Genomic DNA, 72,089 nt, shown 5'->3' on the forward strand with positions numbered 1-72,089 from the left:
GGAGGGAGAAGAGAGGGACAGAGAGAGACAAGAAAGAGATAGAGTACATAGAGGGAGAGAGTGTGTGAGAGAGACCTTGTGTGTGTGTGTGAGAGAGAGACCTTGTGTGTGTGTGAGAGAGACTCTGTATGTGTGTGAGAGAGGGAGGTACTACATTGTAGAGAGAGATAGAGAGGCCTTATAGTGTGTGTGTGATAGAGATGTTAATCTAACATTAGTAAAATAAATGTTTTTTTTTCTTTAGGGAACAAAATTGGGAGAGAGAGAGAGAGAGAGGGAGATTGTGTGTGTGAGAGAGAGAGAGAGAGATGTCTCTTACCTTGGAAGATGTGCTCAAGGATTGCCATGTTGCACTCAAAAAGGATTCCATGCATGTTTGAGAGAGAGAGAGAGAGAGAGAGAGAGAGAGCATATATATACAGAGAGAGAGACTATTGTGTGAGTGTGAAAGAGTGGACACAAATGACTAATGTTTTTTTTAAGAGACGAAAGGGAGGGAGAGAGAGAGAGAGAGAGAGAGAGAGAGAGAGAGAGGTACGTCTCCTACCTTGGAAGAAGTGGTTCGGGAGTGCCATGTGGCACTAAATAATGATTCCATGCATGTCCTTTGTGTCTTGTGTGTGTCTGTGTGATGGAGAGATATGTTAATGTAACATTAGTAAAACAAATGTTTATTTAAAATCTTCTTAGGGAACAAAATGGGGAGAGAGAGAGAGAGAGAGATACAACTTCCTTCCTTGGAAGAACTGGTTTGGGGCTTGGGGGGGGGGGGAGGGGGAATGTAAGAGCCACTAATGTGGGAAAATTTGTGGCACTCAAAAAAGATTCCATGCATGCTCTCCTTTTTAAATGAGAGAGAGAGAGAGAGAGAGAGAGAGAGGCCCTATTGTGTGTGTGTGTGATAGAGAGAGATGTTAATTTAACATTAGTAAAACCTTTTTTTTGGGTCTTTTTGGGAACAAAACGGGGGGGGGGGGGGGGGGGGGGGGGAGGGAGGGAGAGGGAGAGAGAAAGAGAGAGACGGACAAATTCAGCCACCTTGCTTGGAAGAACTAGTTAAGGGGAGGAATGTAAGAGCCATCACTCGAGAGATGCTTTAAGAGCCACTAATGAGGGAAAAATTGTTGCAAACTTATCGAGAAAGCAAGAATATACTTGAATAAACATTAGCACAAACGACACATGTAGTTTCAATCTCAATTTATTATGAGTTGGTATGCTTCGGATAGAGACAAGAGCTTAGAGACAAGAGCTTTTCTTTATGGAATCAAAAAGGGCTTTCATGATCAAAATTATGGCCACAAGGTCAAAGTCTTGCTTGCATGATTTTTTAAATATGGAGGGTTGGCTCTACTTTATTGTTAGGCCATGGGAAAAACTATAGCATCCATCACAAGAAACTTATAAGTGAGCGAGTCTTACTATTCTTTAAGGAAGAGATCCATATGTGTTGAGAGAGAGAGAGAGAGATGGATGGAGGTCCCTAGCCCATCGTAGATGGGTCACGCTACTGGTTCCTATAATAATATTGTAAAAGAATACATTTGCTAAAAGGTCCAATCAAATAACATAGGAATACATTTGCTTACTTGTGCCTAGTTTGGTGCAAATTGAAAAAAATGGAAAGTAATATTTATCTTTTTTGAAAACCATCCCTAGGTATCCAAAGTTAACATATCCATTATTTGATGTCAATAGTTGGAGTTTCTACATGCTTCCTAAATGTCGTAGACACCTCAACAAGGGGATGCTCATAATGTGTAGATGATGCGTGCGGTTGGAAATTCCTAATTTAATGAATTTGTATAATGTGTTGGGTGTAGGATATGTATGCAAAAAGGATAGAATGGAGTTGGGAAGATTGTAACTTTCTTGCTGATCTTGCTCGTATCTCAAGGATATGAAAACACTTGGAATTCAAGAAATTTTCAGAGCCAAAGTTGGTGTATGTCTAGAGAAAATATATTGAATTTTGTGCTTGTGGGTTTGTCCTTTTCATGGGGAAGGTCCCTTTGCCCTTGTTGGTTTCCTATCGCTTTCCAAGGTATATACTTCACAAGATAATTGGTTTATTGGATGAGGATTCTTTGAAGCTTTTGTTGTTTCTTTAACGGAAAAGGATTGGTTGCTTTCATGCCTTGTTGGTTACGAAGGTAATTTGTGTAGTCCATCCCTTCGAGCACAATGCTCTTTATGGAAGATGAAGTTCTATGCGAAGGTCCTTAATGAGTCAACTTTCCAACCATAGTGACCTTTCTAGATGATGTCGAAAGATTACCTCTACTCTTGGTCATGTGTTATATTTACTAGCTTCACAATCCAAGACGGTTGCTATGTACTCTATGGGATCAAAGTGAGGAGCCCCCCAACCACATAGAACTTATGACATTGAGTTGTTGGGAGATTGATATGGTTGCTAAAGAGAAAACGTAGCTCACATGCCCCATGGGCATTGTCTAGTTAAGGATATATAACTATGTCATGATGCCAATAAAGTTCGGACATAATAGTTCAAGGTGAAGATTTTACGAGTGAGACTTTCAAAGAAAACATGTTGAATTTAGAGTAGGACCTTGTTGATGATAGTGTACAAGTACAAGAACCTATGGGAAAGAGAATTTATTGGCTTGTCAAAGGTAAATGACATTCGATGGATGTTGGAGAGATACACTAATCACATCGGGATAGTGAAGGCAATGCTTTGCACATGGCGCCTGCCTAGTGATATGTCAAGAATAATTCACTTAGGGTTGTGAAGGCTACGTCGCATAAGTCATCAGGGTGTACTAAGCTTTATACCTCTCTTTGATATTTCATGGATAGCCACCTGACAAACATTAACTCAATGAGTTCAATTTGGTTTCTTAGTTGGAAAGCACATTATAAGGACCTTATACGAATTTAGACTTCAAATCTTTGCTTTGCATGAGTTGAAAATAGGTTCTTAGAGCTTGGATGGTTTGTAGGTACAAGTGCACTCTTCTTTGTAACTGCCCAACTAATGAACAACGTCCTTGGTGTGTTTAGACTTTAAGATAAAGCTAGGGTAGTCTTGGCCATTAAAAATATATCCAATGGATAGTATCAATGTATGCAAGGTTTGACTTTTAGGAGAAACTTGAGACTAATTGGACAAGAAAAAGACTAATCTTCATAGGTGATTGGAACATGGTCATTGATACTTGAGATAGAGCACTAAACTTGATTGTTAAATCAATCATTGCTCAATTTCTTGTGCTCTTGTTGATTGGTGACTTAAACAGTCTTTAAGTAGAATAAGAACCACGCTTGGCATAAACGATACTTTGATAGCTCTTGTCATGTTGCCCATTTCTTAAAGTTGTAGTGCTCACGGGAAGTTGATTTGAATAAGGGTTTGACCTTGTTCAAAATGAATATCAATGATTTTGGTAGCCTTGAGAAGGTTGGGAGACATTCTGATAGCAATTAGTCATTGCCCATGTGATCCTCCTATACCCCCATCACCTTAGGAAATCCAATTGCATTTGCGAGCTATTGAACATCAAGAGCTTGCTATTGCAAGAGTTCAATCTAGGCTCAAATGGTTGGAGCAGAGAGATAGGCCTTTTGAATGTTTTTTCAAGTTTGTTAAGGAAAAAGAGAAAATCAGTGTGCTAGCATCGTTGGTACTCGGCCTACTCTTGTAGAGGATTATGAGCTCCTATGACATCGAATTTTTGAACCTACTTCGTCTCGAATTACTTAGCTAGAGGCATCGCAACTTCAAAACACCTTTTACCGAGGTTGAGATTCACTTTGTAGTACAATCCATGGACAAAGAAAAGGTGCCTGGATCCCCATTAACTTTTATTAACATTATAGGGAGATTTGTCGGAGTAATCTCACTAAATTATGCCAATATGTCCACAAAAGAGTAATAAAAAAATGTGAATTTGCTAACACCAAGAGACCTATTGACGATGCTAAATGGAGCTTGATATATTACTGACATTTGGGAGGATACTCCACCCAAGGCAGTTTTTCTTCCTTTGCGGTTGAAGTATTTCATGATACAATCTTGAATATTCTACTTGCTATAGATCATGCACTTCTACAATATCAAAGTTGGGCCTTCATCCTCAGGGTTATGGGATTTGGGGTTGGTTTTTGTCACATGATGAAGATTTTGTTCTGAAAAGCTATTGTAGTGGTTGGCTACTTCTATGATAGTTTTCCACTTTGGAGATTGATTCATCAAGGTTGTCCCCTTGCTCCATTATTTTTTATGATTGCCACTGAGCCACTCCTACGACAAATGAATTATTGTGTTAATAGTTATTCTATTTGTGAATTGACCCTTTTCAATGGTTCATGTTTTCCTTCAGAATGTTTTGCTGCCAATAGCACAAATTAATTAGTAGTAGACTAAGAAAACCTTGAAAAACTTATGGAGATATACTCGAAATTTGTGAACTGTTTTGGATTTAAAGATGAACTCGTCTAAAACTTCTGTTTTGTATTTGGATCGGAGCTACCATCCTCACTAGATCTCTTAATATGGCTTTACCCCAATTAGCCTAAGCACCATTCAGATACCCTGGATGCCGCCTATTGGGACTTATCCAAAGATGCAAAGGGTATCAGAGTAGAACTCCTCAAAGACAAGTGTGACAAACTCTACTATAAATGGATCACTAGGCTACATCCTCAACAACCTTGGGCTAAAACATATGTTCAGGATAGAATACAAACATCGAGGAATCTATGGCCTAATACCAGGTAGTGCAAAGTGGTAGGAACTATTACTTTCAAAATTGCCCTTAAGGGTTTGCAATTCAAAACTAAGGAAATAGGTAGAAACAAGCTTGGTGCACATGAATGGAAAAAGATAGAAGGCTTCATGGTGATGGTTCACTGGGCTTAAATATTTGGATTAATGGATGCCCTTCTCAAGATGGTGTCTCCCTAACCCGAGTCAATCCTTGACTTGCAAAAGGCTAAATATAAGGGGCCTTTGTTCCTGGTCTAGCTCATTGGAACAAAGCTAAAAGCTTGTTAGAGAAGCAGCATTGTTGGATAGTCCCTTGAAGGTGCCACTCACAGAGGAGGAGAGAGTACAATTCAAGAAGATTGGGTACACAAAGCAAGACTTGGAGGAGTCCTTCAAAATGGTTGCATGGATATTGTGACAATGACTATGTAGGAGATCATGAGACTAAGAGATCCACACAAGGATATGCATCTTTCCTTGGTCAAGGTGCTATATCATGGTTGTCAAATAAGTGGCCAACTATTTCCTTGTCTTCAACTGAAGCATAATATAGGGCATTCACAACAGTTCCATGTGAGGCTATATGGCTCAGAAGACTATTGTCAGAAACAGATAACTTTGATGAGACAAAGCCAATAACAATATATTGTGAAAATCAATCAGCTCAAGCATTAGCCAAGAATCCAATATATCACTTTAGGACAAAGCACATTGATATGAGAGAGTACTTCATTAGAGAAAGAGTGTGACTTGGTGACATCACATTGCAACATTGTAACAACAAAGAGAATGCTACGGATATCTTTACCAAACTAGTCGGAAAAGAGAATTTTGAGAACCACCGACAAGGTGCAAAGGAAGGACATTCCCATTAAAGGGGTATGATGGAATGTAATGCTCAATCCTTCTTTGATTCCCATAATCATCAAGTTCAAGAATGAAAACATGCCATGCTTAAGAGTACAATGATCTTATGAAAAATCAAATGGTCGCTCATTGACGTTTCTCGAAATATCATGAGATGCTAATGTAAAAAACATTTGATACCTAGGGATTATTTCTTTGTGAATTCTTTTCAAAAAATAAAACAAATTCCAAAGACCTACCTCATGAGAAGCACAAAAACCATATTTATCTCTTTGATGAAGAGGTAGTCAAATGGGAAAAACAATAATTTTCTTGATGATGAGACAATGCAATAATTAAAAAATCCCAATGATTTATGAGTATTAAGGTATTGGTTAGTGATTTTTCTACCTACATGTTATGATGGCATACATGTGTAGAATTTTGGGATATGTAGGGAACCCTTATAGGACTTAGGTCCAAATGTGAATTATCTTTATGGACTTAAGGGATCCTATTTTCCTCATATAAGAAAAAGATAGCACATGATGTAACTCTTGGTGTTCTCTATGATAATGATTTGGTTGTTATAGGTTCAATTGGCCAACTCATATTCAAAGTTAACAAATGAATTATTTCTACCTTTGACATGAAATAGATGGGAGATCTCTGCTATTTTCTTGGAATAAAACTATGGGACATCATATTGACACAAAATAAGTTACATTAGAAAGGCCTTGTAATAAGTATGGTGCTGTGAGGAATTGTCTGTAGAATACTGATTCCTTAGATAGCAAGTGCATAAGTAGCATTTCAGATGGATATTTGATGTATATCCCATTGCTCCATCCACTTCAGCCCCTCTCCTATCCCTTCCTGGAACAAGCGTTTATGCTCTCAACACTCTATAGGATTAAGCCCAAATGGCCAACTAGTCCCGTTCTTAGGTGGTCAACTGACATTAAAGGTTGGGTAAATAACCGAGATAAAGATTTGTCAAGACTTTCCCTTAAAGATTTTTCTACATGTTGCACGACTGATATCCCAACTCTTATTGATTGGAATAAGGTGGCACCATTTGACTCACAAGAAGTATGGGATCGTAGATTGAAGTACTCATGGAAAGCTATTCCCATGTAGTTTCTATTGTGGTAGCCTATTGCTTCTAAATTACCTTCTAAGGATAGAATTATGAAGTGGAAAGCTATCTCATCAATTTTTTCCTTATGCACTATCAAGTTGGAGAACCAATATCAACTTTTTTAGGAGTGTTATGTCATCCAAGGATGGTGGAAAGAGATTTAATGATGCATTGCGACCCCAGATTGTGGTCATTTTCAAATGGAAGCTCGTGCTATTCGGTGATAAAGGGCAACTCAATGACATGCATTATTGTTGTGGAGTTTGCTTCGTGCTGAAGGATTCAAAGAATATGGAGGCAAAGAAATTAGTTGGTGTTCAACGCCAAAAGATTCCTGAGATTTCTATTCAATTATAATTGCAGAAATGTTAGACATAGTAACATTTTTTGGTGTAAAGTCCAAAGAGTTACAAAAGGCAGTTTGGGCTCTGAGGGATGCGATTAAGCACTTTCTCCTTTTTTATGTAATTTTCCTTATTCACAACAAAAAAAGTCATTTTCTAACAAAAGAAAAGTTAAAATACGTCATTAATTTCCTTCTTCTTTGATACAAATTTGTGTTCACATGCGAAAAGCATTAAATCAATCACATGAAGGAACTGACACAAATCTTATAAATTTCCTTTTTAAAAAGGTATTAAAGAAATACAATGCTTCGATTAAAGGTAAAATCTATGTAAGACCTTCTATTTAAGCATCATTTAATGCTCCAAACAAAAATGGACATTGAAATGAATGAAAGTCTACTAGTGCAAATACAGCAAAATAAGATTCACTTTGTAATGGTGATTTTATGGGCTCTCAAAATCAATACAGTGAAGGAAATGGCTTCTTGCTCAGGTGCCTCGAAGCCTATTCAAGGACATACAAACTTGCTGTGAGATGATGTGATCATAGAGATATCATGATGCAAGCATAAGGGTGTGTCCTCCCTCTCATGTAATGGGTGGGAATTGAGGTGATGGACAAGATGACTAATAGTTTACTACCTAGTTTTACCTTCTTTGACAGACGAAGTCGATAGAATAGGAGAGCATTGGTTCAATCTTGACCACTTCCCACCTTTGCACTTTAAGAAATTGGATGCTTTGACTTCTAGACAGACTCCTCCCTCTCTTCGCCTCAATGTCAAAGGTTTTCAAGCAGAATAGGCAATTGGAGGAGGCTGTAATGCCATGCAGGACATGCCTTCACAATCAAATTGACCTAGTTATGTAGGTTCCCTCCAAACTAGTCGGTCCCTCTTTAAAGGAGCGAATGGACAAAAAGGCTAGGTGAAGTTTAGCTCATGCCCAAGATTAGGAGCCAGTTTGCAATTGAAACAGGAGAAGACATTGGAAGACAAGGTGTCCATGTTGAACCAAGTAGTTGTTCGCATGGAAAGAATGGAAAGTTTGTATCAGATAAGTGTCCAAGAATGAAGTGCATACTAGTTTCCTTAATAAAAAGGTCAAGTGGCTCAAGGTGCATGCATTTGGTAGTTTCATTCATGATCCATGTCCTCCTATAGCTTTTCCTTGAGGGATGGGTGCACTCAAATTGGTTAAAGAAGGTGTTGAATGTAGGGAACATAAAAGCAAGTTTATTTTCTTCCTCTCTGGAAAGTCAGGATCAAGATGATAGCTCCATGCATATTTTTGAAAATTTACAGGATCAAGATGATAGCTCCATGCATATTTTATAGAGGTGGTTTTTAATACTCAAAATTTTGAAGAACAGTTGGAAATGGCAGATAGAATACTCTACTAGGCTCTATGTTTGGCATAATCTCTTGTAGGTGAGTCTAGATCTGCTAAAAGAAAGAAGGCATAAAAAGTATGTAGCTATTTGCATGATAGCATCAGATGTATTTGCAAAACACCACCAAAGTCAATAAGTTTAGAAATTATTTCTCTATCATGTCTCAGGACAACAAGACTAGAAAAAAAGTGTTTATTGACTCTCCCTCCCATCTGATTCCATAAAGATTCCCATGCATAAAAGGCACACTTTCCATTCTTATCTAGCAACTTGCATATGAACCATTGGTGAGCAAGGAAATTCTGAATCTAAGAACCTGTAGGCCTTTTCTGCTCTTCCCTCTCTAGGGATGCTAATTGCTAATAGAGACCCATCTCATACCCGAGAATGGTGTTAGCAACAACAATATGATAAAAATGGCACTAATTGTAGATAGGACTTCTGCCACATGTGGACATGACACTCCATAAAATTTAAAATGAGATACACCAATTTGTAAAACATCCTTTGTGAGACCCTCCTTTGCATGCAATGCATTTGCAATCTTGATACTAGTAGAGCGCCACCGTAGATGAGGCTACCAAATCAGCAGGACCATCGGAAAGTGATATGAGGTGGAAACCCTTAGTGCGATGCAAAACGAGCCAGCTATATCTAATACCCAATCATCTACATACAAACTCTAAATTTGCACATGGATGGTTTTTGTTAACTACATTAGTTGGCAATGTCATTTGATGATGGTAAGTGCAAAGAGCTATGATTGTGCCTTAGAGCCAAATAGGCCCAAGTTGATCGTAAAGAATGAGGAAAGAGAGTGGTATAAAGGGATTAGTGTTGGCCCTCCCTTCAAAAGGTGGCATGTATAAAAGGCCAAATGGTTGAATTTGGTGTTCACTTGTTGGTTGCACACATTGAAGTACAAGCTCTCCTCCTCCTCTTTGGAGTTGCCTCTTGTTCCCTCATAGTGCCTTTATGAATGCCATATTCTCTTCTCCTCTTTCCTTCTTCTTCTCCTCCTCCTCCTCTCCCTTCTCCACTCCCCTCCCTCTCCTTCTTCTTCTCTATATGGATTCATGATAATGACACTAGAGTTGGTAGGGTGACACTAGTGGACGGCATTTGCATGCATTGCTCTCAAACGAAGAGAACCTTGGAGTACTCAATTGGTGTTCTTGCAAGATCCCCATGACACGCGACTCATTGCCGGAGACCACATTTTTAGTGCCATTGTCAGGGAAGTTCTAGGTGTGCTTTTGCATTGCATTTGCTTCTCTCATTATCCACCCCTTGCGCAACACCGAGTATTATAGAGAAAAGCTATTGGTTTTCGTGTATAGGAAGGTGTGAGTGAAAGAGAGGTTTTGAAAGTCATTTGGAGTGATTTTGGTGTTTTTTAGTGTTTAAAGTTTGTAGAAAGGTAGATCAGGTGATTGCTAAGGTGTGTATGATAGCAAATCTTAAAGAACACACTAAGAAATGATGCTAGGAGTGATTTACAAAGTGGTTTGAAAGAGGAAAATTGTTGCTTTTTGCAAAACACCCCATTTGTCCTTCAAAACTTGTTTTTTTCTTGTTGTTTTTGCATTGATAGGTAGATCGGGTGGTATAGCCCCCCCAATGCACAAAAAACTCTTAAACAAAAACTCCAAAAATCAAGGAAATGCCCAAAAATCAGTTGATAAAACTGTGTGTTTATGTGTCATTGCATTAAGCTTAACACAATGACTCCTCAATTCGTTGCTATAATAAAGCAGTGGTCGTTGCATTAATTGATTCACTACATTAGCCCTAGTAGTTGCATGCATTAGCCAATCGTCGCTACGGTAATTGAGTTATTGCATTAGCCATTGAGTTGCTACGTTAGCCAGTCGTTGTGTCTATTGAGTCATTGTGTTAATGGAGTCGCTACTTTAGCCACTCGTTGCTATATCTGACCCACTTTGTGCGTTAGCAAGTCAATACATTAGCATTAACGTAGTGATAAAAATTTGGCAGTTGGCTAGCGACAAGGGTCTACCGTCCCTTGACCCCGCGTCGAAGTGGAATCAACTTAGAATCGGGGCCTCAATTATGTTGAAATTTGCATGCAATTGAGATGAAGAAGAGTCTTAGGAGCTAACTAAGGATAGCACCTGAAATACCGTCTTATTGACCTACACACCTAGCTCTACATCCTTAGGGTCAGCAAGCTCGAAAGTTGGCTCTTATGCCTTACACGATCCACCACAAGATGGTGTGTCTAGCTTGGAAGTGTCCATGAGCTTGGATAGAGATATGGGAGAGCCCGCCAATGTTAGAACCTCAGTGGCTCCTAGCACTAGCCTTAATGATCCTTAGTCTCCTACCCCATCTACAACAGCTAGATTAAGGGAAATCTTATCCAATTTTATGGGTAGAATTGGACTAATGGAACCAACAGACATGCTAAACCAATTCGATAGGGAGAATGGGGTGCTTAGGGGAACCTCAGGTGTCAGCCCAACCATCGATGCCAGAAGCAATTAGGGAACCAAGTCCCATTGTATCTACTGGTAATGAACTACCACCATATCCATCCTCTGATGAAAGCCAGTCAAATAGTGGTGAGTTTGTCCGCAGACTCACCCAAGAGTTTCAAATACCAAAACAAAGTCGACAATGGAGTGTCCAGAAGGTCCACAGATAAGACTGCCTACATCCAAAGTCCCTTCATTTCCTACTTGGCAACATAACATGGGAGGTCTACCACTATATCCATCCTTTGATGAAAGCCAGTCAAATAGTGCTGAGTTTGTCCGCAGACTCCCCCAAGAGTTTCAAATACCAAAACAAAGTCGACAATGGAGTGTCCAGAAGGTCCATAGATAAGACTGCCTACATCCAAAGTCCCTTCTTGGCAACATAACATGGGAGGTCTACCATACCCAACAACCACCCGTTATAGGCCTATGCCTGGGGTGAACATGCCACTCCCCAGAAGACCTTCAGCACCCACCTTGTTAGGCCCAACCATTTCCAAGTCACAATGCAAATGCCCAATGGGTTAGGATCCTCAAATCATACATTTGTACATCAACCAAATACGGGGAGCCCTCCATTAGGATTGCCAATATACAAAGCATGGTCACCATTTTCTCAAGCTCTTCCTACTCTTCCAATTGGTACTTATCGATGAGACAATGAGGATCCTAGTGCAAGCACTAGGAAGGGGGGCCACGCATCCAACATTTATGGGGGTAGAGATCAAAATTCTTCTAGAAGTGAACTCTTCTAAGTGAATTGAGAGAATCACCAAGTTCTTAGTGGAAGGAGATAGAGTCTCCCATGTTGAGTGTTTTGAACAAATCTATGAGACATTTGGTGATATTGGGAATCTAGAGGAGGTCAATGCTTTTGGCTTAAGCCTTAATGGCAAAGCTGGACAATGGTTTAGAGCATTGAGTCCAGAGGAGAAAATTAATTGGGACACGTTACGATATTCCTTCATAGTAGGGTTTGCCCAGTGGACCCAAGTGGAGTCCACTCAACCAGCTCTATGAGGTAATGCAAAAAGAGACCGAGTCTCTTTGGGATTGTATTGCTAGAATCAAACACTTGAACTCTTGTTTGTGAACCTCATGAGAGAATGAGTGATGTACAACTATCGCTATGCTTCCTCATAGGTTTGTGGGACTATAAGCTTCATGATCATTTTTTTACCATGAATCCCACGCCGTTTGAGTTGTGCAGCAAGGTCGCTATACGCTTAGATGACAACATGAAAGAAAAGGCCTAAGAAGGGAAGACCAAATATGACTCCTCAGAAGTATGCCAGACCTTGAAGCCCACTACCTCACGTGAAGTCAAGGAGACAGGCCCTCCCACCAGTTGTGAATATGGAGGAACTAGCTACTATTTTATTGAATCAAGTAAGCCAACAATTCAAAAGACAGATGGCCAAGGAAGCACCTAGTAATCCCCACCTATTTCCAAGTCACGATAATGTGTGGTGTGGGATCTTTATCGAAAACCATCCCACCAAGGATTGCACTTGCCTTTGAGCAAGGACTACACTCTACTGCACGCATTGTGCACGATGGGGGAACCATGATACACCACAATGTCGTTACCCCAAGGTCATTCCCCATCCAATGTACCAACAAAGGCCACCTCTTACTTTACCTGCACCACCAAATCTGTCCAATCAGGGACAATTAGCTATCCAAGGAGCCACTTCTGTTGACCAAGGGAAATTTAAGGCTCAAAATCCCCCATTACTCCCACCCATAATGGGACCTCAACCCCCACCATGACTAATCACCCCCATGAATCAAGCATTGGTGGAGGAACTACCTGGTCATTGGGAAGAGCCATTGTGCACTGGGTGTGGAGTTGACCACCTCTATAAGGATTGCTCAAGGAAGAGACCAGCACTGCCAGCTGCCACACCTAAGAATGCAAGTTTGATTCTTCTTAGCATTGAGAGAGGCCAAGTGTCTTCGGTACCCTTAAATGTAATTATACAAGTGCTCACGCTAAGGCCTTCAACAAGGAAATTTGAAAGTAGGCCAAAAGAGATAAGGCTAGCACATTGCAACTTTAAGAGGCATCTCCATCTATGCATGGAAATGATAAACGAGCCACTAAGATTGGAAAGGGCCATGATAGGGTCATCATCCAGGATGGGTCTGATGAAGACATTGCCACCCTGACCACATCATCTTCTTTTGGTGGTACTTTCTCAAATGGAGGCTTGGTCAATCCTCCTTTGAAAGCAGTCAAGGAATCACTAAGGACCCCTGTATAAGGTAGTGCGACAGTGCCCAAAAGTTAGGATGAATATCCAAACACCTTGCTAGAGAAACAACTCCTTATTGAGAGGCAGAACTTGGTATGCGAGTGCCAAGAAAAGTTTAGGCAAAGACTCAAGGAAAGCAAGGAAGCTCATACGATCTATCGGAGGCATGAGTCAATCAATAGAGCCTCTTAATCCTTGCAAATGCCCAAAAGAGTGGAAGAGGAAATTACCTCACGCTCTTCAATGGAAGGGTCCACACTAATGCAACGGATAGGAATTAATCTTGCGATGTCTTGATGCCTAGTGATAGGTTCCTTGCCTTTCGACTCTGACTCTTCTAAGCCATATAAGGACATGTTGTCATCCTCCTTTATTTGTTTCAAGGCGGGGTCTTCTTCAAACATCCACTACGATCAAGCTGCCCATCACGACACTGTTACAGGGTAATCCCACTCTATGGAGAGACCTCTGGGATTGGATGAATGGACAAATAGTAGCTCTTGAGTCCATTGATCCTATGATAGTCGAACCACCAAATGACCAACACTTTCCCAAGGTACACATCAACAAATTGGGCTAGTACTTCGAAAGTGATGACACCGATGCAATACTTATAAGGCACTGGATAAAAATCATGAAGCATCTATGACAATATGTACCATAAGGATATATAATGTTGTCGCAAGCCAAACAGTCTGGCTGGTACAAGAAACACCACCATACTAGCATCATCAAGCACATCACCCACTAGGCCCATTCCTTTTGACCAAATAAAATAAGAGCAATGCGGCTCTTGCAAAACCAATGGTTGTACAAATACCTTTGACCAATGAAAGCACTCAACACACAAAGAGTTTCCATCAAGGGCATCCCTACCTTTCCATTTAAGATGAGAGAGTATGTGCTTCCAGTTAGAAAGCATGCGAGTGACAAAAGGACATCCCTTAACCCCACCATCAATGTGTCCCGAGTGAAAGTCCCAATGAGTAGGTTGCCCTTGACCAAATGCAGCAGTAAACAAATGCAAAAGCAAGTGTCCCATCATGTACACCCATGGCAGATCACTCTACATTAACTGAAGCATCATTTTCCCCTTATGCGTTAAAATGTGCATATGAATATTTAGAGTAATCAATCCCCCATGCCTCTTTGGTGAGCAAAGATTATTCACAGAAAGTAGCATGGGGTCTATACATCTATGAAAATAAAAAAAGCTCCATGATAGCAAACATGAAACACAAGATATCCTAATTTGCAAACACCATCCAAGGCAAATAAAAATTGTATGTAGGCAACCAAGTTTGATTGGACTATGTGAAAATGGACAAGTAAAGGCCAAGTGGCCAACTTACAGTATTCTAATTTATTTTTCAGCTTGGTGAGCACCCAGTCCATTTCCTGCCAACGATGAGTGACTACCCACCCCAAAGGGTAACCTAGACGATGTAGAAGTTGCATAGGTAAGACAATAAAATATGAGGCACGAAAGATCCCTCTCAGTGTTCTAGGGATTGAAGGAGTCATTAGCATAAAAGCTTGTGCAATCAACGACCTAAATTCAATGTACCTGTACGCAATGCACCTTTAGTTACTAAGTGATCCATGTATTGAAGCATTGGATGAGTAGCTCTCGCATAAAACAATGCACTAAGAGGACAACCTTGACGTACTGAACAAGAAAGACTCCATTTATCAATAAGATCTCCAATCAAAATGCGAGAAGCTTTACTATCTTGATAGTCTACCAATAAATGATATGCTGCATTTTTTTATCCCATTGATTGCATGGTGTGTGAAATGCAATTCCACTCTACAGTATCAAATGCTTTAGCAATATCCATCTACAATAAGCGAACATCGTGCTCAATGTACTCTGCATATTCAATCCTCATATAAACATTGGCAATATTCTCTATAAAATGTATGTGGGGAAAGAACCCAATACTAGGTAGGGTGTAAAGCTCACGCAAGAAACCTTTCATACTGCTCACTATCATCTTAGCAACAACTAGCTTGTAGATGACATGCATAAGTGTGATCGGCCTCCAATCTACAAAGGATTCACAAAAACGCTTCAATTTGTAGACCATCCCAACCTCGAGATTTCCATTTGCCATATGATTTGATGTCATTGTTCAATTCTTTATCCTTGAGCTTCAATTTGCATGGCTTGCTTACGAGACAAAATTGGACTAATATGTTGAAGAAGTTTCTGTCATGCTGCATTATGGCATGTGACAAAGAAATAGCATGCCCAAGCTGTCCAGCATAATGGCTAACATAGCTTGAGCAAGCTATGCCTAGAAAGTGGTCCAGCTACCATCCACATTTTTAAATCAACAAATATATTCACTTTGCTTCCGTGGGGAGCAGCCCTAGTTTCCCACTTCTCAACCTTCCTACAATCATTACTTTGTAAAAAATATTTCGCCTAACATAGCATGCAATAAATCCCGGAGTAACTTATTTTCATGAAGTCCTAATGGGTGCTTTTAGCCTTGGCAAGATTCTCCTCAAAGCATGCATGTAGTTCTTGCCATACGCATGGATTACGTACTGCATACGAGTAACAAAGGCAGTCCATGCATAGTCGACATCAATGTGACATTGTACCCAAAGAGGAACCATAGCATCATGCACCATGTCTTTGTATGCCTCTTGCTGCAAGTAACTATTATTTACAATAAGCAAGCTTTTATCCGATAGTTTGTCATTCTGCACTACACAAAAAGACGAGCTTTAACCAAAGTGGAGCATGATCTGAATGCAGGAATGCACAATCAGCCCAGATATAGCAAGTGAATGCATTAGATTGGTGCATATTAAGCATATACCATTGATCCAAACGGCCGGGTATGCTAACTGCGCATTATGCTGACAAGTATAGCCAGGAAGCAAAGCCCTTGTGGCTTTCCGAAGGTCAGCAAGACCACCTGGAGTAGTTGAGTCCACTGCACATGCTCCGAGGCTAGCATGTGCGTATGACCAAACAAACAATATCTTAGTTGCGGAGCATTATTGAAATCCCCACAAAGAAATGCATTTTTCTTCCAAGGATACTATTGCATAACCTGTCAGATAAATGCTCTATGATGCGATGATTACATGGCATAGACAGAGGCAAACTCAATTCTCTCCTTGAAAAAAACATCGCATGACAATCCCTCGACTTACTCGGTCATTGAAGGCCACAACAGGATGAAGGGCATGTTTCACAACTACAACACCAGAAAACAAGTTATCACCCTCGTAGAAAATATCAGATACTGCAAAGTGTCCTGTCCAGCTTTCATAACCATGATGTTTGTGCTCCTCTAAGGCCACTATATCAGGCTGCAATCCATTAACATACACCCATACAATTTTCCCTTTCTGCAAGTCACATAACCCAAGATCTACTGGCAACCACTATTAACTAATAGTGGTCCTTTTACCTCCAAAAATTGAAAAGAAATCTTACGCTTGCTATGTTGTGAATATTTGCCTAGCTAACTGGTATGCCAGCCTGACAACTCTACTGTGTCCCAAAGCTCCCTTTACATAGCCCCCAGCTGTTTTGGCTGGCTGTTCCAAGAAGGTTTTCAGGTTGTCAGTGCCGCTGCTATTATTTCCCCTTACGTGTGCATAGGCTCACCACTGTAGGAGCACGCTGCTCCTCATTTTCTATCTCCTGTGGGGCAGATTTTGCAAATTCTTGTGTCCCTCGTGATCCTGGGTCTTGCTCACCTGCCTTTCCCCACCTCTACGTCATGGGAGCTGGTCCTTATTTTAAGAGAGAACCTAAAATATACAAAAGAAGCCTTACCATTAAAAAGTTCCCAAAAAATAAATTTGGGAACTTTTCATAATAATAACTACCGTATTCACAATTTTTGTGGAAGACTTTGAAAGGTTGCCAGACCATCAAAACATGTTCTTGGGTGACCTCCATAGAATGCTAGTGAGTATTTCATCAGAGCTGTCATGCAGTAGAACAGGCACAATCTCTATGGCTCAGCTGGTATGGCCAATGTCTGTGCAAGCAGAGTAAAACCAGTTGTACAGCCAGATCTTTGGCCACTAAGGCCAACAATGACAGTTTTCCAGGTCGTTAGGCTGTCATAACTTATACTGCTCTATGGTATTTCATTTGAGGCAGCTTAGTATTCATCTTAAATTAAGGATTTGACAGAACCAAATCAAACACCACCTAAAGTTATGCAGATTTCTTCCCCTCAAAGGGAAGCCCTTGGAGATAGCGATACGAGTACCCACAGTTATATTATTATTTTGTCAATCAAAGTGCTTATTCCTTTTAGATACTTACCCTTTGTAACCACCATCATTTAGTTTTCAGCGATCTGTATAGACCTGGGTTAGACCAACCTGAGATTATGGTTAAGTTGTATCCTCTTGATTGGATGGAAAAGTGCCTCAATAAGGGGTGCAATGGTCTCTCTCTTTAGAAGTGTAATGAATATGCTATTTAACCCCTTGATCAAGCATCTCCTAGATGAGAAACAACTCTTAAGTAAATACATGTGCTTCTGAATAGTTTGTTTCAATAAGCCTTCTGGAGCTTGTCCATAGCCCCATAAATTTATGTGCTTATGAGTAGTTTGATTCAATAGGGCTTATGAAACTTGTCCATAGCCTCATATGCTTTGTATCTTCAAGTTTGCACAGGAGCTTTGTACGGTTTCTGCCTTGGTCTCTTGATGTGTTGTCCATATTCTTAATCTGGTAAGGGACCTACATGCAGGATGCATATGACAGCATCCTTAGACTGTACTAACACTAGGTCTTCACGATAGTCATATCCAATCTCAAGGGTGGATGGATTTTATAACGCACTGGAGGATGATTGTCTTAAGAAAACTATGTTTGATGCCAAAGAGAAGGATCCGCACAAGGAAGTCATTCTCAAACATACCTAGGGCAATTTGAGTTCAACAGACACTCAAGTTTGCCCAATTCCCTGCAAGTGTCCCAAGCTAGTGCCATCTTGGATTTTGCATTCTGTCAACAAAATCTCATCATTCTTGACTTCACTTTGAAGAGGGAGACCTATTTCACATTTCAAATTTGAGCCTTCTGAAAGCCATCACCTAAAACCAGTCCCACCACATTTTACTTAACATTGCAAACCTCGTACACTCAAAATCATTTTCAGGATATACGCTTAATACAGGACATTTGAGAAACATTTCAAATGTGAGAGTGACTCTCATCCCCGAACCAAAGTCAGTTGCTAGACCGCACACAGAACCTCATCTTCAATAATCCTTATATATATACCTTTGTAAGACTAGAATAAGTCCAATCATACAAATTTAGAAATTTTGTTGTTCTAAAGATCAAAAATCTACAAAGAAAATAAAAGAGAAAATGAAAGAGAAGAAAAAAGAGGTAAACAAAAACTTTTATGAAAAGCAAAAGGAAAGACATACTTAGCAAGCAAAGCAACACTTATGTCGTCATCAGTGCCCAAGCATAAGCAGCTATACTGGGTTTCTAAAGACCCACGGAGTCTCTTGGGCAAACCCAGTGCTTACTAAAATACGTCAAATAAACAAAAGAGAATGAAAACAAGAAATAAAGAAGAAACGAAGCAGGTGACTTAAGCAAAAATAAACAAGCAATCAAGAAACAAAAACTTCCAAAAATTGTTAAAGATTTCCCAAAACTGGAAATCTTTAACAATTATGAATAAAGGCTGACAACACCACACATTTAAAGAGAGTCAACAATGGTGTCTATGCTCTTCTGTTTTCTCGAATCAAGGGAAATGGAAATGAAATCCAAAAGTGCACGTGCGTGTGCACACATATGAATTTCCAGTTAAACATAATGACTGCTCCAAGCAAAACTTATCAGCATCCCATAAACCTGTTACTGGCGACTCAGCATGATAATTATTATGACCACAACAGGTAATCAAAATCTCAAAATACATACGAAACATCCATAAGATGATGGTGCCAGAGACGAAAACCATATAACATGACACATATGTCAAGTGCCGTACAACAAATCTGATTGTTGAGCAAATCAATAAATTCTGAATTTGCTGATCGTCTAATCATCAACCTGTGCTTCATCAGAAGATGCTAGTTGAACCATTAAAGCCTAACCAATATTTGAGCCAAAATATGTTTCTTGTTCGTGTGTTTATTTATATCTCTAGCTGTGAGCAGAGAATTCCTTGGTCCGAACGTATACATTGTCGAATTTTGACACAATGAGCTTCTACAGGATAAAGGCTCCCCATTACAAAGAGGTTCATAACAGCCTTTTCAGAAAGCTTCATCAAAATAAGCATCTGACAAAGTTATACAAGTTCACTGCCTCGAACTGGATGGAGGTTGCCATTTTGTGCAGACATAGAATCAGAAGTAACAATTCCCATCTGTGGCAAAGTTGGGTCTGTCACTGGCTCAATCTGCAAAAATCGCATTTCTATTGAGCTGGTGCGCTTCATACTGTATATGAATGCCAAGGAAATCCATCCTAGCAGTGCCACGGCCCAGTAATTGTTCATTCCTTGAACTACTCCCCATGCAATAGAGTAACCCACGAGAATTCCTGACAGATGCCCCAAAAAACTAGCTTGTGGGACGATGATGGATGTAAATACAAGTGACTCAAAAGGAGCAAAGCTGATAGGCAATGAAAGCACTCCGAAGAGGTCCAGTTTTGAACTTGGCTGTTTTGCTGACAGAATAGTCATCCATCCAAATACGACACATGAATAACCCACTGCGGTGACTCTTTTGTACTGCTCCTGCTTGAATCGATGGATTAACAAATGATAAACCCCTAACACTATCAAACCCGAAAGCACAATGAGGACAAGCGTATATTGAATATAGAACTCTACTCCAAGTCCAATATGGCCGAGGTTTTCAATGATTCCCAGACTCCATAGAGCATTCATGTTGAACACAAGATGAAGAATGCTTATATGGGCAAAAGTGGATGTAATCAGTCGCCAATGCTGGCCTTCGGAGACAACAGACTCGTAACTCATCCCTACGTCTCCATATCCCACGTTCTTCTTTTGAATGTACAGCCATACTGCGCAGCATAGTGCTATGATGCAACTACTGGCTGGCTTCTCCACCATCTGGTAAAACAAAGGCTTCCCCATGGGAGCTCACAATAACTCCAGCCACCTGCTGAAAGCTACATCTGGAAATTATTTGCGAGGAAAAAGTAGCTTCTAATCCCTAGAATCAAGATCCCCACCAGCAGATCGCGTATGTTACGCTCATTTCAGACTAGAGTATGGATGAAGGCAAGGACCGGTCGCCATGGTCAGATACAAGGCCTTTGAGGCAACACCTCCAAAACTAGTAAATCGAAACCTGATTCTGGGGTCTTTGTCGGTGAGAACCTCGTTTCTGCACACACAAGGAATTTCAGTCTCTCTCTCTCTCTCTCTCTCTCTCTCTCTCTCTCTCTCTCTAGAGCTTTTTGAGGCAGCTCCCAAATCGAAAATCTGGCTCTGGGTCTTTTGAGAATTTCGTTCTGCACACACACGGAATTTTCTCTCTCTCTCTCTCTCTCTCTCTCTCTCTCTCTCTCTCTGGCTTTCCTTTATCGCATACCAAGCAAGGATTAGAAGCAACCCAAATGCGAACCCATACCAAGCAAGGATTAGAAGCAACCCAAATGCAAAACCCATCGCCGTCGATGGCCGCAACAGACATTGCCTAGGCTCGATCCATGCTCAGCGAAAGCGGGGAGGCCTACCTGGGGAGTGGATGTCCAATGAAAGAGCGTCGTCCTGGGAATAGTGAATCGTGTCCTCCAAGCCCAAGGTAAAGGCAGCTCGCAAGAACTCCCAAAACAACAATGGAAGCCTCAACCCAACGACATTCATCATTTCATCACGCTCGTTTTCATCATTTCACAACACTCGTTTCCTCTTCTATGGGACCCCTCTTTTGAGGACACTCGGCTCTTACACGTGGTGCTCCAATACTGATTGTAATATGTGTTGATGTTGCCGGTATTAGAGCGCGGCCACATGCAGCAGTTGAATAGAGGTGCCACGACTAACTACAACTGTGCACCTTCAATTGCCTCTTCAGAGGATTTGTAGGAGTGTTCACAGAAAACATTTTTGTCACCTAATCACAAAACTGAGGTTTTGAAATCGTCAAAGTTTTTATTGAGAATTTGCAGAATTGCCTGAAATTTTGCAAATTTTACAAAATTGAGAAAATATTCTTTACAAATGAAAATCAAAAGGTTGCAGATTCATAGGTGTTTTGTGAACACTGATCTGTAGCAGTGCAGACCGTCGACATCAGACTATGGGACTCTTAAAATGGAATGGCAAAGTTCAAATTGGCAAAGAGCATTGACAAAATGACAGCCACCAAACGATGCACACTCAAATGTAAAGAGTGTCGGTTTTTTCATGAAATCCACCCAACACTCCATAATGGAGGTATTGAGGTCAAATGGAAGGGAGGTTTTGGGGCCTCAATCTACCAATGTCACAACAATCTGGCCACTATGTGTAGAAAACCCATATAGCACATGCGATCAAAGGGTATTAAAAAAACCCCCTTTCTATGGATTTTTATAACCTATATACACCCCTTTTGTAAATTTTGAGATGATAAAAGTATCCCTTATGTATGACTTTTCACTTTTTGAATTTAAAAAACCCTTATGTATTTATATTTTCTATAACTCCATAAACATAACCAATTTGCCCCACCACATTATCTTTCTCATTCATGTACTAAATTTGAAAATTGAGAACAGATAGAAAGTTTTCCCATTGCATGTGTTTCTCCTTCACCTTTGGTTGCTTTCAAAAGTATTGTATACCTAGATGTTTTCTCTTATAGATTAAGTGTTGTACATAGTCTTCCTCATTCAAATAAATCCTTTCAAAAGCTACAATATGCCCATTTGGAAACAAATCTACCCATTCCAAATGCATGTCCCACAAAGCATCAGCATACAAAACAAACGGCCTTTCTAGATTAGGCATAATGAACACAAGATAGGAGATTACAACATCCTTCAAATCCTAAAAGTCTCTTTGCCACTTCAAACCAAATAAAGGGAACATGTTTCTTAGTAGGGGTTAACCTATATTTGCAAATGGTAGATACACTTTATGTAGTATGCACATAGCCCAAAAAACAATCTTGCTTCATGAACATTTTTTAAATTTGAAAGAAGTTAATTTTCATAGCATTTATGTAGAGCGTGCTATGTTTTAGTAACCTTAAAACTAGATTTGAGTGTTCCCTATGTTTTGCTTCATCTCTACTAAACACAATTATGCCAATAAAGAACATCCCCATGAACTTTCTATACTTTTGGAAAATCCATCCTATCATTCAATAAAATATGGTTGGGACATTGCTACTAAGACCAAAAAAGACCACAAGGTACTCATATCGACCAAAAGAAGCACGAAGTGTAGTTTTATAAATTTCTTCTAGGTCAATGTGTATTAGAATATAGCCATTTTTTAAATCTTTACGGATAAAGTTCAATCAAGGATATCATCTATTTGTGGGATGGGGAAATTGTTTTTGATAGTTATCTTGTTTATTTTCCTACTTTCAACATATATTTTTGAGGAATCATATTTCTTGCTTTAGAGCAATATTACTTTAAAAAGTGGTAAACTAACGAGTCTAATCAACTCATGATCAAGAATCTTTCAAAGTTGTCTTTGAACCTCTTCTCACTCAATAGGGAAAGATTAGGTTTTGCAAATAAATTAGTTATGTCTGCAAAGAATTACAAATAGCTTTAGAAACACAATGATGACTTACCAATGATATCATATTACTACTGACACCGGCTTTGATGACAATGTTCTTCCCTTAATGTTGAGAGTAAGCATATGTGCCAAATAGTCAAGAGTCAATTAGGTTTGGCAATGCCATCAATAACCCAAAAGTACATTGAACCCATTCATAGGACCAACCATGAAATCTTCAAGATCTATGTAATTAGGTAGATGAATTTGGCGCTTATTAGCAACAATTGGCCAAACCTGGTCACTTGGCTATTCACTGCATTGCAATGTCACCCTAATGGTTCATCATATGGTTGGGGTTGTATAGTACCTTTTGCACATCCACTTGTCCTATTTTGTTATCTTCTTTCTTAGGCTAGGTCAAATTAGACTTTTCCCTCTTACCACCTGGACAATCAAGGAATTTATGTGCATGTATCACAATGACCATATAATCTCTCTCTCTCTCTCTCTCTCTCTCTCTCTCTCTCTTAGTTAATGCATTTATGGTCTGGTCTCTTTTATTTTCATGATTGAAACCTTTTCTTGTCCTTTTGGCCCTTAGGTCTATCACATCCGTTCCCAAATTTAAATGTCTTGGTGAATTAAAGAATAGTTAAATCATAGCATCAATCCGCATATAATTAAAGAGATCCACGTGTTCTCTATTGAGAGTTGTGGTGCCATGAGCATAGGATTAGAGGCAAGTTATGGGTAAAGGTATGAAGCAAGAGCATGCTACCCAAGGCGGTCACTCTTCATAAACCTCATATAGGACGTGGGAGCAAGCATGTCTTAAAAGTACGCCCATTCTTGCATTTTTACATTCTCCATGTAGTTCATGAACCCCCTCTTGCATGATGTTAACAAGGTACAAGACTCCACATAATGCAAATATAGATCTCATGATAGCATAAAAAATATGCATTTTGGATACCATTTTGAGCTTACAAGTTCAAATCCATTGGGTGTGTTGCTTGACATGAATATATATGCATTTTAGAATACATTGCGTATATTGGATGACACGAATGGATATGAATTTCAAATCAATTGTGTAATTTGCTTGAAATGAATAGATATACATTTCAGAATACCTTAGAACATTACCAAAGTATTGGTTTCCGATACTGTCATATTCCAAAACTATCTTTCAGAATTCACAACTCATATCTACCTCACAAAGCTACTCACATACATCAATAGTATGACATCTACAACCATACATGTACAAATTCACCCGCAAAGGTGACTCTTCATATCATATGATACATAGGACTCTCTTAACCTTAGGATAAGATTATCATATGATACATAGGACTCTCTTAACCTTAGGATAAGATTATATGTATTTCCTTGGGGATATTTGTAGAATATTTGTGATATGTATCATTGGCACATCTAGTGGTTAGAACTCGTGGAATTCTAGACTCTAACCCACCAAAATGTTTGTAAAATTGATATAACATAAATTAGTAACATCTGTTCATGATGTAACATCACATCAATCCAAGAACATGCTGAAAATTTAAAGGAAGAGATTGGTGTAGTACCAACTTTCTAACTACCCCTACACATAGATGTCTATAAGACCTAGAAAAAGATCTACATGTGCCAAAATCTAGTGTATGTGCCCAAAATGAAGTAAAGTCTTTTAGATTTATAAAAGCAGTATTATGTGCTTAAAAACATAGCTATGGTAAAGGTTCAACAACTATTACCTGGTTGTAGTACTTCTTTTTCAACTTCCATTGTAGACTCAATCTCTACAAGTGAAGTTTCCTCTAAATTGTCATGATTAACCAATTTGAAAACACCCACACTCCCTTCTATTGGCACATCAATACTATCTTCCTCTTCTTTATCATTCTTTGCAAATATTATGTTGCAAATTACCTTCAATGCATTGACTGCATGTCTGAGTGTAGTTGACTCTTGTTCTTTAGGGACTTGATTCCAAAACTTCTTTCTGAACTCACTAGAAGCCATCAGCACTATTAGTGCAGTATGTTCTTCTATCATTGACCTTGTTTCTTGGATACCTAAAACATCAACATGAAAAGATACAACATCTTTAGGTTTGAACATAAATTTTAATTTGTGTTAGAAATTACTTCTGAATTGGTGTCCTTGTGAGTTAAAAATTCTTGCTCACGAGCAGTGGGTTGTTGTTATTCCATATACTCTTCTTTCAAAATTCACATATATCTCCTTCTTTGAATTTTCACATTCAGAAACACTTTGATTCTTGAATGCTAAGACTTTAATTCATAAAGTTCTCTCCACAACTACTCCATTTTAGCCCGTAAAATATGATTTTACAAGTATCTTCTTCCCTGAGATTAACTTCAAAAGCTTTCTGATCGAGAGTAAAAATAGGGCCTTCATCTTCTTCTAGATACCTTTCATATAATCACATTGCTGCTTCTGCGTATATTCAAATTTAATATTACTCACAAACATGCCATTGATCTCCACATTGCCCTCTTTTGCCATTGTTTTGATATGAGATTCCACCATGGATAAGGCTTCCAATCGATCATTCAATAGGAAATCGTTTGCCATCATCTCAACTTTCCTCTGAGTGATTTCATCTTACTGCATGAAAAATCCATTGTGCAGATCAGGTAACCACACCCTAATCTCAAATAGCATATTTGTCCTATCATCTATGTTTTAACTTTTCATGCACCTCCTAAGCATGTTCAATAGCTCTCTGTTTGCAAACTATACTTACTGAACTATGACCTAGGCTTCTTCTAACTTCAAATCCATTTCAGCCCATAGTTTGTGATTCTCACTGATTAATATATGGTTCTCCTCTTGAACTACCTACAATTTAGGTTCCATGTGTGTTTTGAACTTCCCACTAACTAGCTTACTATTACATCTCTAGCATCTGCAAAGCTCTTGCGTCTCCCTTACAGTGCTACACTTCCTCTTCTAGTGATCCTTAAATCTTTTCAACAAGAAAATAGCCCTATTGGCTTCTCCAAAGTGACTTCATCTAGGTCTCTCATTTCCACTAGAATATCCTTTTTAGGAGATTGAATTCATATAGTTTCCTCTCTATTCTGAGGGTCTGGCTCATTTGTACCCAAAGTACCTTTGACAATCATGCCAACATCTCCCTTTTTGGTTTTCAATGTATAACCTTTCCTTGACATAGACTGTCTTGTCTTGGTACCCGTAGGCTCTGAAATTAGAGGCTCATCTATCCCATCATCCTTATTGACAAAATGTAACTTAATTTCTTTCTCAGAATATCCTTCTTGCTATAGATGCCTTTGAGTGTGATCTCAAGGCAACTCTATTGCTTTGTTGGTACTAACACTGGCATGGCAGGACTATGAAGAGTTTTGACTACAAAAAATAGTGCTATTAATATTGATCTTAATTTGGAATGTTGTACATTCCTCCTCTTATCCTTGCTCTGAATCTCACCCTTTATGCAAGAATGCACAATTCTAGCCCAAGGGCTGTACTGACATCAAACATGATACATACTTTACGGTTGCATGTAGGCTCATGAAATCATGATGTCCACATGTGAACTTCCACATTGTTGATTATAGGCAAGACATGCATGTCCAGTCTTATGATAAACCTCCACTTTTTTATATTTCTTAGTGCCCAAAAATGATACCATGTGTGTATGCATGCCCTTCCCTTTGCTAAAGTCTATCAAGGGTTTATCAAAAGCACTAATCTTTGCTTTTGGGTTTTTGAAAACTTCCAAGTAAAAAGGTCTTCCTCCATATATTAAAACACAAATTCTCTTGCTTTCCTTTCTCAAAATATAGATATTTGAGGAATGATTATTCTTCATTTTTAAATTTCTCTGGTGTGCTTTGTTTTCTTGAGTGACCCTTCCCTTATTTCCATAGGATCCTAGGTTGACTCTCATTTATCTCTTTTGGTTTCAATATTGTGTCACCTTTATCTGGCATGCTTTGTGGCCTCTACAAGAAGAGCTATTTTGGAATTCATATTTGTTGCCTCTCACAAAAATCCTTATATTTGTTGCCTCTCATAAGGCTCCTTATCTTTTGGATTCATGTCCACTCTTGAGTTTCATCACAACCTATGATTGTCAATACATTAGTTTGAAGGGTTTATACAATTGTACAATCATTATTTGTAAAGTGATCCTATGCTTCCCACACATGTTCAAGCTTATTCTTGGGTAGATTTTCTTTCAAGAAGGATTGTACAACTTTATCCTATGTTATAAAAGTTTTATAAATTTTTGTAAGGTTCATCCACCATTTGTAAGTCTAAAGGATTTTGCCACATGGTACCATTCCACTAGTCTATCACTCTTGTGGCCTTGCATGTTACACAAACATTCACTCACCATCTCACTCACTCTAGGGTAACCACCATGGGAGGGCTAGAATTGATAGGTTTATGTCTTTGAAATTCTAGAAGAAAATGCATTAAAATGTAAGTGCAAGACTTTCTATCCCTTAATGATTTTCGCTTGGTGAGAAATTACCCATAATGGCTATTTGATTGATGTGATGGAGAGATTTGTTTTGCCCTTACATCTAATTTGGAAAGATGTCAATTCCAATAAAACAAAAAATGTTATGCTCATTTTAAAAAACATCATGTTTCAAAGCACATTAACCTTTTTTCAAACTTTGCAAATAGAATATTGCCAAATGACCAAACTTTGGGATCATTGAAGCTCTAGAAGTAGAACGCTTTGAGTATCAACTTGCCACCTTGAGAGAAAGGTCTTATTGACTAGGTACTGTTATGGATAAATTTGTCTAAGGAAAAAGGCATAAATATGTGTGTGTGTTTGTATGTGTGGCAATAGTATAATAAAATATGGTGTGCATAGGGCCCAGGGTTTAGCTGGCAGGGCATGACCATGTGCCACCCTTCCACATAAGAGGACTCATAAGGTGTGTTGTACATAATCCATGGTAGTAATATTATAAAATGTAAGGTGGCATGGTTCCTCCATGTGCCACCCCTCCACCTAGACGGTCCCATGCCTGCATTTAGTGAGATATGGCCTAAATTCCATGAGAGAAGTAATATAAAATAGGTGGAGATGGATATTATATTGGATTATTCCCTCCATGTAGGATAGGCCTATTAGATATCAATGCTCCACTCTCATATAACTACGCGGGAACCAGCTAACTCTACTTGTAAGTCCCCCATATGAGGAGAAGGCATTTGAGTAGCTAGGTTATCCGGTAGGTCCTGGTTTGGACACGAGATGGGGGCCATGTGTGGCCTGATGGCTGGACGGCTTCAGATAGAGTTGGTACACTGCCAACTAGGCTACATGCAAGTGTGGGAAGGCATCCCATGACTGACCGCACTGAGGGTAGACGGAGCATTTCCCGGGGCAGTCCACTCTCGGGTTGCGGGGCCTGTTTGGAGCCCCAGATGATCCCGGATGGCTCTAGGCCGAATGGATACCGTAGGTGAGTTTCTCTATTTTGTGCCACGGTTCTATCATGTGGTCGGTGGCCTATTTCGGGACTGACCTCCAGTCAACCATTTTGGGTCGACTGGGTTGGTCTCCCAATTGGGTCTAACCAACTACGACTGGTGGCTATATAAGAGCAAGGCCATGAAGCCCATAATCATCACTGGCTACAGCAACCCTGATTTCTTAGCATCCAACCTCCGTCCTCTACTGTTTCTAGCATGCCATCGAAGCTTCTCACATAGGAGCGCATGGCTTGGAGGCAGTGCCATCTATTGTATCAGTTTTACAGAAATCAAAATTTTGATTCTCCATACTATCTGTTTTTCTCTCTTGCATACGAGATCCTGTTATCTGTTGAGCATAGACGTATTGTTTTCTTACATGGTATCAGAGCTTGGGCTCTAGCAAGAAGATTTGGTAGTGTGTTTCTGTTTGCGAGCAGATTGTGAGAGATGGCCCAGCCCGCAAGACTGCGAATCCCACCGTTCAACGAAAGTGGAAAGTTGGACGGCACTAACTATCCACTCTGGAAGTTCGAGATGAAGACCATCCTAAGCGCATATGAGCTTTGGGATACTGCTACTGGGATGGACGTGAAGCCGGTTGCGAGATGAAATCCCAGCCAATGTAGGACAACAGATAGTACCAATTGCGGATGAGATTCTCGTGTGGACAAGAAGAAATGCAGATGCGCTGTGTTCTATTGTCTGCAGTGTAAGTGATTTTGTCATGGCGTTAATTCAACATGTCACCACAGCAGAGGAGGCATGGACGGGGTCTTGAAAAACCAGTACGAGACCATGAATCACAGGCGGATTCAGAATCTGGAGACTCGACTCGCGAACGAGAAACTGTCTGAGTTTGAAACGGTAGAGAAGTTCATCACCAGGGTGAAGAATTTGCACGATCAGATGACTGCGATTGGCATCACCATCACCAGCGAGAATCTAGCACAAAGGTGCATACGGATTCTCCCACCAAAGTACGATGGTCTTGTTATGGCGCTGAATACGTAGAACAAAAATCCACCCCTCAACTTTGAGGACTTTAGCGCAATGCTTTCGGAGGAGGAGATGCATCAAAAGACGAGGACTAGAGAAGATTCGGCTTTCTCGGCTGGATCAAAGAAAGGTAAGGGTAAGGACTCTGGTAACCCATCTTCTTTTGATGATAAAAAGAGAAATAAGAAGATCAAGTGCTTCTATTGCAACAAGGCAGGGCACAAAAGCAGAATGCGTGCTGGAAGAAGATTGCAGATGAGAAGAACGAAGTAAAGAAAGAGTCCAGCAACAGCAGCGCGCATGCAATACCAGTAGAGCTATTTGTAGCAATTGAGGAGATTTGCACGGAGGCAGTTCATGTACCTGCGAATGAACCTTGGATTATTCACATTGGTGCATCACGCCACATAACTAGTTGGAAGGATTGGTATACCTCTCTACATCCGATAGGGAATGACATCCTAGTAACAGTCGGCAATGATGCAAAATGTCTAGCAAAAGGAAAAGGTATGATTGCTCTCAAGTCAGATGGAGTTGTAAAACAGTTGTCTGATGTTCTTTATGTGCTAGATATCAAGAGGAACTTGTTGTCCATTTCTGTGATCACAGATCGGGACCTCAAAGTTCACTTCGATAAGAATGGCACACAGATTTTGGATCTTCAAGGGAAGGTCATTGGTAAAGGTACACGGCGCAACAACATCTACGAACTCTCAGCTTTCAGTGCTCGAGCCGATGTGAGCAACACTAAGCTGTGGCATGAGAGGTTTGGTCATCTAAACCTTAGTTCTTTAAAGGAGATGCATAAAAGTGGAATGATTATAGACCTACTGGAAATTACAGATCTACCCAATGTATGTGAAGCTTGTATGATGGGCAAGCAACATCGGTAGCCCTTTCCTAAAGAGGTCAGCAGGGCAAAGGCTCCTCTAGAGCTCGTTCACACGAACCTCTGCGAAAAGATGGAGACGGAAGCTTTGGGTGGTTCCTACTACTTCATGGCGCTGATCAACGACTACAGTAGAAGGATATGGATATACCTCCTGAAGACTAAAGATGAGGCTTTTAGTAAGTTCAAAGAATGGCATGTAATGGTCGAGAAAGAAACGGGGAGGAAGGTGAAGAAGTTGAGATCAGATAAAGGTGGAGAGTTCACATCAAGTGAATTCAAAAGTTACTGCAAAAGTCACGGGATCAAGAGGCAGAAACCCCCGCCACATACATCACAGTAAAATGGAGTAGCAGAGCGCAAGATGCACGTCATCTATGAAATGGGTAGGAGTATGATGAAAGGAAAAGATTTGCCAAAGACTTTCCGGGCTGAAGCACGTAACACGGCAATTTACATTCTGAATCGTAGCTACACGAAGGCTGTGAATGGGATGACTCCATTGCAGGCCTTTTCTAGTAAGAAACCTTCAGCTGCACATTTCAGAGTTTTTGGATGTGACTGTTTTGTGCATGTCCCTGATGCTAACAGGACCAAATGGGAACCGAAGAGCCGGAAGTGTATTTCCTTGGGCTACAGTGAAGAGGTGAAGGGTTGCCATCTCTATAATCCTGTTACCAAGAAGGTAATAGTAAGTCGCGATGTGGTCTTCTCAGAATAGCTGCATCAATTGGAGGATGATGCTTCCTTCCCATACAACCAGGGCCAGTATATCCATCCAGTACAACCACAACCAGCAGACCGAACTCCCCCAACAAAGCTTGGGAAAATTCAAGATAAAGAAGAGGAAGAAGAGCCTACAGAACCACAATGGCAACGGCCATTCCCGAAGTGGGTAAAGCAGCTTTTGGATGGCAGAGAACCTCCAGCCATTGAGGAGGAACCATCCGAACACCGCCGGTCCAAGAGATTAGAGGAGCAAAGAAGGGCACAAGAACACTTGGTTAACTACGCTTTGATGACAGAGGTGATCCGTGCTGAAGAAACCAAGTGTCTTGAAGAGGCACAGGGTGATGATAGGTGGATGGAGGCTATGCAGTCGGAGTATGGCTCCATAATGAAGAACAACACTTGGGACCTTGTGGATCGACCACAAAAACGCAAGGTAATCGACACCAAGTGGGTGTACAAGACTAAGTACGAGTCCGACGGCACGTTGGATAAGTACAAGGCTTGGCTTGTGGTAAAAGGATTCGCACAGGTACATGGTTCTGATTATTAGGATACTTTTGCTCCCACAACTCGACTAACCACAATTCGTAGTGTTTTGGCTTTAGCAGCACAGGGAAGTTGGCCCGTGTTTCAGATGGATGTAAAATCCGCCTTTCTGAATGGAGATCTCAAGGAGGAGGTATACGTGGAACAACCACCAGGTTTTGTAATCCCCGGTTCAGAAGGTAAAGTATGTAAACTGAAGAAGGCACTTTATGGGCTGAAACAGGCCCCACAAGCGTGGTACCAGTGGATTGATGCCTACTTTTTGCGAAATAGGTTCAGGAGGAGCCCATATGATGCAAATTTGTATATCTTCAGAGAAGGAGGCAAGTGTATGATCATGGTCCTTTATGTGGATGACCTTGTCATAACAGGGAACCATGAAGAGAAGATCTCGCAGACAAAGCATTTGCTAGGATGAGAGTTTGAAATGACAGACCTCGTACTGATGCATTTCTGTTTGGGGATTGAAGTTTGGCAAGAGCCAAAACAGATCATCTCACAGCTGAAGTATGCTGGAGAGATACTGAAGGCATTTGGCATGGCTGAGTGCAAGATATTTGGCACCCCTATGGAGATTGACGTGAAGCTCTCAAATGAGGATTCATCACCACTGGTGGACGAAGTGAAGTAAAGAAGGCTTTTGGGTAGTTTGATTTACTTGTGCAACATTGCGGCCGGACACCAGCTTTGCGACTGGTGTAGTAAGCAGGTTTTCCAATAAGCCCCGGGAGAACCAATGGAGGGCAGAGATGCAGGTGCTGAAATACATCAAAGGCACACTTGATTATGGCATCACCTATACCAAGGGCAACATCTTAACAGATTCTGTGACTCGGATTGGGCAGGAGACGTGGACAGCAGGAGATCAGTGACTGGTTACTGTTTCTCACTTGGATCTAGAGTTGTGTCATGGGTTAGCAAGAAGCAATCTACAGTTGCTCTTTCTTCTACTGAGGCTGAGTACAAATCAGCATGCTTTGCTTCTTGTGAGGTAGTATGGTTGAGGAGGACTTTAGGGGACATGGGTGCTGTGCAGAACAAGCCTACGCAGTTATCATGTGACAATCAGAGTTACATGGCAATTGCAAAGAACCCTGTGTTCCACGCTCGCACAAAACACATTGAGATTTGATATCACTTTGTACGCGAGCTCATAATGGATGGAGAGGTCGACTTGGTGTACTGTCCGACTATAAAGAATGCTGCGGACATTTTCACACAGGCTCTTGGAAGAGACTTGCTCAAGAGGCATCTTCATCGACTTGGCATTGGGCCGAAAAAGTAAGTTCACTTGCGGGTGGACATTGAGGGGGGGTGTTAGATATCAATGCTCCACTCTCATGTAACTATGCGGGAACCAGCTAACTCTACTTGTAAGCCCCCCATATGAGGAGAAGGCATTTGAGTAGCTAGGTGATCCGGTAGGTCCTGGTTTTTGGACACCAGATGGGGGCCATGTGTGGCCTGATGGCTAGAGGTTTTAGATAGAGTTGGCACACTGCCAACTAGGCTACATGCAAGTGTGGGAAGGCATCCCATGACTAACCACACTGAGGGTAGATGGAGCATTTCTCGGGGTAGCCCTCTCGGGTTGTGGGGCCTGTTTGGAGCCCCAGATGATCCCGGATGGCTCTGGGCCGAAGGATAACCATAGGTTAGTTGCTCTATTATGTGCCACGGTTCTACGTGTGGTCGGTGGCCTATTTCGGGACCAACCTCCAGTCGGTCATTTTGGGTCGGTCTCCCCATCGGGTCTAACCGACTATGACTGGTGGCTATATAAGAGCAAGCTCGTGTAGCCCATAATCATCACTGACTGGCTACAGCAACCTTGATTCCTTAGCATCCAACCTCTGTCCTCTATTGTTTCCAGCATGCCATCGAAGTTGCTCACACACGAGCGCACGGCTGGGAGGCAGTGCCATCTATTGTATCCGTTTTACAGTAATCAAATTTTTGATTCTCCATAAGGCCCATGTGGGGGGGGTATAGATAGTCCAAGGATGCAAGTTAATTAATGGGGAAAATAGGATGAGGTGGCAAGATTCCTTTTACCAACCCTCCACTTGTCCTCCTAGAGGTTTGAATGTATTATAAAATTGGGAAGAGACTAAGGGAGTATCATAGACTTGAGATATGGGGCTTGATTTATGTGGAAAAATGAGGCAAAGTGTTGTCGCACACAATTGAGAGTGTGTAACCACTTAGCCCACATGGGAGAATTTTCCACACACGCCATGCATGTGGGAGGATGCATTTATTGGGAGAGACCCCCTCTCTTGGCTATAAAAGGAGGGGGCCATTCGTTGATGGGACACGCTCATTCCTTGTAAAGCCACCTAGCTAGTACTTTGATTTCCCCCTTCCCTTCCTTTCAAATAAAGCATGGCCCTCTTCCCTTGATGTCTCCATCTTTACATTCCTCCTCCCATCATGTATATGCTTCTCTTTCCCCTCTCCCTTTCCCCTTGTGCCATAGTCTCCCTCTTCATTCCCTCCCCTTCTAATCCCTTTTCCCCACCCATGATAACGTTTTGCCCTCATGTTCTCCTTTCCTCTATGACCCTTGAGCGTCGCCATGCTTAGTGTCTAGCCTCTTGTCATGATTTCTTTTCTAGGTAACAGAACTGGTGTGGCTGCTGGAATCGAAATATCCATGGCTAGTGGCGTAAAATTTGTTTCTCCTATGACTAGGTGTGATTCTGTGACACATTGCGATTGGGGGAAGAGGGAGCACTTCGGAAGGGATAAGAGGAGACACCAAAAGTGGTGGAGCAAAAGCTACTCCAACTTATTGCTCTATCATATATATATAAGTATACATGGGCACTATACAGTGGGTGGGCACATTGCCCTTTACGCCAACAACCTCCCACTTAAAGGCAGTGTGCCTTTAAGGGAGTATAGTATACATATAATACAATCAGCCATAGGCTGAAAAACAAGATGACCAGACCGTCATCCTATGCCCATCGGCACTTTACAATGTGCAAAGTGCATAGAGGATAAGCTGCTAGTAGACATCAGGTTTGCAGGATAGAAAATGACAAGCTGTAGATGCCTATCAACCAAGATCTCATGCCAGATCTCACTTGGAGAGTGAACTCTCACCACCACGTGCTCCCGTGCTAAGTCCATAGCACCCAAACTGTCACCGTGCAAAGAAAATGTCTCTGCACCACCTGTGACCATAAGCACATGGCCTACAATAGACCTCTGCTGGTCTACCCAACCTGCATCACCTGCATGCTGCTCCTGGAAGCATAAGGACTTGATGTCCACAACTACTTCCCTACTACCAAAATCTGCCATAATCATGCTACTAACTCCCACTACAACGAAAGCAAGAACCGGAAGTGTAGCCCCAATGGCAAACATGTGAGAACCAAGTCTCAACACAATCATGGATGCATGAAGTACTATGGCTGCCGTATCAACCATAACTTGTTGCTCAACTGATCTGTGATCGTCAAACCTGCAGTGTTTCAAGTATGGAGCCAATACAGGCAATGGAATACTCAGTAACTTCCCCCTCTCCATACTGAAACAACCAAGTATCTGACAAACATCATCAAGACCATGCAGCTCCCACTGCAAAGCATCCCTATCCATAAGGAACCATATGGCAAGTAACCTCAGAAGGATAGCAACCTCCTAAATACTGAGACCATAACCTGTCTCACTTCGTCGCATCACATCCTGAGCTCTCATAGCGTTATCAAACCTATGAAGCCAAGCTCAAGGGGATTGCTTCTGGCCATGGAGGCACTTACGAAGCAAACATATCAATGATTCCTGCCCATGCGCAATATGACCCGAGTCAATAACTGTAAAAACCACATTTGTCCTGGCATAACCACCCAATGGATCATACCGGGCATCATTAGCCAAGGTATCCTCCTCACCATGCATAGCCTCATCCTCATCTGCAAGAGGCAGTCCGCATCCTGGGAGTAAATTGTAACTGTCCATAGAAGATGCATCAACAATCTCTATAGGAGTATAAACCTGTGGAATACTAGAGACATCTGGCCATCTTTGACCAAAATCGGGAAGTAATCATGGCTGTCCCAAATTTATAACCTGCTCATCGTGGGAAAAACCTCCCACTCTAAGGGATATGGGCTGTCCCTGCATAGAATTTGGAGGTATCAGCGCACTTACACCCTCCTGGAACATCACTCTCCTGCTATCCACAGTCCTGGGTTGTCTAAACATAGCATCCTCTCTGAAATAGACATTATGGCTGTGTATCAACTCTCTAGTTGAAGAATCCCATAACCTGTAGTCCCTACTGGACTCACTGTATCCAAGGAAGATACACCTCCTCGATCGGGAACCATGAGCATAAGCCTCGTAGCCAAACACACGTAAATGCTCATAACATGGTGCCCTGCCTATCAAGAAGTCAAATGGCACTCTACCATTCAGAGATCTCCTGGGTGACCTGTTAAGCAAGTATGCAGCTGTCTTACATGCCTCAGCCCAATAGCATTCAGTAAGACCTGCATATCATAGCATGCTACCAATCCTGTCCAATAAAATCCAATTTATGCCTTCTGCCAAGGCATCATGAGCAGAAAGATGAGGAGTGGTCAACACCCTCCTGATACCAAGTGTATCACATAGATGCTGAAATCTAGAAGAGGTAAACTCTGCATCACCATCAATCATCAAGCTCAATAGCTTCTTTCCTGACTGATTTTTAGCATTACCCAAGAAGCGCTGAAATGTATCATATACATCATGCTTCTGCCGAATCGGATATACCCATATGTACTTTGTAGTAGCATCAATAAATGTCACAAAGTAAGAGGTGCCACCCAGTGAAACGGTAGGCATAGGCCCACAAACTGCACTAAAAACCAATTGCAATGGCTCAACATACCTCTCACTGACTGTCTTCCTCACAAAAGAGGATCTTGACTACTGATCATCATCACAATCATGACATAAAATTTGAGAGACATCCATAACAGGAATGTATCTCAATGTTGTAAGGGCTTCCATACCTGTAGTAGACATATGTCCAAGTCTGGCATACCATAAACTAACTGATGGCTGCTTACTAATCATAAGCATCTTATCCTGGACACCTGATACATGCAATGCATAAGAGAATCCAACCCATGATCCCCTAGCCATAACCAGATTGCCTCTAGCAATCTTCCATGCATGATCACCCAAAGAGACATGATAACCTGCCTCAACCAACTGTCCAGTACTGATCTTGCTCGTAGCAAGTCCTGGTATATATCTAACCCTCTGTAGAACAAGAATAGAGCCACTAGGCATAACAAGGTGGATATCCCCATAACCATAGACATCCATAGAATGATCAATGCCCATCAAACCACTCTCCACAATGCATTCCTGATATGCACTGAACCATGACCTATGAGGGGTCATATGACATGAAGCACATGGATCTAACATCCAATCACCGAGAATGGGTACATCAGTGGCCAAGAAGGAGGTGTCAAACATAGACAAAAGAATGCCTTCATCACTACTACTGTCAGTGGAAACCCTGGCATCCATGCCTTGAAGCTCAACATGCTTCTTCTCCTTCTTCCTATCATTCTTAACCTTGCTCTTCTTCTTGCATTTTCTTAGCCATTTCCAGCAGTACTTTTTCATGTTGCCATACTTTCCACAATAGAAACATCTAACACAAGTCCGAGAGCTAGACTTGCTCTTGGAATTCCACCTTGAACATGACCTATTTCTACCAATTGATCTACCTTTGGAGTGCATATCAAGGCTGTATTTCAGCACATTAGGGCATTTCAACCCATCATGCTGTAACATAACACTATCATGGTCATACATCCAGCATATACGAGTATAGAACTCATATGCATGGCAGTATACACCTGTACACCATCCTGTACCTGTAAGTAGACTGACTTCGAGAGTGATGACTGAATGATAGAGCATGCTTGCTCATCCATGTCATCCCAATCACTCTGTTTAATGCCATTAGGCTTGACACCTTTGCATTGAATGGGCTTATGCTGCCTCTTCTGCACTAACACATCATAAAGCTACTCTTTCCAATACTGAAAGTTTGATCCATCCAACCTCTCAATATCAAAGAGGGCACTACCAGCTGTAGATGCCATATCTGTGGCACAATAGCTCACAACCAAAGAGCAGTATAGTGCAATAGGCAACCCAAATGACCAAAAAAAAATATAGTGTTGTCTAGACCAATCAGGTCTACAAATAAACTGGTTGATCCAATGCTCAAAAGCACTCAGCCATAAAGAGGCATAAACAAGAATATATGCAGCCCAGTAACCTACCAATGCTTGGCAATCCAAGTAAGAAATGCACTGAACCAAATGAGCAATGCCCTCTCAACCAATGGCAATAGGAGCCCAGCTCAACTATCCATAAACATCAGTGCGGCATCCACCAATGCAAATCCATAATGCATCGAAATGGCATTTACTGCATCACCAATGCATCACCTCAAGTGTGCAATCCTTTGGCAACAAAATCAAGCATTCAACACTTGTCAAATGTGCCAAAGTGACTCGCCAAAATGCCAATAATTCCCTTGGACTGAAGTGAGATCCCAATCACTTTTTGTAATTTACTGTTGTGCAAGAGAAATCACATCCACTTTGGGCAGGATAACATGCTGTCCTTGTCTTTGAACAGTGATATCTTTTCACCGAACGACCGGATGCCAAAGCTGTAAATAGCAAAGTTGTAGCTTTAGAAAGATCTACAACTTGTCAGTTGACCTCAAGAGCCAAATCCTTGTGGATTCTCAGATATTCTCACTTGAAAAACAACTTCCTACACATTGGTCACAAATAGACAGTAGACTGCAACTTTTTGTGGTTTTGCAGAGGCTGTAACTCCTGCAGCTTATACTGGATCAACTTGCTTTCAAAAGCAAAGTTGTATTATGTTCTGTTAACTACAACTTTCTAGTTCGGCACAAAGTGCAATTCCGCACCAGGAAAGAGATATTCAGTCCTGAAAATGACTGTTTTGTCATTAAAAATAGCAACAGCAGCAATTGTAATGTCCTAACCAATGGCGAACACAATGCCATAAAATCAGCCCCGAATACGGTAACAAATCAGCCCCAAAATGCTGACAAACTAGCCCTAAAAGAGCTCCAAACAATGCTAATCTGACAGGATCTCAATACATCACCGTACCACCGTATGTATCCAACATAGGCAAATAACCATGCATCCAACGAACTGTTAATGCATCTCAACCAGGCATGTACCACTGTCAAAGCATGTGTCACTGCCACTGCCAAAGTGATGTACCTGCAAGAAAGATATGCAACCCACTGACTAGACAAAGAGAGCCGAGCTCTATGACGGGGGAATGAAAGAGGCCTAGGAGATGATTGTATGGTATGAATGCAGGGTGCTCGAAAAGAAGAGTGTCGATGAAGACCACTTGCTAGCCAAAACCACTCAATTCCATAGTATAACCAGTGCCAAAAGCATCTGAAAACAAATGCATTAGCCTTGCAATCCACCACACTGCATGATCAATGCATACAGCACCCAAAACCGGCCCAAAACGACATCAAATTGCATCCAAAAAATGCATCAAACGGGGGCTCGAAATGCAACACTTTTGCACATCGAAAATCAGCAAAAAATTTCTCAAAACAATGCTCGAGATGCCCTTCCTCTTCGCCAAACATAAGAAGTACAACAGCCCCAATGATTACTGTAAATTCAACAGCCAAATCTTCACCACTTTCACTTCTTCACTTCACATCACTAGCCTCATTGCATCTTTCTGTGCTTACACTGTTACTCACGCATTTGGAAGAAAACCGTCCATGCTCACTGGTGGAGTTAGCTTCCTCGCCAGCATTGCCATCAATGGTGGCACTAAGGAGTCGAAGGAATAGAGGAAGAATTGCCAGCATAGATCGCTACCCTCAAGCAATAGTACGCCTCGACAAAGAGCAAGTCCAAGCCTTGTGTCAGCATGGCCACCAATCTGCAAGAGTCTTCACACTGCCCATAGAAGCTGCCAACCACCCTATCTCTGACTAGATCATCTCTGCTATCTACGCCTATGCCCATCTTGGATCCCCAGTACCGGGACTGGAATAATGCCACCACGTAGAAGTGCTTGTAGCTCATCGAGGAGAAATGCAAGCTGTGCACTAAGGTATAAGACCTCTGCATGGGCACACAAGAGCTACAGCGAGCCTGCAATGTCCTTTAGTAGCAAGTCCTTGAGATGCAGCACCAGACGATCTTCCAATGGAAGATCCTTGAAGATGCCTACCTCGGCGTTCAACGCCTTGCGCAAATGTTGCACAAGATGTCATACCGCTTCTAGTTGGAGCTTCTATTGCTCAAACAAATGCCTGCTGATCCCTCCAAGAACCATTCCTGTTCCACAAAGAGAAGACCTCCACGAACCACTCCTGCTCTGATACCAGTTGTGGGGGAAGAGGGAGCACTCAGGAAGGGATAAGAGGAGACACCAAAAGTGGTGGAGCAAATGCTACTCCAGCTTATTTCTCTATCATATATATATAAGTATACATGGGCACTATACAGTGGGTGGGCACACTGCCCTTTACCCCAACAACGCTCCTCTTCTCTATCTCTATCTTCTCTTTCTCTTCTCTTCTCCTCTCCTTTTATTAAAGAGTGGGAATTGAACCCAAGACCTCCCCATTCACAAAAGAAAGACTTATCAATGGGCCAGCAAATAGGAAGTGATGAAAATGTAATAATTTTGCTTATATATTGAAATCTCAGGAAGTGTAACTCTCTAACCGTGGGGAGTTTCCTCTTGCTGTAAAAAGCAAAAGTATTTCATTTCATGTGCTCTATTCACATCTCCTACTAGATCGCCGATTCGAAACTTTTTCAAGTTCACTCCTTGGATGAACGCCACACGAGGAGGGTGGATATTTATGTCACTTCTCAATGAGTTCAAGGATTTGGTGCTTGGTCCTCCGCTCATTACTGCTACCAATTGGCGAGATCTCTTTCTTGATCTTCATGTCGACCTTCAACGGATGATTGTCTAGTGCATTGTTTCCAACTACTTTTAGTAGAATGATGAACCGAATCTTTCTTAAACACCAAGATTGTGTGATAGTATTTTTCGATGATATTCTGGTGTTTAGCAAAGATGTTGAGGAGCATAAGGAACATCTGAAGCTAGTCTTTTCACTCTTAAAAGAAAATCAATTGTACATAAATTCTGAAAAGAGCAGTTTCTTTCAAGATCAGATAGAGTATTTGGGTCACATTGTATCCGTCGATGGAATTCGAGTAGATCCAAAGAAGATTGAGTGCATAGTCACATGGCCTCAACCCCGAGATATACATGAATTAAGATCATTCTTGGGATTGTGTAGCTTTTACAGAAAGTTTGTCAAGAATTTCGCATACATTGCACATCCATTACCATTCAACGTGATTCAGAAAATCAATGATCTAGCTTATAGGCTTGAATTACCTGTTAATTAAAAAATACATAATGCTTTCCATATCAGCCTCTCTGCCACCTTTCCTCTTGTTGTCGAAGTGTCACGCTAGTGGCGCGCTGCTGGGCTGCCTGAGCTCTCTCGAATTCTAACTTTAAATGTTGCTGTTGAGAGAGGAGCTTATGAGCATAACCTGTGGAATTGAAGACCGCTGTCCCAAGCTGCGTGAAGGTGTGGTCCATGATACGCTGAGCAAGATGCAGGGACCTTTTCATCCACGCATACCTGTCGCTGTAATTCATCCTGTCTGCCAAATTAATGACGTCCCCCAATTCCTCAAACATGTCAGGGAGAGCTCCCTCTTCCTCGGTTGACAGGTTTCCTGTAGGTGCCAATTTGTCCAAGTGCACAAAACATGTCGGGGCCCTGGAGATCTTTTTGTTCTGTGCGAGGCAGTCCTGCAAGGGAATGGTGAAGATTTGAGTGAGATCCTCCTCTTCCCCACATACTGGTGAGCGTTTTTTGTGAAGGACAGATAGTAGTTGGCTGTAATCTTCATTCTGTTTTTCAAATTCTGGAACCCGAATGCATTGTTGATCATCAACAGACCTCGACACAAAAAGGAAATATCTATACTAAATACTTGCTCGTGCTTGCTGTCCGTGATTGATTGAATGAAAGTTGTTGGCATTACTCGCTATAGGGGTGAGCGAGGGCATCTCTGAAGGCTGTCCATTGAAAGAAATGTGCCTTTGAGTCTTCCTATGCTTCTTCTGTTTCTTTTGAGCTGACTTTTTGCTTCCAGGGGAAGCAACCATAGGGGGAGGAGCTTGCATAATCTCTGTGACGGCATGTTGCAACTGCGACCAGGGAAATATTTGAAAGAGGTGGGCCCGATGAAGCAGCTATGTAAGCTGTGAACATATCATTCTCATGAAGGGGTGGGCAATCCACAGATTTGGGCAGAATCCCTCCCTCAAATACCTCCTCTGATGCTGAAGTGGCCGATGGAGCATCTCCGCGAGAGGGGCTCCCACTCCCGCCGTCTCTAGTCCTGTCTCTGCCTAGGGAGGCCGAAATGTGAAGTCACACCCTGGGATGACATCTCCTGAGAAAGCCCGTGGGAGTGGGAGTCGGGTCCCAGGCTAAGATTCAGGTCCAACACCTGGTCCAAAACATGGTCAGAGGTCGCCTGAACTGTGGTGATGACTGCATCGGTGAAAGTGGTAGGGAGTGAAGACGAAACAGCTGCAGTCCTTCGTAACAATACACCTGTCGAGGAAGTCCCGGGTACAACAGTTGTCGTCACTGGTACAACAGGAGGTGTACCTGGTGCAATCCCTCTCATTGAAAGTCTGGAGATCGCCGGAGAAGCCTGGACAAGTGTGACTGATGGAGAGGCAAGTCCTGGCACGGGCACGACTGATGGAGAATGGAGAAATTAAAGATTATTAAGTAGCCTTAATATATCCAAAATAAAAAATCATTTTAAGTTAATAATGATAGTCAACTCTTCTTATTTATTTGATTCTTTGGAAGGTTGGACATCAATCTTTGAGCTTAGATTCTCCTTTCTTTGGTTGTGGCATAGTTAGTGCTTATACAAAGGCTAGGGGATGATATTCAATGGAGAAATTAAAGGTTATTGAGTAACCTTAATATATCTAAAAGAAAAAATCATGGCAGTACTTTTGGTTCTTTATCATCTGATTACACTTTGACTTTTAGTATATGGAACTCTTCAATGATCAAATACCTTCATAGATTGGGTGAGTACCATAGAATGGGGGACAATGTTTAGAAAAAGGGCAAGAATTTATGTCAACACATCCATTGGCATCCTTGCACTTCTTTGCATCACATCTTGCCAATTTGTAGGATGACAAACAATCTATCATGGAAAGAAAACCTTCCATTTTGTTCCAAACTTGCTTGTTTATGCTTTTGTTTTTTACTTTTTATTTCTTCATGTTGTTTAGTAGGTAGAGTAGCTTAGGAAACCAGTCCCCACACACTCCAAACAGTGCACAAAGTCCTAGGAAACTTAGAGAATCCTAAAAATTCCATCAGCCAACTAGTTCCTAGAGAGAAGTGATATATATATATATATAGATAGATAGATAGATAGATAGATAGAGAGAGAGAGAGAGAGAGAGAGAGAGAGAGAGAGAGAGAGAGAGAGAGAGAGAGGAGTGCACACGATATAGCTACCTATACACTATGTTGTATTGAACATAATCATGAATATATACATGAGAACCCCTTAGGGTTAGGGTTAGGATTTTCCCCTAATGCCCTTAAGGTATGGTGCAATTTGCGCCAACCTTTTAGTCCCATATACATTTCACCTTTTGAAGGGAGGGACAACTCTATTCCTTCTCTCTCTTCACTCTACTTCCTACTTCTGTCATTCTCTTGGGCCCATGCTGATCCAAGGTAAAATCCTATCTACTACTATGCCACTTCATTGGAAAAAATGAAAAAATAGCAGTGTTACAAAATACCATGGCAGTGTTAACTATGTGTTAACATGCCCCCTTTCTTGACGTTGATCCATCCTTGGATCAAGGGTGGTGCAAAATGTCAGAGGAGAGGGCAGCCTAGATAATAGAATGCTGGTCAAAAGAGACATTGCGAAATCCAGCAAAATGGATGGTAGGGCTCCCAAAATCTAGCGTCATGCATTTCCTCCAAGGTCTCGATGTGATGTCCATATAGATTCCAAACATGAAGGTACATGCTCAGCATTTGGTAGAAGGAGGGCCCCTTATCTAGATCGAATACCACCTTGGAGTGTAGCCCCCAATATTTTTCTTTGATTGGATAGTAATTATTGAGGAGGTCGCCCTTCTGTTGTTTCCATCCTTTGGAAAGTTGAAGTGAGAAAATTATAGAGGACATTAGGGTCACTCACATGCAACTTTTGGATGATGCTCCACCACCACCGACGTCTCATGGGCATGTATGTCAGGTGGATCATGGCTTGCACTACAATTTAGTTCCAAAAACCTGACATATCAAGCTCCAAAGGTTCCATGAGTTTTGATGGCCCCTAACTCTAGCTCAGTTTGGTCTCAGCCCTTACTCCTTCCACCATAGCATCTTGGATATGGGAGACTTTCTCCAATATGATGGGAAGATTGGGCTTGTCTAAACTATAGATGTGGTAAGCCATTTGCCAAGCTGAGCAAAGTGCCAGTCAAGCCGCAGTCCCTAACACAATCATCTATGATAGAGGACATGCAGAGTGCACTAATTTCCACCATATTGGTGAGTAGTACAACACCTCATGTACACTTGTTTGAGGGAGGACCCTCATAAAATAATACCTTTGAGCCTAGAGTGCCAGGTAACTATTGGGCACAAGGCCTAGTGACATAGATGAATGATCAAAATGAGCCAAGATAAGGGTACACTGCCTAGGTGTCCCAACTTCCACCATATCCAACTTGGGAAGGAGTCTTAGAAGGCACTCCATATCCATCATCTGCTCCATATAGACCCATGATTGGCATAAATATCCCAATTCCCAAGGCATGTTTGATGCAACCTATGAGGCCTAGCCTCATGGTCCAATTCTAGTTCCTAGTGGGCCAGTTTCTACAAACCCTAAATTTTTCTGAGTGTCAAATTTTTGGAGCTCCCCATTGGGACAACCCATATATGGGGCAGTGTTTCTCCAACATATAAATCCTCTTGTAATAAAGACCATGCAATAAAGACCATGCTTTGAGATAAGGATATGAGGATCTTGGTGTAAGCACTAGGAAGGGGGGCCATGCCCCCAACCTTTTTCAAAAGGGAGTCTAATTCCTCAAGGAGTACACCAATCATGATCTCTAAACTAATCAAAAAATTATTAGGTGAAGGATATCTGGTATCCCATGTGAAGGGTTTGAATAGATTTGTGAAGCATTTGTAGGTATTAGAGATCTAGATAAGGTGAATACCTTTGGGTTTAGTTTAGATGGAAAGGACGAATAGTGGTTTAGAGCTCTAAATGCAGAAGAAAAAATCAATTGGGATACATTGTGTAAAGCATTTATAGTGTGGTTTATTGGACCCGCCTCAATCAACCAACTATATGAGGTTAAGTAAAAGGAGTCAAAATCCCACTACAAATATATGGCGAGTATAAAGCACTTGAACTCACGATGTGGAACTTATGAGGGAATGAGTGATGTGTAGCTGCTACCATGTTTCCACATAGGATTAGGGGACTCTAAGCTTCATGATCATCTATTTACAATGAATCCCATGTCATTTGAGATGTGCAACAAGACTACCATAAGTGTGTATGGCAATATGAAGGAGAAGGCTCAGGGGAAAAAAAGCCTCATCAGAGGTTTCACATATCTTTAAGGCCACCAAATAGGGTGAGGCTAAGGAGATGGGTCCATCTATGAAGGATATGAAAGTGGAAGCATTGGTTGTCAACCTACTAAATCAACTAAGTCAACAATTGAAAGGAGGATTGACTACGAAAAACCTCGGCAATCCTCACCTATTGACATGATAGTGTGGTGTGGAATACACACTAAAATCCATCCCACTGGTGAGTACCCTCACCTTAGGGCAAGGACCACACTCTATTGTGCTCATTGTGCATATTGGAAAAATAATGAAACATCATAGTGTCAATATCCTAAGGCAAATTATTCCCCACCCTATGTACCAATCTAGGCCACCTTTGATAGTGTTTGCACCTCCAAATCCATCCAATGAGGGATAATTAGCCATACAAGGAGCCAATACTACCAACCAAGGGCAATTCATGACTCAAAATCTCCTATTACCCCCACAAGTATCGAGACCTCAATTACAACTATCGTGAATCAGTCCCATGAATCAAGTATTGGTGGAAGAGCTACCCAGCGATTTGGAAGACCACATTTAGGAGATCAATTGAGTCAACTACTTCTTCTACGATGAGAATGTGAGTCGATCTAGAATTCATTATATTATGCAAAATGACTAGTACATACCAGTTTACCAGATGTTCCCTACCTATCAAAAGGTGAGAGATATGAATACTTTGATAAGGAGACTACCGATTCAATGCTATACGTGTCAAGGTCCTCACAGGGCCAATGAGTGTCTATACAAAGGGATCAGCCAATTTGCCAGCCTCATCTTTTAAATCCAAGGACCTCATTCCTTCAAAGACTAGTCCCTACAAGGACACCCCACCCACATTAGCCGCAACCTCTTCAAACACACTAGCACAATTGTGCACTAAGTGTGGAGTTGACCACTTATAAGGACTGCTCAATGCCGAGGATAGCAATACTGGGTACTGGACATTAGAGTGCAAGTCTTAATCTTCTCATCATTGAGAGAGGTCAAGTATCCTCTGTATCCTTAAATGTAATTAAAGGGCCCACCAATCCAAGGCCTTCAATAAAGAGTATCATAAACAAGCCAAAAGAGACAAGGCTAGTATGTCACAACCTCAAGAGGAAACTTGATCTATGCACAAGAATGCTAAACGCACCACTAAGATTGGAAAGGGCCATGATAAGGTAATCATTGAAAGGAAGGGTTTGATGAAGACACTGCCCTCCTAGCCACATCATCTTCTTCTACTGGTCTTTCCTCAAGTGGAGGCTTGATCAATCCTCCTCCCAAATAATTCTAGGAATCACTAAGAACCCATATCCATGGTAGAGCGACAACACCCAAGGGTCATGATGATTAATACCCAAACCCCTTAGTAGAGAAACAATTCCTTATATAAAACACAAAAATTTATGCATGAGTGCCAAGAAAAGTTTGAGCAAAGACTTGAGGCAAGCAAGGGAGCATATACAATCCATCTAAGGCACCATGCAGTCAACCGAGCCTCTAAACTTGCAAGTGTCCCAAAGAGTAGATGAGAAAATTACCTCACACTCTTCAATGGAGGGGTTCACATTATGCAACAATTTTTTGAAGATACTTCACCTTGGAACAACTAAAGAAAGACGACATCCTTTTTTATTCCTCTTTTAAATAAAATACTTTGTTCCCCTCCTCGACCCAAACCTCTTGACTACTCTCTACCTCCTTCTATTTAAACCCACTCTACGAAGCATACCCCTCAAATACTCCCAGCTTCTCCCCTACGTGGTACCTAGTTCCCAGTGTGCGACTGCACTTACATCTCCTACAGTCTTCCCTTGTACTCCATAGCTGTCTTTCGTGGGCTGCCTCCTCTGAACTCCGTGCTGTAGTACACTGCCATTCAACTCTGACTCCACTCAACTTCTTGCTCATGTGCACGCAATCCATTACTTCGCCCTCTTCTTCGCTGGTATCTTGCCGCCATGGATAGCCACGTATGCCTTGTGCTTGCATCACTGCAATTAGTACACCAAAGTACCACCCACGCTTTCACCTCTCCCTTCTAATTCATTTCGTCCCCTTTTCTCACCTGGTTTTCCTTCTTGGCTTATTACAATTATCTCCCTCTTGCTATAAATTGTACTAGCCACCTTTGCTACCATTGCCTTCATGCCCACATTACTCTACTGTATGCATCTCCCTTGAAACCCCCCCCCATGTATTTTTTCCCTTCCCCTTCTCTAATTTCATATATATTTTAAAATCCCCACCGCCCCCCAATTTTTTTCTTTTTCCCTTCTTTTCACTATATCTTCTCTCCCCCCTTTCAATTTATCCCTTATTAAACCCCCTCCCCTTCTCTTCCCCCCCCTTAGTTCTTTAACCTCTCTTCCCCCCTTAGTTCTTTAAAACCCCTCCCCTTCCCTCTTATCTTTCCCCCCCCCCCTCTTTTTGGTTTCTTTATATACCTTTTTCTTGCCACTTTGATTCCTCTAGCTTTTTCTAAAGCTCCCACTTAGGTTAATTTTTTGACTTCCCTCCCTTTTTTATTTCATCGGCTTTTTTAAAACATTCCCTTTGTCTTATTAATTTGTGTCCCTTGTCTAAATGTCAACTTATTCTCATTGATAAAAATCCAATCTCTCGCTCTTCTTATACCCTTTTCTCAATTCCACTCACCTTACCATATCTCCCCTCCCATTCCTCACTAAATACTCTCACTCATTCGAGCCGCTTTTTCAAAAACTTTCTTTTAAATCCTCAAAACTTCATGACTTCTAAAACCTCTTCCCCCCAACCTTATTCTTTAAATTTTTTGTTCCTTTTTTGTCCTCTTTTAAATAAAATAACTCTTCTTCACCCCCCTCTCCCCCCTTTTTTTAACTAATTCTTAATTTAAAAAAAAACCCTCCTTCCTTTCAATCTCCCATGTTTAATGTATCTCTATTCGTAACCCTTTTTATATATTTATGTGCTCTCCTATTAATCTTAGAGTAATTAATTGCTCACATTGATCTCCTTTTTAGATTTTCTATCTTCCTAATGTTTACTTTAAAAATCTTTACATTTCACATGTTCTCACTAGCTTGATTAGGCATAGTAAATTGGCTCAAACCACCCCATTTCCAAAGTTTTCTTTAATATTACCCCTACAGCAATGTCCGATGCATCCACAAAAACATGAAATGCCCAGGTCCAGTCTGGTGGAATAAGAATAGGTGCTATTAACAACATTTTCTTCAATAAATCAAATGCTTTTTCTTTCTCTTCTCTCCAAACAAATTGTTCATTTGGCTTAACCAATCTTGATAATGGTTGACAGACATAGGACAAATACTTGAGAAATCTATTGTGCCATTTTACTTGCCCAATGAATCTCATGACTTCTTTGGCATTTTTGGGTTCTTTCTATGGGGGTTAAAGGCCACTGTACCTTAACCACGATTATGTACAATGCACAAACACACACACACACACACACACACACACACACACACACACATGACATAGAAGATGAGGGTGTTATGCACCCACCAAAGCTTGTGTGGATCTCTTCTGGTTCTCCCTCTCTCTCCTTCTGGTTCTCCCTCTCTCTCTCACCCTCTTCCATTCCGCTTTCGATGAGAGCACTCTCAACTAGTATCAGAGCCTGGGTGGTCTATCTGATGCTTGTGGGTGGTTTAGCTGAGTCCATGTGTGCGCCTGGAGCTTGGAGTCTACTGCTGCAACTCTATGGGAGGACCGAGCAAGCCTGTGGGTTGGTGTTTGAGCTTCCCAAGTGGTATTGGAACCTTGTAGAATCTTGGAAGTGGTTTCGAGTGGTTTTGTCAAGCTTGCAGGTGGTTTTGGAACAAAAAGATGCTTTTTGATGATTCCCATGTTCCTTTTGACGACTGAGAGTTTAGAATGACTTACAGGGGTAACTACTTCCTACTTTTGGTGTCCATTGCACTATGGGAGTTCAAAAACCCCTTCATTCTTGAATTTGGGATCATTTCGTAGGATTTTTGACTCACTGTCTCTACTTTAACGTTTTTCTACCAATGTGTTGGAACTCAAGTTTGAAGCAACCATTTGTAGATTTGTCAGTTCGGGTGGACTCAGGAGGTCCTAACGCTTTTGTGTTGCTCATCATTCGTACTCCGATGGTGTTTATGAATATATTTGTTTGTAAAAATATTTTTTGGTCCATGTGTTTGGCCCGGTGATTGGGACCATGGTTTTCGAAACAATATGTTTCATTGCATTTCAAAGCCCAAAAACCCCTACCTGTCAATTCTTGCACAATCCCATGGAGATTTGGAGAAGCTTTGTCTCTCTCTGAGACATCAAATCATCTTCTTTTTCTCCATGTTAGAAAATCATTCAAAGGTTCAATTTCAAGTAAGCTGCAAGGGTTGACTGGATTTTACTCTCTCACCAGATAAGATTTTGGAGTTGCGGGCGACAAAAAGGAGAAATGTGCAGATTGCATCACTGAGTCTAGATATGCAGTAACATTCATGTTTATGAGGCATCTCAGATTTTCTTTGCAGTATCAGTCATTGCCTTGAGGATGTGATTTTTGGCATACTTTATGTAGATCAATCTAGTTGTAGTTTGAGCCATGTGCGCTCATTCATGCTATGCATTGGGTTACAATGGATGCTTTGTAGGCCATTTGTATACATTGCAATCCTTGTTAGGTGCATTGATAGGCCCATATTGCCTTTTGGGATGCTTTATTGATGGATGTTTAGCACACAGATGTTATTTTATGCTCAGGGATAGCTTTGACACATTGCAGTTGATGCACTGATATGCTATGCTCTCTTGGATGAGACATTATTGATGTTTGTGCCCATGGATTGTGTTAATGCTTAAGGCATTTGGCTCTTATTGGCATTGGGTTTGCCATTATTTTGTCATTGTAGGTTGACATTTTCTTTTGGGCCAGATTTGCTCATATGGATGCATAGTATATGCACATGAGTCAGTTGCATTTTGATGCTTTGAGCCTTTGAGGTTTGGTGATATTACCTTCCATTTTGGCATACACATTTGGGTGCACCTAATATTTGGTGTGATTCTTTCTTATAGGCACTAGCATTTGGGATTTTGCTTTATTTGCATCATGGCATCCTCTTCCATGTCTGAAAAGGAGTTTTTCAGTATTCAAAAGTTTGATGGGACAAACTTGTCTCTTTGGAAAGAATAGATAAGGGATGTGCTTATCAAAAGAAGTAGATTAAACCCTTGGAACGGATTGTAACTAAGCCTACAGCTATGTCTGAGGATGATTGGAATGAGTTGGATGCATTAGCAAAGTCTACTGTTAGACTACATCTTGGAGTGTCAATTTATTTCATGGTAGTAAATGAGCATACTATGGAAGATTCGTAGAAGAAATTCTATGCCACTTATGAGAACGAAACTGCCTCTAATAAAGTTTACCTCATGAAGAGGTTGTTTGAGCTGTAGATGAAGGAAGGGGTCTCCATTGCACATGACAGTGATACCAATTGAATGGGGGGATCTTGGATATCTATCACCCACATATTAATCCTAAAGCTCTAACTATGGTTGTTGTCTAGTTGGCTGACAAGTATAATCCCACATTCCTCATATACTAGTAATTATGGACGTATTCCTCTGGCTAGAATTGTAAACTTTTTGCAAATGAGTAAAAATTTGATTTTGATTAAATTTATTTCTAAAGTGTAGAAATGTGATTTGATTTAATTATTTTCAAATCCTTTTCAAGTTAAATTATTTTCTAAGACAATTGTATGAATCTTATTTTATAACAACAGTGCTCAATATAGTAGACAATTGAGAGTCTACACAGTGGTTGTTGTACAAGTACCTAGACTCTATTCATTATTGCAAGGAGAAAGAAGGAGGAGCTTCACCTTAGCTCTATACTATCATCCCTTCTAAATACTTGAATGCCCTCTAAGACTACACGAAGAAGCCCGAGAATGAGCCTTATGTTTAGAGCTAAAACCTACTAAGTCTACCGTTACTAGGGATGCCACATGTCCTTGCCCCTATCACTTTATTGAGGTTATCGGCTTCATTAATATCTATTTTATAACCAAACACCATCGTTCTTGCCTTGATTATTTATGCTCTTGCATTAAACTGTGCTTATTTGAAGGATTCTAATCTCATAATTAGAGTGGATTGTTGCAAATTGCTAAATTGGTGGCCTTTACCCTAGTTCCTTTGGTGTTTCTCCCATAGGAAAGGAGATTTATCCTCCAAGTCCTCTTCAAACATCCAAGTTCTTTTCATTGATATTTCTACCTATACATTTGATTAAGTACTTTATGCACTCTTTTCTCCTTACCTTCATTTAGGAATACAGGTGGGAGCACGCATGGCAAGAGGGGGGCAAATCCCACCTTATTTTTTCAATTAGACAAGATGCGACTATTGCATGATTCATGAATATTGAAGAGTCAAGATAAATACCGATACTTAAAATGTTTGTAAGACCCACATGTTTGAAGTTTTCAACCTTTAGGATACTACCTATGCACATCCAAACATGTGCCATTCATGTCCTCTGATCTTGATCTGCTAGTGAACACTATAAGATGTGACACTATATCATTGATTGTTACAAGTTTACATGCATATGTGCTATATTGAGATTCCAGGATGAAGATTCCAAAAAACACTTTATAGAGAACAAATATATTTGCAAATGTTTGGAATGGGGATTCAATAATTAGAGTCTTGTGTTGGAATCAAATAGGCCCAAAACTTGTTGAATCAAGTTTTTGAAGTGGGATTTGCATTTGTACTTGTTGCATCTCACGCACCAACATGTCAAATACAATATATGCCCCCTTAGCCCCTTATCTTGATTGTCACAGGTAATACTAGTACTCAACATAGCGTGAATAAGTAGCTATTAGTACCTCCTAGATAGAAGAGAAGACTACCATGAAGATAATTGACAAGAGAAGGACCCTATGGAGAATCATGCTATTGTAAGTCGGTAGCTAGTATGTCACCTAATTGTGCATATTAAGGGCATGCCACTCACATCTTCCCCAAATGTCATGCAAGTTGGCCCTTTTGAGAAAAGTCATGGCTACTTGCCCTCCTTTGTTCTTATCTCAAAGGTATATTACACTTCTACCCAAAGGGGCATGGTACAACATGCATTTTCAGAGAAAGGCTACCACAAAATTGGTGGACTTGCTTGGCCATTCTTAAGAATGAATCAGTTGTCTAGGGCTTGAAATATGTCATGTTTAAAAGAATTCAGGCATTTCAATCATCCTATATAGCCTAAATTTTCAGCAAACATTCAAGCTCAAGGCGCTCATAGGAGAGAGCTTGAAATTTTAAAATTAGCACGAGCAATCAAGGTGTCATAAAATAGAAGGCAAAATTAGATTCACTCTTGTGTATCTCGGTCCTCTAGAAGAGGCATGGAAGAATGGCCTAAGGAATGATTGCAAATTCTCCATTTCTTCTTTCTTTCTCCAAGTGTGACCTTGTAAATGATGCAAGTCTTATGAAACGTACTTTGCTTAATGGGAATTTAATGCGATAACTATCATAAGGGCCTATTTCCACAACTAGTTAAGAAAAACTTGTTAAGAATTTTAATGAAAGTGTGCGTTCCCATTGGGTTCAAAGGGGTCTAGTTATCTTAAATCTCTTAAGGGCATGTTAGAGATGTTGGGCAATTTAACTTGCTAGAAATAGGTACTTTAAGGACGTTTTGTGAAGGGAAACAAATTGAAATATAGAAAATAAGGATTCAACATAAAGGTGGACAATGGGAATGCTATTTTAATCTAGATTTTTGTTATGTATTTTTGAAGGTCCAGGCCAAGTAGAAACTATACAAGATGGTACTTGCTTGAAGGCCCTTGAAAAGAAGGAGTAATGTAAGCTCAAAGATTGGACATCACAACATAAAGATATACCATTTTATGCAAAAATAATAATTTTGAAATTTCTTGTTAAGACAACTCTATGTATGACATGATGGGTACCAATGGGAATGGAATTGTGTTGCTAGTATTTAAAATAATTGAAATATGTATATTAAGTTTACTAAGATAACATAATAGTAGGTGGGAAAAGGTCCTAAATAACGTTGAATGTATAGTAAATTAGGTAGCTCCCAAAGTGACTAGCAAATTGCTCACATGGTTGAAATTCATACTAAAGAATTGATGAGATCAAAAGCAAATTACTTGGGTGATTATAAAGAATTGATAAGCACTAGCAAATTACTCGGGTGATTTACTAAGGAATTGATGAGATCAAAAGTGGGATGAGCAAATTACTTGTTAAAGAATTGATGAGACCTTAACTTGTTGTTCATAAAACTTTTGTCAAAATTAATTTTTGGTGGTTAAAATATTGATGAGAGCTTAACTTGTTGTTGGTTTATAAAGGAATTGATGAGATAAAAGAGGACTAGACCTTAATTTTTTGTTTCATAATGGGAGCTTTACTAAAGAATTGACGAGATCAAAAGCAATTAGCAACACGCAAAAAATTTGATGAGACCTTAATTTTTTGTTTCATAGTCGGTAGCTTTACTAAAGAATTGATGAGATCAAGAGGAATTAGTTTTTTGGCTCATCAACAAAAGCCATGTCAGAAGTGGGATTTGAACCCACGCCCTTTCGGACCAGTACCTGAAACTGGCGCCTTAGACCGCTCGGCCATCCTGACGCTGTGCCCACAAAGCCGTTTTTGCAATATAAGTATCGTTGCATGCAAGCCGCAAAAGTGCGTCAGTGCAAGCCAACAACAAGTTTCCCGCAAACAAAACAATGCAAACTCCAATTTCGTAACAGCCCTGGCGTAATTGCGCTGCAAACGCGTGAAGATTAGATGCCTTTAACAAGGTCTGCGCACTTTGGCGAGATCGTGCCATTCAAAGAGCTTGCCGAAGTGGCTTCAGGTCATTTCACACGGTCAGCGAAACATAAATTATGTTACGGTCAAACAAGATGATCTTTCTTTTTTTCTTCAAATTCAAAGATGAGATCGTTGACAGATAAGAAAGGTAACCGCATCGATTGGCAAGCAAGTACATGTATCATAACTGTGGATAACGCCCGCCATGATGCATGGAACCTCAAGTGGAGCCTCTCTATCTCCATCTCTTAACAAAATTCTCTCTTATGTCAAGGTTACCTTACAAAGCTTTTGGAGCACGTCTAGTACTTCCATGATAATCCAAATTCACCAAACACCCATGTCTCTGTCATAGGCTTTGTCAAAAGGCTTTGTCAAAATTTATTTTTAGAAAGCAGATGTCCTGGTTTGTGTCCTGGTTTGTCTCTTCTGCGTGCTCTAGACCTTCCCAAAGGGTTAGGATGGCCTCTAGAATGTGCCTGCCTTGTATGAAGCCTTTTTGCTCTTCCCTTATCTAGGCTAATAGTAGCTAGGGCTTTAGCAAGAATTTTATAGCTAGTATTGAGCATGGTGAGAGGTCTTTAATTCTTTAGAGCCTCCTTGGGTCCACCTTTGGGGATCCATTTAATCATGCTTGCGTTTATCCGTGAATTAAGGAAACCCTTTGCTTTGGACTCTTGCCAGAGGAGGATAAGGTGCTAGGTCTTTAGCAAAAATTTTATAGCTAGTATTTTGCATGGTGAGAGGTCTCCAATTCTTTAGAGCCTCCTTGGCTCCACCTTTGGGGATCAGTTTAATCATGCCAGTGTTTATCCAGAAGGAAACCCTTTGCTTTGGATTCCTGCTAGAGGAGGAGAAGGTGCGAGCCAACTGTGTCCCAAAAGACTTGGTAAAATTCAAGCGGGAGTCCATCTTCACTAGGAGTTTTGCCTTTTTCCATATATGTGACTGTGCCTTTTAACTCTTCAAGGGAGAGTTCCTTGTCTAAAAGATGGAGTCAAACCACTAGATCGTTCTCCTTCTGACCATTCGACATTTTTCCCTTGCTCTGAGTTTTTCCGTGGTTAGGATTTCAGGTTCCCCAAGAATTCCCTGGAAGTGCTCAGTGATAATCTAGCCAATCACTTTTGGATCATGGACTAGGCGGCCCTCGTGTACCAGAGTTTCTATCGATTCCTAAGACATCGAAACATGTCTTCATTGGGCCTGTCTCCTTTCCCTGTCCACCATTCTCTCGTGTAAACTTTGGATTGCGCTGCCTCAATGATAGCTTTTGCCCTGGCTCTGTCTCTGAAGGCTTTGAGTCTTTCCTGTCCCTGGGTTGATTCGTCCTCCTCGAGAAGCTTGATTTTCTCTTTAATTATTTTGCGTCTGCTCGCTCTAGCAAGATCTACTCGCTTCTTGATGGCTTTAAGGAAAATGCTTGTTCTTTTTGTAGCCCTGATCATCCACTTTTTAGTTATGTTGGATGTGCCATCAAAGGCTTTATCCTAGATCCTGTTTATCTTCTTTTGGACATAGGGTAAATGAAAGAAGAAGGGGTTAGACTTGCACCATGAATTTTTTCTCTTTCCCTGGCTTTTATCCAGAGTAATTGGGATTGGTTTATGATTCGAGAAGGGAAGAGAAGCAAGGGCTTCACTCTTGAAGCAAAGGGCTGAGTCTACGATATCTCTTGAGCAGTACATTCTGTCTATTCTTACTTTCCTGTGGAGAGGGCCCGATTGGTTGTTAGTCTAGGTGAAGGACGTGTCTGCAGAGATGTCGATGAGTACAACAAAATCTTTGAGGGTAGTCCAAGAAGAAAGTTCCCTGCCCCTTAAAGTGTTTCCTATTTCGTTCTACCTGTCTCTCTGGGATTCTACCATAATGAAGTCACCTAGAAGGATAGTATTATTTTGAAGGATCTTTCTATCCCAAAGAAGAGCTCTTTCCCTCGTGGCATTAGGGGCGTAAATAGAGAAAATTTGACAATGCAACTGAGGATGAGAAAAGTCAACACCTATCCCGGCAGAATGGAAAGTGGGGGCATGATTGCCTAGGTAAGGTGAGTAGCTATTGCTAGAACAAAACCACCTCTCCATTCTTTGTGGTTAGTGCAAAACCATTGTCTTTTGTAGTCTATCTAGCTGAGCTGCCAATGTAGCTTAGCCCCTGAAACTTTAGCCTCTTGTAGTGCTAAGAAATTAGGTCTAAGGATTGACGAGCCTAACCACCTTTTAAAGATAGCAAGTTTAAGGTCATTTGTTAAGCCCTAAACATTGATGCTTAGGAAGGAGAAGTTGTCTTGCATCATTGAGGAGTGTTTTTGTTTCTCTTGTTCTTGAAACTAACTGGGCTGTTTTGAGGAGATAGTGTAAAGCCTCTCAACATCCTTCTTTTCTCTCTTTCAATTGAGTTGATTTCCTTTCCTCTGATGTTTACCTCGTCAGCTTGAGCCTTTACCTTTCCCACCCGAGTGGCTTTTTTTCCTTTGACAACTGTGAAGGAAGAACCCTCCTTATCTAGCTGACTCATGTTCTGCTTGCTCCAATTGCACCTCAAAATCTTGGGTGGCAACCACAAACGCCTCCTCCCCCGAGCTGTCTTCCATCTATTCTTCTGTTTCAGTAATGCTCTCTTTACCTTTACCTTTTGCTTCCCCCCCTGAAATCTCAATGGGTTTGAAGGTTTCTTTACTTTGTTCCTCAGTCTGTTCTCTGGAAGGAGCAAAGACTGGTTGCTTAGCCGGGGCCTGTATATCCCTACATTCCTGTGGGTCCTACTGAGACGGCTCTAGTCTTTCCTTTTTATGATTATTTCTCGAAGGGCAATCTTTGATGAAGTGACCACCCATACCATAGAGGAAGCATGAATTAGGAATGTTTTTGAAGAATACTTTTTGGATAAGCTTAGAGCCATCCCCATTGAGAATACAGATAGCACTAGGAGGGTCAGAGGCAAGGTCCATCATGACATAGGCTTGAGGATTGCCATGTGGGATGATAAACTTCTCTGTTTCCACTCCAAGATATTGACCTAGTGGAGAACAGAGCGTCTCAATTTGGGGAAAGAGAGAAAGTGGTAGATTAGGGAACTTAACCCATATAGGGGCTTTGGAAGTAGGTGAGGAATCTGGGCTAAAGGAAGATTCCTAGAGCTGGACTGAAAACGGCTGGTTCTTAATAGTCCAGGTCCCCTTTTGGTTCATTTTTGTAGCCATATCTAGCTTTTCAAAGATGAAAACAATATACCCCTTTCTGAGGAAGCAAATGGTTGTGACTACCAAACCTTTGCGTGACCAAAAATTATGGACCCATCCTTCAAGGAATAGTGCGGGTGGTCAGGGGCCATGAATGTATCCTACAACAGTGCATGAACAGAACCATTTTGTTGTTTCATTAAGTAATCCATTGTGTACCTTGACTATTGGAAGCTTACTTTTGAGAGGCTCTGAAGCCTTTGTAGCATTTGGATTAGAGGAGGGAGAGAGCTTTTCTGATTCTATGCCAGTGAAGTACGTGGTGCCACTGAAGATTCTCCTGGCTCGTAGTGTGAGCTGTTCCCAGGCTGCTGACTATCTCGGCATCGTCGGAGCCTTGAAAAGGCTTCTACCTCCTCCACTGACAGCACTAGCATAGGTGCTCTTCGGTAGCTCCAACATGGCGTTCCATGTACTATGGACTTGGGTGATCCATTGTGGCGAGATTCCTTTGCAACAAAGGAGACAAAACGGGGCTTGTCTTTGCTTGGACTATTACTAAAGAAGTTATTGACAGGTTTAGTTTTGAAATCGACAAGAAGCTTATGCAGAGTGTCCGTCTCTTTACCTCCTTGTTTGAGTTGTAGTATGTCGCTTTCATCCAGGTGAAGGGTGAAGGGAGGGAGAGGGGCATCACGCTTATCATGCACTAGATCTTGCATGACAGTATCTGAGGCACTGCTGATGACTATCTGATTAGACTCCAGATTGATAGGGACAAGGTTGATGGGATGGCGACGGGGGGGATGGGCTGTGAAGCCTTCAAGAGAGGAAGAGGAGGAAACCTTATCTGGGCCACCATTGCTAGAGGAATCCATTCTATCATAGAAAGCTCTTCCATTTATAGCTCTTAGTTGTACATATTCTTTTGATATTTTAATATAAACCCTCATTTTTGGAAAAAAGAAAAAAAGGAAAAAAAGTAATCCAACTTTAGTATCAGAATGGTTAAGAGTTTGAGCAGTTAGAAGTTGTAATTGAAATACCAACCATGGAGTCGGATATAGCAAGATTGTAAGAGATAGTCTGAGAGAGAGGAATACACAATGTGAGTCCTTGTAGTAGCTTGTTTGATGATGAACATAACTCCGACTATTATCTATTCTATGCATCATGTTCCCATTACTATTTTTCTAAATGCAATGTCATATCTATTTTCTTCTTTCCCTTTGAGTAATGAGAGAGAGAAGTGTATTTTGTTCTGTAGTGATAATATCTTGACTATCTCATAGATCTCAGTTCTTTCCTTTAGCAATGCATAGTTAGTTCATATCTATATTTCAAACCCCCAAAAGAATGGACTTTTGTATTCCGTTAACACTGGCGATCCTGAGATTACCCATTAACCTATTTGGTAATAAAAGATCAAGACTGGTTGCTTGTGAGCAATGAAGATTGTCGACCAATCAGGGTGACAATGTGGTTGTCAGTATACCACATCTAGGATGATAGAGCAGATAACTCAGTTCGGCAGACGAGATCGCCTCAATTCGATGTTTTCAAAAGATGGCGAGCCCCGACGTTCCCGAATGAGTTTCGACTTAGGTATAATTCATATTCATTTGAATTGCATACACTAAAGTTTTTAGCATGGCAATGCGTATACAAAAGAGTGAATGTTTGCAAATAGCCACATCTCAGCGTACACGTTTGCAACTCCAACTTTGACGATAGCAAGAGCAACAACAACAAGATGAAGAATTAAAATCCAGTGTTGAAATAGCACGAACACATTTATCAAGCCAAGAAGGCATGATCCATATGGCAACAAAGGAAGAAATCGAGCAAAAGCCTGGAGGATGAATCAAGGGGAGATCCCATGATTTCAAGCATTCCTAGAGCAAACCAAGCTAATCCAACAAGAATCGATCTTTGATTACCATTTGACCTCCTTCAAACAAATGAAGGGGATGTAGATGCAATACCACCAGATCTTCTAAGGCTTGAAGACCTTGGGGGGGACAAGGCAACAACAAATTTTGAACAAGCAGTAGAAGAGATAGTTGTTGACAGCAATGATAGAGAAGAAGAACCGGACAAAGATTTTGAAGAAAAAGAAGAATACTTGAACGAAGACTCCGAAGCAAGACAATAACATTTGGACAAAAGATTCGAAGAAAAAGAGGCAGATTTGGACAAAAGATCTGAAGAAAAAGAAACAGTTTTAGACAAGAGATCGAAAGATAAAGAAATCGATTCGGACAAAAGATTAGAGAAAGAAATACAATTAAATTTGGACGCAGAATCCAACCAAGATGAAGAGGATCAAGCTTTCCATACTTTACCAAACACTCCAAGGAGTTTCAATAGAAATTCACCACCACCATCACCTGAAAGTAAGAAGATCCAGAAAGTCGCGTTGTGTAATTCAAAACTCGATGGTGGCGAGCCAATAGTTTTGACACCTTGTTTGGGGATCCAAAAAAATTTGCAACAGTTCATAGGCACACTAGTTGGAAAATAGTATGCAGTGGTGTAGCCTATATGGAGTGGGAAATTTCACCACTTATAATGACTTACACAGTGTTTGTGGAGAGGTTTTGAAATGAGAAAACCCCCAGTGATGTTAGAAGAAAGCTAAGGCAATTGAAATAAAGGAAACTGTCTGTAGAAGACTATGCCTAGCAATTTTTGAACCTGAATACACAATTGGATGCAACATAAAGACCAACCACTGAAATAATGGTGGAATATTTTTGCAAGGGACTTAAACCAAAAATTTAAATTCAATTGGTGGCCTTGTACTGCCAACAGGTGCAAATGGGTTCAATACACTCGTTGATGTAGCCAAAAGAGTTGAAAGATGCATATGAACAATAAAAAAGAAAAGAAGAAATTTGAGGTGGAATCCGAAGAAGATTCAGATGCTTCAGGCAGTGAATCCAAATCCGATCCAAATCCGACTGGAGTAGTAATGAGTCATATAGTGATTCAGAAACTGACTGAACAAAGAAAAAGAAGAAGAAGAAAAAGAAGGCAACAAAGAAAGCCAAAAAGCAAGAAAAGAAGATGAAGAAAGAAAAGCAGAAGTCAAAAAAGGCTCCTTCAACCTCTGATTTGGAGAAACTAGTGGATCAAAAGTTGCAAACCTCGGGGGTAAATCAGAACCAACAACAACTGCAGTGCAAGATTTGCAGCGAGAGTCATCCAACTTCAGCATGCTGGTATAACCCTAATGCACGCAACAATCCACAGCAATAGTCACATAATAGTTCAACAATGGACACCAATGCGGTAGTCATTGGAGCAAATGTAGCGGTTGGGCAACAACAACAACAACAACAACAACAACAACAATAGCAACAACAACAACAACAACAAATAAATTGGGGACTGCAAAAAGGAACTAGAACCAATAAACTAATTGGAATCAACAACAATCATGATAATGTGGCTACTTCTTGGGAACGGATGGTCATCATCCGGGACCCAATTGTGCCCTGTGGGTGAAGCATAGGGTCAAAAGGGGAATTCCAATTGTCCGATATGGCAATCAAGGTCCACCAACACCTCAATTAGCACAATAGCCCCCACAAGCCAACATATTGTTGATACAAGAACCACCATAGACTAAGAGGGAAGCGGTGGCATACCAGAAGGGTAGGCAGCAAACCCGCATGAGTTGTGTGATTGTTTGGGGTGTATTCTAATTGAAAAAATACCCAAAAATCCATTATGCATGGAAGTTCTGGCAGTAACCAAATCAAAAGAACCTGTCCAAGAGACACCACAAGCAAAGAAAGAAGTCAAGGAGAAAGCTATCAGATGGAAGGACCAAGAAGAAGTTTAGATAGCAACATTGAAAGAAATCAAGAAGGCACAAGCCAAAGAGGCAAAGACAAAAGTTTGGCAACCAGTGGATCCACAGGAATGGACCAATCCAAAAAATATGAAACCTAATCCGATCAACAATTCGGCAACAAGTCCGAGTCATAGCCCAATGTTGAGTTCAAGAAAAGATCAGATTATAGATTCAACAGTTCAAGAGCAGGGGGTGACTAGCGGAAACAATGATGAAGAGAGCATCTTGGCCAAATTGTTCCACACCCTGAAGCAAGCATCTATAAAGATCACATTGGATCAACTGTTGAGTTTGGCTCCCATTTTTTGTGAGAATTTTATTAAGCAATTGCAAGAGGGAAAACATGAACAAAAGAAACTAGAATTTTTATGTACATCACATTACCAGCCATCATTGGAAGAACCACCAGTGTTGCTAGTAGAACTGGATGATGTGGACTATAAAGTCTTGGCAATCAAGGTGCATGGTAATGGTCAAGAAATTCATGGAACATTGTTAGATGGGGGCTCGAGTGTGAATACCCTCCCGCACAATATGTATGAGAAGATGGGTTTAATGGAGATGGATGAAGCACCTTTTTAGGTCAAAATGGTTGATCAAAGACGAGTTCAACCATTAGGTATTATTCAAAATCAACAAATTGTAATTCAAGGCATGTCATTTAAAGTGAATTTTGTGGTCCTTCATATGTAAAAGGCAAATTTCTCCTATCAAATGTTGCTAGGATGGCCATGGTTAAAAACAACCATGGCCATGGTTTAAAGCAACCAAGGTGAAACAGAGTTGGGGGGCTTCTAAGATCATGATCCGAAGTGAGAAAAAGAAACTCCGCCTAGACATGGTCCCAAAGGTGATACTGGAAAAGGAAAACAAACCATTGATTGTGCAGTGTGGCAATATGTTGTTAGAGATGGATGATGATGAGGAACAAGAATTTTTGCATGCGAGTCCATCCACAGTGCCACTCTTTGAAGTTGACGTAAGCCGTGGCACAGTGACATGCAACTGAAGTGGCAACCTATCAAGTAATGTTGGCAGAACCAGTTGAAGTTTGCCGACATGGATTCGACAAAAAGCAAGTCAATCTAGAATTCAAAGAAGATCTAGATGAAGACTCTGCCTAGTAAAAATGGGGCAAAGATGTCATTCGTAATAAGGAAATGGAAGCCTATGAGGAGCAGATTCAGAAAAGAGCAAGGGTAAAAGAAGATGAGTTGGAAGATTTGAATTTAGGCACAGCCAAAAAGCCATAGATAGTAAAATTAAGTGTGCATGGGGAAGGCACTTTCACTATAGAATTACTACAATTATTAATGGAATTTAAAGATATTTTTTCTTGGGAATACACTGACATGAAGGGCATAGATCTGAGCCTATGTGTTCATCGCATAAATATGAAAAAGTATGTAGTTTTGGTGGTGCAGCAGAGATATTGAATGAATCCCAACGATGCTACTTTGGTCAAAGAAGAAATTGATAAATTGCTCGGAGTAGGTTTCATATACCGAGTGGATAAAGTGACATGGCTTTCTCCTATAGTCATAGTTCCCTAGAAAAATGGCAAAGTGGGTCTGTGGAGACTACCAAAAATTGAATGTAGCCACTATAACTAACCCCTTTCCTCTACCTTTTTGTCACACAATGCTGGACACAATAGCGGGCCACGATCTAGATGGATTCAGCAAGTATACTCAAATTTAGATGGTCGAAGAAGACAAAGAAAAAGTATCATTTGTCATGGAATGGGGCATGTTTGCAAGCAATGTCATGAATTTTGGATTAAAAAATGCTCCACCCACATTTCAAGGGTGGATACATAGAAAATTCACATCATACCTCACTACTTTCATGAGAGTGGTTTTAGATGATTTCAGTGTGTTTGGCAAAAAAAATGAACACAAAGAACACCTTCGACTCTGTTTTGGGAAATTTCGAGAATCTTGATTGAGCTTGAATCCGATGAAATGCACATTTGCAGTCTACCAGAGTGTTTACTTGGACACATCATTTCAGCCAAAGGGATAGCCATTGATCCAAGGAAGGTCTTCGCAATCAAAGAGGCTAAAGTGAGAGTGCTCTCAATGGAAGTGGAACAGAAGAGGGTCAGAGAGAGAGGGAGAACCAGAAGAGAGCCACACAAGTTTTGGTGGGTGCAAAACACCCTAATCTTCTATGCCATCCATATATGTATGTGTTTCAGTATTGTACATAATCGGGGTTAAGGCACAGTGGCCTTTAGGGGAGAACAACCAGCGGACATACTATCCAATGCCCATCAATATATGACAATACTCAAACCATTGACTAGGTAGACTCTTCATTAGCATATCTACAGGGTTATCATCTATATGAACCTTAACAAGATCTATGCACTTGTCATCAAGTACCTCCCTGATGAAATGGTACCTGACCTCAATGTGTTTGATCTTTGCATGAAAGACCAAATTCCGTGCTATAGCTGAATAATACTCATGGAATCACTATGCAATGTTGGTACACTTGTGTATCAATCCCCAAATCTCCCACTAGTTGATCAAGCCATATAGCCTCCTTGCAATCCTTTGTAGCTGCAACATACTCGGCCTCTGTAGTAGTAGAGAAAGCAATACAGTTTATGCATGAGACATCCATGACACTGCACCACCTGCAAAGGTGAACACATACATAGAAGTGGATCTCCTGCTATTGCATAGTCTAAATCTGTGTACCCAAGTACATACATCTCTCCTCTACCAAAGTAAATGCACATCTCCTTGGTACCCTTCATGTACCTCATGATGCACTTAACTACCTCCCAATGCCTCTTTCCTAGATTAGCCATATACCAGCTAACAACTCCCACTGCAAACGCAATGTCTAGTCTAGTAGCTATCATAGCATACATAAGACTCCCAACCACTAATGCATAAGGAACCTTGACCATCATGGCCCTCTCCTCATCTGATTTGGGACTATCTACCTGACTCAATTTCACATATGGAGGCAATGGTATACTCATTGCCTTCCCTCCCTCCATATTGAAATGCTACAACACTTTTGTAACATACTCCTTTTGTGAAAGACAAAGAAGTTTCCTACTTCACTCACGTGTGATGCACATACCAAGAATATGGCATGCAGGTCCCAAATCCTTCATGTCAAAGACCTCATGCAACTTGGCCTTCAATGCATCCAGCTCATAAGTGTTTTTGCTAGCCAGTAGCATATCATCCACATAAAGTGCAAGGAGTATCAGGCTATTATCCTTAGCCCTTTTAGTGTAGGGGCAGTGATCAACCTCACTTCTTCTGAAACCCTAGGACTAAATGAAAGCATTAAACTTCTAGTACCATTCTCTAGGTGCTTGCTTAAGGCTGTAGAGACTCTTTTCAGCTTGCAAACCAAATTCTCTTTGCCCTTTTCTTCAAAGCCTTCCAGCTATACCATGTAAATTTCCTCAGCACAGTAGATCCCCATGCAAGAAAGCTATCTTGACATCCATTTGCATAAGCTCCATATCTTCTACTGCCACAAGTCCAAGTACACATCTAAGTGTGGTCATCTTCACAACCGGAGAGAAGATCTAATAAAAGTCCACACCCTTCTCTTGATTGAACCCTTTAGCAACCAAACGAGCCCTGTACTTAGGCACATCATCACCTGCGACATTCATCTTGTATTACCCATTTTCATCGTAATGCTTTCTTTCCATGCAGAAATGTATTAAAAGAAAACAACACAATTACCAAAACAAACTACAAATTAATTGCTTCTTCAAAGTTGCATCATAAAATCTCATTATTTTCATTGTCTTGCATTGTTCTAAAGGTATTGTCACTTGAATCTCACGGCATTTTCATGTGGAACGCATCAATTCAAGGAGAGTCACATATGGTTGTGGAGTCATGGCTAACTTTGTAAAGTATACATTTTATCAAATGATAGGAGCAAAGTATACATGTGCTCAATTTGCAAAATTTATAGTTAGATTTGAGGTGGCCAAAAAAATACAAGTAATGTCCAATTTCCAAAAATTTAAAGCTTCAAAAAAACATCCTTTTGACACATCCATGGGTTTGTATCAATTATGAGGTCCACATGAACAATTGCATCATGTGCAATTGTTCAACAAAATGAGAAATAACCTGCACAAGAGCACCACCAACATGACCGTAGACACAATGGATAGAAGGATGATCTCAACATTCTTGCTAGATGCGTGTATGTCTGAAGAAAATGAATTTCTAAAAACCCAAGCATAAAAATCGTGCAACATTTACTTAGGTATATCAAAACAATTAAAATACACCTATGAAAGTTCTATTTAAAAAAAAAAAACACAAAACAATAATCATGATCAAATAAAAATTTAACATGCTAACGAGTATACTTCATCGCATCAACTCCAAAATCCATTAACAAAATTGGTATACGTCATTACAATATGGCATTACGATATATGGGACCTATAATCTTCACAACCGAGGATCCATTGAAAATGTTGCTCCGATGCCAAGAACATCGTACAATTGCTTGGCCTGAGGAGAATTACAAGTTGGGCAGGCATACTAGGTGAAACCGATGGTGACACGAGAGCACATAGTATCTAGTTGTCGTATCAAAATAGTATTGGCATATTGGACATAAAGGCCTATCATTCACAAAGGTGATACGCGACGGAAGGGTGGATGGTTTTTTGGCAGCCAAGCCCACAAAATTTGGATCCAAGTTACAAACACGGCCTCTATCTTCAATGTGTTGGAGGATGGCTTGTGCATCTCGTGCTTGCTAAGAATACGTAGCAGAGATGCAACATTGCTCCTCGTAGGCATTTCCAAGGTCTTGCCTCTATCTGGATTGTTGGAGAATTGCATTTAGGTGATTGACTTCAGCAAGTAGGTGCTCATTCTCACTCATCACCTGTCGATACTCAGGCATAGCATCATGCACTATGATGCTCGGAAAGGTGAGATGTTCCCGCGATGCACTTTGTGGTGCAGGCTATGGACCCTTTGCACCATCACCTCCCTCTACACCTTCATCTCTCGTGACTTCACGCATGTTCATAAACAATTCAGAGCTTGTCACAAAAACTACACAGACGCAGAATATGGCTAATGAGTACACTATGTATAATATAATAACTAAGAGCATGCATGTAACAAAATGGCATGTACTTCACTCACTTGAAGTTGGACTTCCCACGTTAGGAGGTGGTATTGCAACGACGGGGTAAGCGGTGGCGTCAATTGTCCTTGGTTGTGTTGGCTTTTTGCTACATGTCCTGGGTTGGGAGGCGAAGTCTATAGGCATGTCCAGCATGAACTTTGCATATAACATCTTTGCAAGGTAAGGTGGCACGGCTCGACTATTAGGCTTATCAAATTTGATCATGCAATGAATGTAATGTGCATTCTCCCTCATATCTAGGTGGTGATAGTTTTTGATGGTCCACCATCCATGTGAGGCATCGCCGCAATCCCACACAGCTGCTATGTCGTTGATGGAGACCACTGCATTGATGCGGTCGTACTACCAACTATTCACCAACTGTTCAGATTATGAAAGACACTTGCGTTGGCAATTGTGCGCACATCATCTCTTCTTGTCAGTAGGAGGGTAGCATCAGCCATGTCCATTATGTGTTTCATTGCTTACTTTCCCTACATGTTTGGATCCTAGGAGAGGTGTATACAGGTTGCATTGATCGTTGTGATGCGGATGCCATGGTGAGTGAGAGAGCAAGAGAAAATCTAACAACCATGCAAAAATCGAGTGAGCGACATGTTATTGAAACATTTAATTATAACATGCTCACTGGATCTAAAATTTATCCAACTAACAGGATTGTGGATTGATCACCATCGATTAAATTGTACAACTAAAAAGGGCAAACTCTGGCAAATTGTTACATTTGTTTTAAAAATACATGTGGTCCTAATTTTTAAATCCACGTGTACAATTCAAGGACATTACAACTTTGGCAATCAAAGTGTGATCATATGGGTTAAGCTAAAAAAAAAAGTAGCTTATATTCAACAACATGTCTTCATTTCCTTAATGGGTCACATTGCCACATCCTCGTTTACATTGAAACTATGCATTTTTGTTAAAATTGCTCACATGGAAGGTTGATCCTTTAGATCAGTCCTGCATAGTGCGTTCCCACAATCAACCAAGAGCTTGATTGCAATGTATCCCTTCATGGAGTTGTCACTAAGAGCGTCTGCATCATCTATGAGAAAGTTGGCAATTTCCCTAAATAGCAAACCAATGGCAAAACAATCTAACTCTAGTGCCCATGTGGCCTGGGGATAGTTGTACTGGCATATCATTTTTGGCACTAACCATGGACATGCATTTGGAGGAGCATAAACCGGGTCTTGCGGATATCGACTTTTGGTCTAGTGGAGGCTTCTTCCCCAATCAATAATCCCAACTCGGACAGAATTGTCATCCCTCGTGAAGTCTAGCATGTAGTTGTTTGCTTGCAGATCAGTGTGTGCATATCTTTGTTTGTGAACTACTTTCAAACTGCTAGCAATAGCAGTTGCAATGGATAATCCATGATGATAGAACAACCTTGCTCGCAATCTGGTGAGTGGAGAGTTCTAGTCAAAGCGAGGTTCTTCCATGGGATGTGTGGTCTTAACCCCTCTCACATATGTCCCGCAATGCTGTGGGAGATACATCAACATATCGTGCACACTTCCACCATTGAAAAATGGAGTGACAACCCAGAGCTCTTGGGTGTGTGAGTAGCCCAATACTCGACAGGTAGCTCTATAGACAGCTGTCATCGCTAGAGCATTCTTTAGTGCTAGATGAGCATGGGCATCATCTCTATTTCTCTTCTTGCCAGTATACCACGACATTGGCCTAAGACCTTGGACACCCACAACCTGTATCCTAAATACCTTCCCTTCTCCTCCCTTGCCCACCAGTTCGTGCAAGGTCAATGCTTGCAATGGAAAGTGTATTGTGTGGGAGCACATGTCGGCAAATACAGCGCATAGTTCTATTTGTGATCTCCCTTCAGCTTGGGTTGGATTGGCATTTGCTTCTAGACCACTAGCCATCTTGGTCATATGGACCAAGGCACTGGCTATTGCCTTTCCAACGGACCCTTTATCGTTCACATTTTTTCTATGATTAGAAATCTGTGATGCCTTCAATTCAGTTGTCTAGAGTGGAAGCTTATTCTCTCCATTGACAGGCAAGGCTACATTGCTCACCTATGCATATAATTCCCATTGTCCTACTAGATCTCCAAACACTCGAGGGACAAATTGATCAAGTATCACTTTAACATCCAACCATGCCATTCGAATGCGAGTGGGCGAGCTCATGTACATAAGATCAAATATTCGGGATACCATTTTATCGCGTAAAAATTTTGAGCTTGCATGGGCACGGATTTCTTCGTCACTCAATCCTTTTAAGTGTTTGATTGTTGTCTTATAGACAAGCATCTGAATCTCAGTCTTCAACTGCTCTTGTGTTGCCATCAAGGATGGGTGTGTAGTGATCTAGTGCATGCAACAATTTTTTTGTAAGCGCTCAAACGTCAAAATAAAGAGCATCCGAAATACACATGCAAATTTGCAATGCTAGTGTAAACTAAACCACTCAAAAGCAACATGAACATGCAACATCATTAACGTTTCTAAATAACTTTCACATGAGTCACGACTTCCGATCCTTAGAATAAACTACTAACTTTCCAAGGCAATGGTACATTACATCAAGTAATTTGTATCTCATGACATAATCCACTACTATAGCAATCACTACATGATCTACTATTATAGTGCGAATTTCGTAAAGTCACTATCGAGTGTCAATCTATCAGCTAGTGGAGGCAAGAACAGGAAACATATAACAACATCACATAACCAAGATGATCTAGATCAACTTTGCCAATCACACATTCGGTTGGGAAGAGTTTTATCGGGATGAATTGATCGGCAAAAGCGGGCCATCATCTGTATAAAACCTGGCTCTACTGACACCTATGTACATAGATAGATATGATATATAAGAAGATCGAAGTGGGAGGAATCGCTTGGCAAATGCGAGCCATCACCTAGCTTCGATCTTTACCATTACAAACATCAATTGAGGTGAGGCGAATCCGATCGACTGAAGCAAATCATCTCTTGGCCTGATTGAGACATAAACAGGCATCTCTCACTCTCTCTATTTCCCTCTCTCTCTTTTACTCTCCCTCCCTCTCTTTCCTCTCTCTCTCTCTCTCTCTCTCTCTCTCTCTCTCTCTCTCTCTCTCTCTCTCTCTCTCTCTCTCTCTCTCACTCCCTCTCTTTCCCTCTCTCAAATAGCCTATTGATAGTTAACCAGGGCAACGTGAATCCAATCGACTGAGGCAGGTCATCACCTGGCCCGACTGACCGACAATATAGGCTATAGAAACTCACCCAAAGACTCAGGAGAGACTATGGCAGAAAGTGACATGTAATTGGTAGGGCGGTAGTGGCGGGGGCGGGATCCTTTATAGGATTTTGTTGCTACACTGCAGATACCTTCCTGCACCATGCGGTACTTCCCTGCACCATGCAGTATGTCAACGTTCGAGATTGTGTATCCTTCCGAATCAGATGATCCAAGATGTCACACATGCCGATATGACATCTACTACGCGATATAGGTAGGTTACCATGTGATGTCTCATGGCACCCTAAAGAAAACCATGCGGTGTTGATGCAGAACCATGTGAGGTAGATCATACCGCTTGGTATGGCTTGATATCGTGTGATAGTCAGGACATTATACCATGCGGTAAGATTATAAACCATGCGGTATGCTCTCGATCACAGCCGATGTAAAGAACTGCATTTTTTGGCATTAGGCTGGGTTTTTAAATAAAATTTTTAGTTAAAAGAACGTACTTTTTAAATCCTTGTGATGACCACATGGTTGTAATGGGATCGCTAACTAAGTGCATTAATCCCATGTGGTTGTCAATGATGTTCCATTGTGAAAATTGAATCCCCTAGAGGTCTAAGGACTTCATGAAGCCCTTGAAGATTCACATTATTCTTTCTTGCAATGATGACCCATTATTATGATGAGTCATCCACTAGGCTCATGACAACCACATGGTTGTTAGTAAGGATGTATTCCAAGACAAAATTAAATAGATGTCCAATGTCTCCATTATGATCATGTAGTTGTAATGACCCTCCATTGGATTTTTAAAAATCCACTTTACTAGTGTGCACATTGCAAAAAGGTATCCCATGGAGTTCCAAGGGCTTCATTACAATCATATTATTGTAATGAAGTCGTTGGACCTCCATAGGCTTTTATCTTGCAATTGATCTTTTGTGATGAGCCCTCCAACCATTTGCATTATATGAAGTGTTTTGCAATACACATAATCCCTATTGTCTAACATTGTCTTAATGATGTGTGTTGATGTTTCATGCAAGTGATGTATGTTGATGTGTTAATTTTAAAATTTTAACTCTAGTGTGGTTGATTTTGATTGGCAAGAGCAAAAAAAGAGGTAGATATAGAAATGTATGAAACAAAAATGTTGAGAAGTAAGGGTATTAAGGTGATGGGAGTAACTCTAGATTGAAATGTATGATCCAATGAGAGGAATATCCTTTAATGTATTTCGAATATCCTTTAATGTATTTCACAAGGCTTTTGTGAATATGGATTAGATAATAAACATAGACATGATTTGAGAAGTTTGATGGAATATATATGTCCCCTATTGACAATAACAAGAGTTTATAATGAGAAGATTGTGTTGGTAATAGAAGGATGGTTCTACTCTAGAGGAATGTGAAATAGAAAGCATCAACGACAGTATAGTCCTAGTACAAATGGGTTTCACAATGTAAAAGAAAGCCTAATCAATCAAAAAATGGGTTTCACAATGAGGATTTGAGAAAGAGAAATGATGCTCAGAATTTATAACAACACAAGAGGAGGAGAAAAAAAGAAGATAACAAAACTAAATGAACGGAGGAAAATGGGAAATGGCCAACGCCAATAGAACTTGGAAAATAAACTACACAAAAGATGCTTGGAAAAGAATCCAACACAAGTCTGCTTATTCAAGAGAGCACAAAAGATTTGATTCCTTATGAGGCATGTATAGGAAGTGTAGCACTTCAAGAACAAATAGGGCAAGGAGAAGATGTAGAACATTTAAAAGATCTACAAAGGAGTGAAAAATATTTGATTCCTATTAGAGGGTGAAAAAGGTCTTTTCACTATGCTTATACCAAAGAAAGTTCAAATGGGGGGAACAATAGTATTTGATAAAGATAGTTAGCTTGGAGAGGCTAACTAGGCTAAGTACTATCCTCCTATATGCCATGTTAGCCTCCTACAAAGAGCTCCATTATCAATAACTATTTGGATAAGCCTTCAATAAGAAGCACCTATATGTCATGTAAGCCTCTTGCAAAGAGCATTGTAGTTAACAATTGTGAATCATGGATAAACGATATTCCAATTCAAAATCTAGGTATCTGTGACATGCCAATATCACCAACTTCAACAAAATTACACATGGAGGAAATTTACATCACCCAATTCAAAAGTTAGGTATCTACGACATCTTAACAATGGTAGTAGTGGCATGTGATAGTTATAAGTATGCATAATGCAAGATTACTTATATTAGGCCTTGGTGACCGTAATGCATATATTTCTTTTCTTAATAAAAATTTTCTTTCTGCTCACAAAATACAAAAAGTATCATGCATAGTGAAAACCCCTAGTTATAAGTATGCATAATGCAAGATTACTTATATAAGGCCTTGGTGACCGTGATGCATA

At 40.7% G+C, this 72,089-nt stretch overlaps 1 protein-coding gene and 1 non-coding gene across 2 annotated transcripts; both read right to left on the reverse strand.

Moving 5' to 3' along the window:
- Window positions 1–19,115: 19,115 nt before the first annotated feature.
- Window positions 19,116–21,130, reverse strand: RBL13 (RHOMBOID-like protein 13). Its single transcript, XM_087384349.1, has 2 exons — window positions 20,953–21,130; window positions 19,116–20,600 (listed from the first exon to the last, which is right to left on the reverse strand). The coding sequence occupies exon 2, from the start codon at window positions 20,345–20,347 to the stop codon at window positions 19,529–19,531; it is 819 nt and encodes a 272-aa protein (XP_087240475.1). The 5' UTR covers window positions 20,348–20,600; window positions 20,953–21,130; the 3' UTR covers window positions 19,116–19,528.
- A 32,850-nt stretch (window positions 21,131–53,980) lies between these two features.
- Window positions 53,981–54,060, reverse strand: TRNAL-CAG (transfer RNA leucine (anticodon CAG)). Its single transcript has one exon. It is a non-coding gene; the product is annotated as a tRNA-Leu (tRNA).
- Window positions 54,061–72,089: the final 18,029 nt, after the last annotated feature.

The sequence above is a fragment of the Dipteris shenzhenensis genome, chromosome 14, assembly GCF_047967505.1.
Source record: "Dipteris shenzhenensis isolate YYH24624 ecotype China chromosome 14, Dip_SZ_1.0, whole genome shotgun sequence".
NCBI classification, from domain to species: domain Eukaryota; kingdom Viridiplantae; phylum Streptophyta; class Polypodiopsida; order Gleicheniales; family Dipteridaceae; genus Dipteris; species Dipteris shenzhenensis.

What these genes read in the sequence shown, in the direction of transcription:
- RBL13 (XM_087384349.1), bottom strand. Translation starts at nt 20,347, where the DNA reads ATGGGGAAGCCTTTGTTTTACCAGATGGTGGAGAAGCCAGCCAGTAGT.